The 72,089-nt window shown below is 45.0% G+C and overlaps 1 protein-coding gene across 1 annotated transcript; it reads right to left on the reverse strand.

Moving 5' to 3' along the window:
* Positions 1 to 2,630: 2,630 nt before the first annotated feature.
* On the reverse strand, positions 2,631 to 50,632 carry mlycd (malonyl-CoA decarboxylase). The gene is made up of 5 exons (XM_070897011.1): positions 50,024 to 50,632; positions 22,122 to 22,234; positions 21,180 to 21,336; positions 14,255 to 14,407; positions 2,631 to 3,512 (listed from the first exon to the last, which is right to left on the reverse strand). Exons 1-5 carry the CDS (start codon positions 50,543 to 50,545, stop codon positions 2,979 to 2,981), a joined length of 1,479 nt encoding a protein of 492 aa, XP_070753112.1. The 5' UTR covers positions 50,546 to 50,632; the 3' UTR covers positions 2,631 to 2,978.
* Positions 50,633 to 72,089: the final 21,457 nt, after the last annotated feature.

Below are 72,089 nucleotides of genomic sequence, written 5' to 3' on the forward strand. Positions count from 1 at the left end.
ACCCCAAAGTCACAGGCCTTAATGGTCTTTAATTGGCCTCGTTGGTGTTTTGAGCAGAGGGAGCTCTTAATGGGGCACACCTCTCCCCTAGTTAATGAATGGGGAGGGGCCTTGCTCCCTCTGCTCAGTTGTCTTAATTGTTTTACAATTGGGAGGAAAGGGCTCTCAGAGAGAGAGGGGAGAGACAGAGAGAGAGAGAAAGAGAGGGGGGGATGGGAAAGAAGGAAGCTGCGAGGGCAGGTCTCCCCTCACAGCGATGGGTGGGTGTTTCTTGGGGTGCACTCCCCAGATGGCAAAAAACAGTCTTTGTAGAATGGTCTTCAGGTGGGGGGAGAAGATGTCTTCACCTGGGGTAGCTGGAGCCACCCAGGCACACACTCCTAACGATGTTTAATAGGGTGATTAGTACGACTTCAGCCAGGTAGCTCCAGCTATCCCAGGCTAGGCAATGGGGGAGGGGTGCTTCAGTGGTGTGTGGGGCCTAGCTGTAAGCAAGACCCCCACACATACTTCCACACACACCCACCCCCCACGATGTTCCGGCCCTCAAGTTATCTTCTTTCCTCCCCCCACCGATACAACAAAGTCTTTCGGGGAATGCACCAAAACATACCCACCTGTCGAAGATTGTCGAAATGGCTCTCCCTCCTTCCACACTGGATGGTGTTTTCTCAGGATGTTCTTTTCCCCCTCTCTCCAACTCTCTGTAGTAGCAATAAACGATAAATTTTCTGCTCTCCTCCTCTCCCTCTGAACATTGAATGTGTAGTAAGCCAGCCCCCTCCTCCTCTTCCTGGGCTGGTCTCAGGGCTCACTCCAGGCCTTCCAGACAGGAGCAAAAGCAGGGAGTTCCTTCTCTCACTGCAGCTCAGCTCCAACTGAATAAGCCACGCCTCCAAAGCTCCACCATTGGTCCACAGATTCCCTGAAAGTAGCAAGCCAGGTGGATAAGGTAGTTAAGGCGGCATGCAGAATGCTTGCCTTTATTGGCCGAGGCATAGAATACACGAGCAAGGAGGTTATGCTTAAATTGTATAATACTCTGGTTAGGCCACAGATGGAGTACTGTGTGCACTTCTGGTTGCCGTATTATAGGAAGGATGTGATTGCACCAGAGAGAGATTTACGAGGATGCTGCCTGGAATGGAGAATCTTAGTTATGAGGACAGATTGGATAGGCAGGGTTTGTTCTCATTGGAACAGAGGCGGTCAATAGGAGACCTCATTGAGGTTTACAAAATTTTGAGGAGCCTGGGCATAGTGGATAGCAAGTGTCTATTTCCCTTGGTGGAGCGGTCATAGTTTTAAGGTGGTTGGTGGAAGGTTCAGAGGGGATTTGAGGGAGGCCTTCTTCACGCAGAGGGTTGTGGGAGTCTGGAACTCACTGCCTGCCTGGAAGGGTGGTGGATGCAGAAACCCTCATCATATTTAAAAGGTGCTTGGATGGGCATCTGAAGTGACGTAATCTGCAGGGTTACAGACCTAGAGCTGGTAAGTGGGATTAGACTGGATAACCTCTTGTTGGCTGGTGCAGACACGATGGTAAGTATTGCAAGGAATTGAATACGGCCAGGGCGATCTCCTGGACTAGTTTTGATCACATGGATGTGTAGGAAAGGAATTTTCCCAGATTTCTTTTCCCCTAATTGTTTTTAAATCTGGTTTTTGCCTCTCCTAGGAAATCACATGGCTCCGGTTGGGGTGGAGTGTAAAATGTTGCGGTGCATGGTGTGTCGCAGTTGTGTGGGGCGGACTTGGTGCTCTTTACCTTCCCTCCATTGTTCATAGGTTTATATGTAACCTTCAGGGCTGCACAAGGGCCGCACGGATACGATGGGCTGAGATGGCCTCCTTCTGCACTGTGAATTTCTATGATTCTATGTAAGAAATGAGAGTGCAAGTGCTAATTCCAGAATTAAGCAAACTACTAAGGGGATAGATTCCAATTTTATCAAATTTGATAATCATGTTGAAATTATCTCAAATAACTAAGTACTGTTTCCTTTTTAACAATGCCGTTAGACGACAGGTTTTTCCAAAAACTAACCCCAATTTAAATAATATGCATATTTTAACATCTTGCTTGCAACGTACCAATAGTAACAAAGGCAGAGCTTTGACATGGGGAAAATTCTGGATTTTAAAACTATATATAAAACCTTAGTTATACAGAGTAATGTGCTTTTGGAAATAACTTGACATGCTGCCTTCAGTCCTGGATTATAGGGTGAGGGACGAGTCCAAACGTCTGCACAGTCTGAGCTGCAACACAAATTACTAAAAGTGGCAGTATGGTCCTAGTGGGTTGACAAGCAATTCTCTAATTGAAGCAATTACTAATAATGGCAGACTGTCCCTGAGGTAGACTTTTCAGTAGCTGTATACAAAAGTGTTTGAGTGCTATCACCATCATAGAAGCTTCCACATGAAATTGGCCATATTTAAACTAATGATCAGCTACAGAGCAGCAAGTTACAGAGCGTCAGCCAGCTCTGAAGGCTTATTTATCTCTGAAGTGGTGCATTGATGCCCCATGGAAAATAACAACAATCCTTTTCTCTCAGGCTGTCAGACATTGTAATAACAAAGATAAGTTATACAACTACCTATTAAACATTGTATGGTGTTTAGAAATGACTACATATCAAAAGTACTTTATTGGCTGTGGGACATCTTGAGTCATGAAAGTTGCCATGTAAATCAGAGTTCATTCTTCCTTTCTAGACACGCCAGACATTAATACATTTTATTCTCATTAAATATTTGGACAGAATTTTTGAATGGGCCTCATCATTAAATATTTTACATGGTATATCTATTATCAGTAAAACGAGTAAAAATTGCCTGTTAAACAATGAATTTCCCAAGATTACATTTCCTGTTGCAATTTATTTTTATTTAAACTCTAATACGTACTCATGAACTGGTTAAGGTTTATCCATTCTTTGAGAACAGTTAACTGCCATGCAAAGCTCTAATTAAAGTTTACTGATTTTCTGAAATTGAGCTACAAGGCTCAGAATTTGCTCAGATGCTTCAATGTGTCTTGTCCTCAAGTACTGGACACTGTTCTGATTGGTATCTTCCAGGAAATATCGATAGTTCACCATCATTCCAGAGGATGATGAAATACCACGAGTACTTGTGTCAGCCAGCCAGTTTAATCGCCACATCACAGCACCATTCTGAAGATGAAAGTTAGCTACTGGATTAAGGGCACCCCCACGGTGTTTTTCTCCATACAAGTACCAGGCACAAAGTCGCATAAATGGTAGCTCAAGAACTCGAACAAATTTGTCAGATCTCACCCACTCATTGGTGGTAAGTAGGCGCTTAAGTGTTTCTAACACAGATCCTTCATTGATGCCCTGGATTTCTTTGTATTCGGTTTGTGTAAAGATTCGCTTCGATGTCCCTTCCTTGATTTGGTCACTGATGATTCCAACCAGCCACTTTGTGAAGCCGGGAATAGGAGACAGACTGGAGAACTGGTTCATGTGAGGAAACTCAGCCTGCAGATTACACACACAAAAGCAGATGAATGTCAGAGCCACTACGTATTTAAAATAGCACTGTTAAAGTCCTATCACTGTTGCCCTACTTCACCTAATCTTCTCTGCTACTCTTTTCAACCTTGGTGGCGTCCTGTGGGATATAGGCTATGGCCCTACACTTGGGTTTCTCAACAAAAAAGGAAATGTCTTAATTGTAAAATGTTCTATTTATGCAATTATTCCTATAAAATATATACGGCAGAATATTCAGGTGGTAAAACTGTGCTTGAGCTGTTATTTTGAAACAGGCAATATCAAAAAGGTGTGCGCACTGCTATGCATTTTGTCTCAGAACTGGATAAAAATGTGCTCCAGTTTCAACATTTGTCAACTGACAAATGGTGGCGAACGGTGTATTTTTTTTGCAATAGCACATCGACAAACTATTAAAGAAGCATGTAAAGTCATTGAGCAGCTATATATGCTTTGAAATCATGCTATGCAATATTACTAACAAACATTGGTTAAGACTTAAAATAGCAGACAAATTAACTTCATATGAACATGTCTGCCACCAATATTGCACAGTGCAATTTTAAGGTACTATTAAAATCTCAGTTCTTGAGCAAGCTGAAAGATAAAATGTACCTGTAACACACGCATGTGTAGTGCACACACTGCACTTAGTATCATTTATTGCCTGCTTTAATCTCATCTATCTGAACTACAAGTAAGGGTGAAAATCAGTCAGGTGGTAGAAAATAATAGGAATCGATTTAACTTTTTTGGGTTCTTGCTTAGTTGCAACTCTAAGTTACCTGCATTTATCACTCACTTCATCTCAATAGATTATGGACATATCAACGCTCGATTAGTTATAAACAGGATGTTTACAATCACTCCCAGAGCAAGTGACAACCAGTCATTTCTCACTTGCTGAGGCCCTCCAAACACCTCCACCCCATAATTAAATATGGATTAGTGCCCAGACTGGGCAGTATTATAATATATCATTCAAATAGTATGTTAGTAAGAAAAATAAGAAACTGTGGATTTAAGTAACAACAGAGGAAATAAAATTGAAGCCTTGTGAAGCCATGCAATGGTTTACTCTGTCCATTCCTTTTCTCTTCCAGTATACTATTCCTGAGTCAAGGGATTGAGCAAATGGCATTCCAACAGTCTTCTGCCAATGACAACTACTTGGGGTTCACGATCATCTCCACAGAGTGATTCTTTGCTCTCCTTGTAGGGTACTTCATCCCTTTCCACCCCGCCGCCCGCTCTATCCCTACCTCTTCTCTACATTCTCCTTAGACAAGGCAGCTGAGATGCCACATGGATAATAGTGGATGTGTGTCGACACACTGCCATTTTACCACCACTGATTTGGTGATCCTTTCGAATAGCCACTTCAAGTCGGTTATCTGCATTTTTAGTAAAGTGGTTTTCCTCTTTTTCTCGTGCTTAATTTTCAGTGCTGCACGGCCCAGTGTGCAGCGCTGCTGGACTCACCACCCAACCTGCTGCCGATTGCGCTCCAAGAAAGTGGGCTACTTGATTTAGCGCTCCACCTCCTCCTTGGAGCACAAACGGCGAGTTTTTTTTCCCCCAAGTTTGAAATAGTTAGCACCTGGCACTAACTTTTAAAAGTTAGTATCCAAACAAGGCGATAGTAAATTTCTCCCCCAAAGTCTTCAGGAAAATATGGGATTTTAGAGGCTTTTATAAGTAGAGAGAGTAAGTCATGCAAAGTGACTGAAAGGGAATTGCTGAGGACAGGGACATAGTGAATGGAAGATTGGTTTCTGATGTAGAGGGGAACAAGCAGTAATCAAGAGTCAGAGCAACAGAGTATAGGCTGCATATATGGCAAAAGGGAGCATTGCTTGTGCAAGTGTAAGGTAGAGTAGAGAAGTACACAAATGCTGGAAGGAGGTGAGCTTCTACAGTTGAATCTATTGCAGGGGATAGATTCCCCTGCTATTGTAGCAGAGAAATCAGTACAACATTGTGGGGCTGAGTTTTGTTTTCGGTGTTCATCAAGTGGGTGTCAGGCAGAGCGATCACACTCCTCGCCCAATGAAGCTGGCTGGATGCCAGAACCATCTTTGTGCATGAGTCTCAAATAGAATAGTATTACTGAACTGCATGTACTGGTACCACAGTAGGCTAAGTCGACCACGGACAGCCTGGACAGAAGGGGCTGTCTCGGTTGCCTCCTCCCTTTCGCTTCCTCTTGCTCTGGTCGTTGTATGTCTGGTGGCAAGGGCTGTGCCCTCATGATGCCGGGGTTGTGAAGCATGCAGCAGCTCCCGACGAATCTTGCGTCGCGCTTTGGAGAGTACTGCAGGGCTCCTCCAGTGAGGCCCAGGCAGCAGAAGCATTATTTAAGGACGCCAATGGTCTGCTCGATCAGATTCCGTGTGGCAGCATGGCATTTGTTAAATACATGTTGCCCACCTGCATGGGTTTCGCAGCGGTGTCATGAGCCAGTTGGTCAGCAGATCGGCCAGTAGCCACCCTCTGTTTACTGTGGTGGCTCCCTCAAAGACTGAGGAAACAGCAGACTAGCATAGAATAAAAGCATCATAACTGCTGCCAGGATACCGGGCATTCACAATCAAGATGTGCTGAGTATGGTCACACACCAATTGCACATTCAGCAAGTGGTAACCTTTGCTGTTGCTGTACATCTCAGCATTTAGATGTGGCGCTCGCAAAGCCACGTGCGTAGTCGATGGCACCCTGCATCATGGAGAAGCCCGCTATCCGAGCAAAGCTACTTGCATGCGCCACCTGCTTCCCTTTAATCAGAGAGAAGACAATGAAATTCCTCTCCTGACAAAAAGTGTCTGCCAACTCTCTTATGCAGCAGTGGACAGCGAACTAGGAGATGTTACAGATTTAGTTTGCTCTAGCCTGGAAGGATCCTGACACGAAGAAATTCAGGACCACGGGCAGCTTCACAGCCACTGGCAATGCCGTCTTTGTCCTGGTGCAAGTCGGTAGGTCTGGTTGAAAGAGGTGGCAAAGTTCTGTGAGCAACTCATTTGTAAAGCGCAGATGTCTCACGCACTGCTCCTGGCTCAGGCTGAGGTAAGAAAATTGCTCTCAGAAGACCCAAGGTGGGCGAGGCCTCCTGCTGAGAGCCCTTCTTCACCACCTCGTCCTCCCTTTATGAGCAGCTTGTCCTATTATTTGCTGCCTCTGCTCCATCTCCCTGTTAAGAAAGGGGGTAGAGAGAAAATGAGGAATTATAGACTAGTTAGCCTGACATCAGTAGTGGGGAAAATGTTGGAATCAATTAAAGATGAAATAGCAGCGCATTTGGAAACCAGTGACAGGATCGGTCCAAGTCAGCATGGATTTATGAAAGGGATAAATCTTCTAGAATTTTGAGGATGTAACTAGTAGAGTGGACAGGGGAGAACCAGTGGATGTGGTGTATTTGGACTTTCAAAAGGCTTTTGACAAGGTCCCACACAAGAGATTGGTGTGCAAAATTAAAGCACATGGTATTGGGGGTAGTGTGCTGACATGGATTGAGAACTAGTTGTCAGACAGGAAGCAAAGAGTAGGAGTAAATGGGGACTTTTCAGAATGGCAGGCAGTGACTAATGGGGTACCACAAGGTTCTGTGCTGGGGCCCCAGCTGTTTACACTGTACATTAATGATTTAGACGAGGGGATTAAATGTAGTATCTCCAAATTTGCAGATGACACTAAGCTGGGTGGCAGTGTGAGCTGTGACAAAGATGATAAGAGGATACAGGGTGACTTGGACAGGTTAGGTGAGTGGAAAAATGCATGGCAGATGCAGTATAATGTGGATAAATGTAAGGTTAGCCACTTTGGTGGCAAAAACACAAAGGCAGAATATTATCTGAATGGTGGCAGATTAGGAAAAGGGGAGGTGCAACGAAACCTAGGTGTCATGGTTCATCAGTCAGGCATGCAGGTACAGCAGGCGGTGAAGGCGGCAAATGGCATGTTGGCCTTCATAGCTAGGGGATTTGAGTACAGGAGAAGGGAGGTCTTACTGCAGTTGTACAGGGCCTTGGTGAGGCCTCACCTGGAATATGGTGTTCAGTTTTGGTCTCCAAATCTGAGGAAGGACATTTTTTCTATTGAGGAAGTGCAGCAAAGGTTCACTAGACTGAGTCCTGGGATGGCAGGACTGACATATGAGGAGATACTACACAAGAACAGAAGAACATAAGAATTAGGAACAGGAGTAGGCCATCTAGCCCCTCGAGCCTGCTCCGCCATTCAACAAGATCATGGCTGATCTGGCCGTGGACTCAGCTCCACTTACCCGCCCGCTCCCCATAACCCTTAATTCCCTTATTGGTTAAAAATCTATCTATCTGTGACTTGAATACATTCAATGAGCTAGCCTCAACTGCTTCCTTGGGCAGAGAATTCCACAGATTCACAACCCTCTGGGAGAAGAAATTACTTCTCAACTCGGTTTTAAATTGGCTCCCCTGTATTTTGAGGCTGTGCCCCCTAGTTCTAGTCTCCCCGACCAGTGGAAACAACCTCTCTGCCTCTATCTTGTCTATCCCTTTCATTATTTTAAATGTTTCCAAAAGATCACCCCTCATCCTTCTGAACTCCAATGAGTAAAGACCCAGTCTACTCAATCTATCATCATAAGGTAACCCCCTCATCTCCGGAATCAGCCTAGTGAATCGTCTCTGTACTCCCTCCAAAGCTAGTATATCCTTCCTTAAGTAAGGTGACCAAAACTGCACGCAGTACTCCAGGTGCGGCCTCAACAATACCCTATACAGTTGCAGAAGGACCTCCCTGCTTTTGTACTCTATCCCTCTCGCAATGAAGGCCAACATTCCATTCGCCTTCCTGATTACCTGTTGCACCTGCAAACTAACTTTTTGGGATTCATGCACAAGGACCCCCAGGTCCCTCTGCACCGCAGCATGTTGTAATTTCTCCCCATTCAAATAATATTCCCTTTTACTGTTTTTTTTTCCCCCAAGGTGGATGACCTCACACTTTCCGACATTGTATTCCATTTGCCAAACCTTAGCCCATTCGCTTAACCTATCTAAATCTCTTTGCAGCCTCTCTGTGTCCGCTACACAACCCGCTTTCCCACTAATCTTTGTGTCATCTGCAAATTTTGTTACACTACACTCTGTCCTCTCTTCCAGGTCATCTATGTATATTGTAAACAGTTGTGATCCCAGCACCGATCCCTGTGGCACACCACTAACCACCAATTTCCAACCCGAAAAAGGACCCATTTATCCCGACTCTCTATCCATGCTAACAGAAAGCAGAGAATTGGCTGGCTAATACATTTCCACTGACTCCGCGTACCTTTATCTTCTGCAGTAACCTTTTGTGTGGCACCTTATCGAATGCCTTTTGAAAATCTAAATACACCACATCCATCGGTACACCTCTATCCACCATGCTCGTTATATCCTCAAAGAATTCCAGTAAATTAGTTAAACATGATTTCCCCTTCATGAATCCATGCTGTGTCTACTTGATTGCACTATTCCTATCTTGATGTCCAGCTATTTCTTCCTTAATGATAGCTTCAAGCATTTTACCCACTACAGATGTTAAACTAACCAGCCTATAGTTACCTGCCCTTTGTCTGCCCCCTTTTTTAAACAGAGGCGTTACATTAGCTGCTTTCCAATCCGCTGTACCTCCCCAGAGTCCAGAGAATTTTGGTGGATTAGAACGAATGCATCTGCTATAACTTCCGCCATCTCTTTTAATACCCTGGGATGCATTTCATCAGGACCAGGGGACTTGTCTACCTTGAGTCCCATTAGCCTGTCCAGCACTACCCCCCTAGTGATAGTGATTGTCTCAAGGTCCTCCCTTCCCACATTCCTGTGACCAGCAATTTTTGGCATGGTTTCTGTGTCTTCCACAGTGAAGACCGAAGCAAAATAATTTTTTAAGGTCTCAGCCATTTCCACATTTCCCATTATTAAATCCCCCTTTTCATCTTCTAAGGGACCAACATTTACTTTAGTCACTCTTTTTCGTTTTATATATCTGTAAAAGCTTTTACTATCCGTTTTTATGTTTTGCGCAAGTTTATCTTCGTAATCTATTTTCCTTTCTTTATTGCTTTCTTAGTCATTCTTTGCTGTCGTTTAAAATTTTCCCAATCTTCTATTTTCCCACTAACCTTGGCCACCTTATACGCATTGGTTTTTAATTTGATACTCTCCTTTATTTCCTTGGTTATCCACGGCTGGTTATCCCTTCTCTTACCGCCCTTCTTTTTCACTGGAATATATTTTTGTTGAGCACGATGAAAGAGCTCCTTAAAAGTCCTCCACTGTTCCTCAATTGTGCTACCATTTAGTCTGTGTTTCCAGTCTACTTTTGCCAACACTGCCCTCATCCCACTGTAGTCCCCTTTGTTTAAGCATAGTATGCTCGTTTGAGACACTACTTCCTCACCCTCAATCTGTATTACAAATTCAACCATACTGTGATCACTCATTCCGAGAGGATCTTTTACTGGGAGATCATTTATTATTCCCGTCTCATTCCACAGGACCAGATCTAAGATAGCTTGCTCCCTTGTAGGTTCTGTAACATACTGTTCTAAGAAACAATCCCGTATGCATTCTATGAATTCCTCCTCCAGGCTACCCAGTGCGATTTGATTTGACCAATCGATATGTAGGTTAAAATCCCCCATGATTACTGCTGTTCCTTTTTCACATGCCTCCATTATTCCCTTGATTATTGCCCGCCCCACCATAAAGTTATTATTTGGGGGCCTATAAACTACGCCCACCAGTGACTTTTTTCCCTTACTATCTCTAATCTCCACCCACAATGATTCAACATTTTGTTCATTAGAACCAATATCATCTCTCACAACTGCCCTGATATCATCCTTTATTAACAGAGCTAACGCACCTCCTTTCCCTTCTTGTCTATCTTTCCGAATCGTCAGATACCCCTGTATGTTTAATTCCCAGTCTTGGCCCCCCTGCAACCACGTTTCTGTAATGGCCACCAAATCATACCCATTTGTAATGATTTGTGCCGTCAACTCATTTACTTTATTTCGAATGCTGCGTGCGTTTAGGTAGAGTGTTTTAATACTAGTTTTTAAACCATGATTTTTAGTTTTGACCCCTCTTGCAGCCCCTTTATATTCAGTGGCCCTTTTTGTTTTTTGCCTTGGGTTTCTCTGCCCTCTACTTTTACTCATCTCCTTTCTGTCTTTTGCTTTTGTCTCCTCTTTGTTTCCCTCTGTCTCCCTGCATTGGTTCCCATCCCCCTGCCATATTAGTTTAACTCCTCCCCAACAGCACTAGCAAACACTCCCCCTAGGACATTGGTTCCGGTGCTGCCTAGGTGCAGACCGTCCAGTTTGTACTGGTCCCACCTACCCCAGAACTGGTTCCAATGCCCCAGAAATTTGAATCCCTCCCTGCTGCACCACTGCTCAAGCCACGTATTCATCTGAACTATCCTGCGATTCCTACTCTGACTAACACGTAGCACTGGTAGCAATCCTGAGATTACTACTTTTGAGGTCTTACGTTTTAATTTAGCTCCTAGCTCCATAAATTCGTCTCGTAGGACCTCATCCCTTTTTTTACCTATATCGTTGGTACCAATGTGCACCACGACAACTGGCTGTTCACCCTCCCTTTTCAGAAGGTCCTGCACCCGCTCCGAGACATCCTTGACCCTTGCACCAGGGAGGCAACATACCACCCTGGAGTCTCGGTTGCGGCCGCAGAAACGCCTATCTATTCCCCTTACAATTGAATCACCTATCACGATCGCTCTCCCACTCTTTTTCCTGCCCTCCTGTGCAGCAGAGCCAACCACAGTGCCATGAACTTGGCTGCTGCTGTCCTCCCCTGATGAGTCATCCCCCTCAACAGTACTCAAAACGGTGTATCTGTTTTACAGGGGGATGACCGCAGGGGACCCCTGCACTACCTTCCTTGCACTGCTCTTCCTGCTGGTCTTCCATTCCCTAGCTGGCTGTGGACCCTTCACCTGCGGTAAGACCAACTCACTAAACGTGCTATTCACGTCATTCTCGGCATTGTGGATGCTCCAGAGTGAATCCACCCTCGGCTCCAATTCCGCAACGCGGTCTGTCAGGAGCTGGAGGCGGATACACATCCCGCACATGTAGTCGTCGAGGACACCAGAAGTGTCCCTGAGTTCCCACTCTGGATTGACTGGGCCTGTATTCGCTGGAGTTTAGAAGGATGAGAGGGGATCTCATGGAAACATATAAAATTCTGATGGGACTGGGCAGGTTATATGCAGGAAGAATGTTCCTGATGTTGGGGAAGTCCAGAACCAGGGGTCACAGTCTAAGGATAAGGGGTAAGCCATTTAGGACCGAGATGAGGAGAAACTTCTTCACTCAGAGAATTGTTAACCTGTGGAATTCTCTACGGCAGATAGTTGTTGATGCCAGTTCATTGGATATATTCAAGAGGGAGTTAGATATGGCCCTTACGGCTAAAGGGATCAAGAGGTATGGAGAGAAAGCAGGAAAGGGGTACTGAGGTGATGATCAGCCATGATCTTATTGAATGGTGGTGCAGGCTCGAAGGGCCGAATGGCCTACTCCTGCACTTATTTTCTATGCTGCAGCCCAAGGGGAACAACTAGAGCAGCCATGAATGGGAGCAAGTGGTCTGACCAGGACTCTTGAAGTCAGAAGTAAGATCTTCTCCACTTGCAGCACCACTCACTTTCATCTCACCAACTTTAAACAACTCTGGAAAGCACCAAACACTGCCACAAACTTACACAGAGCCAGTAGAAATTAATCAACAACTAACCCAAGAATAGTTGTTGATCCCTTTAAATATCGCTGGTGGGTGATCCTTGCTGCTGCTGAACACATGTTTAGCTGTGCAAGCTTAAGACAAGGTGTTAGCTCCAGCACTGAGGACAAAAATGGCAATGCTGGCGTCAAATCTGCAATCAAAATATCACGATCTGTCCACTTTACTTACATGCGGCGCATGCTCTTGACACCAGTTCTAAAATGGCGTCTGGCACAGCTCACACCAGAAGTGCATGCATAGCGCGATGCCATTTTCGAAACAAAATGGTACCCAAAGCGCTGAAAATCAGGCACCATGGAGCTGAATTTCTAGCCGTTGGTGTAATGGAGATGTCAATCGTCCTGTTAAGTGGTGTAAATTAGTATTGAGGTTGCCGATGACAACATTATAATTTGTATGTCTGTCAACATGACTTGAGTGTCAGAATTGAAATTCAATGCTGATTAGTTTGCAAACCACCTATACACAGATTGAGCTTTCAACACATATCTCAAAACTACTGATTGAACTTCACCCTGCTGAATAAACAGGAACATTATGCTGTTGGCACAAGTTCTCTCATTACCACAAGTGGTTTTGCGTATCAAAATCAACTTTAGAAGGATATCGCACCTTTGGTAAAGCCTGTCAAAAACAATTAAAGGAATATTCAAAGCTTCAGAAAACTTCAATTGATTCAAACAACTTGTCTAATATCCAGATATATAATTTCCTGTGTTAATTCATTTTTGGATAGTTCAATAAAAATAAATTTCAAAGTGCATCTTTCCCAGCTAGAAAGAATAACTATTGTCTGTCACCTGATCATATCACACCATCTGATTGGGCATCAAACCACAGTACAAAAGTGCCATCAATTTGGGTCTAAACCGATAGCCTCAATTCTTTGTCAAATCACAAACGCCAAAGGTCACCTTGCACACATCAAGGATCACTCTGCGCCAATGCTCTTAGCCAAAAGGCCGAGAGCCACTGCACCGTTCCTGGAAGTACTGCAATACCAGGTTCGTGCCATGGAGGTGGATGGGTCAGGCCCCCCACACACCTCCGTGGAGGTGGATGGGTCAATCCACCCCACCCACCTCCTATTTCCAAAAAGCATAGGCTCATTCAGAGAGCTGGGGAGAGCAGCTGGTGTGAGAAATGGGAGTGTCATGCTGGTGAGAGGATGTGTTTTTCTAAAATTAGGAGCTTAAAGGTGCATCTATCCTTTGCTGTACCAGAGCTAGCACTGCTTACTGCTGACAGTTGATACAAAATAAAAAGAAAACCTGTTTTTCAGCTTCAGGTTGATCTACCTCATCTTGATACAAATAAAAAAGTGGATTACTTCAGCAAACCTGAGTCAGCACAAAGTAGTAGTGGCTGAGGCAGGAAGCATTGACATGCAGGTGGGTGGCTAGGACTAGAGGAGGCTACATTGTACAGTTTTTGAGTGAAGATTAATGGGAAAGACTGTGATTGAATTTTTTCCCCCCCTGCAATTTAAATGATGAAGTCCACCTATAAGCTGGGTTAATGGCACCTTAGAGAATGATAAATGGGGTAAATTTTGTAAAATAGTTCTTTTGGTTTTGAGTTTAAAAAGAAGAGAAATGGGAGAATGGTACAGCTTTTAAAATATATGGTGCAGATGGATGCCAGTGAAAGTTAGGAATATGATCTGTCCTGGAAAAGTGTGATTTTCTTTGCTTAGACGGCAAGATGAATGTTTACTTTTACAGTAAGACAGTAAGTCATGAGGATTTTTTTTCAGATCTAGAAATTCTAGCTTTTCGTAGTGTTGTGGTTTAGTGGCTATTGCTACAAGCTAAGGTAATTTGTTACTACTGGCCTCTGATCACAGGATGCTGCTTATCCCAACCATATTTGAGACAGATTCTTACAGACGTCATACTTGCTGTGACTAAGACCTACCTGCAGCTCTTTTACTACTTGCTTGATGAGGTAATTTCCAAGCTCAACCCCTTGCAGTCCTGGCTGTGTCGAGCTGATGGAGTAGAAAATAGCTGCGGTAATCTTGTTAACATCCTCGGTTGTCTCAGGAGAAGGACCTTGTCGGACAATAGCCTACCATAAAACATTCAATTAAAATGTAAAAAATCTTTATTTGTTTCATGTTGTACTTCTTATTCAGCTATTGGAAGGTACACAGATGCTTTACTTATTTTATACATTTATCAGACAAAGCAGTTTTACTACATTATATAGTGATGACCATTACTGAAAAATGGGCAGAATAACTTTGTTTAATGCAGAATTTTATTTCTTCATTAAACAAAAATGCAAGTAGAATATATACTAATTAACACCATAACCAATGATCAGCTTCCAAAAACAATTAAAAAGCATTATTATTTAATGATAAATAAAGTCAATGTTAAAATGAGTGGCTACCTTTTCTTCACCAAGCCCTTTTCCATGACACAATATTGATTCCATCCTAAAAAAAGTAAAAGCTCAAAAAATTCTAACAAAAAGATGGTTAAAACAATGTTCTTTATAAAAAGGCGCCTGGAATTTCTCCCCATTGCCTGCCATAAATTTGGCAGAAGAGAGTGAAGGAAACCCCGCAAAATGGTGTAAATGGCCATTTACACAGTTTCTCCGATCTCTCCGCTGATCTTCCACCAAAGTTACGGCAGGAGATTGGGATAAATTCCACACAAATTTTACCCCATAGTATTTAGCTGGCAGTGATGAAAACCAAGATGGAAGACAAGAGTGCCTCTTCAGAATGGAAAAATTGCTCCATCATGCCAACTGGTGCCAAAGCCTGAAGCTACAGCTGTCACAAAATGTCAGTGTATCACACAGATTGGAAAATCTTATTAGCGATTGTCACAACCAAAGGGTTACACAAGTCTTTTGAATATAAAGGGGCAGGGTTTCAGTTTTAATATTACTATCAGATGTCCTGTGACAATGTTCATGTTATAACAATAGGAGTGTTTATTCCAGGTAGGGAATAACATTCGAGCCACTGATTTACAAGGACTGAATAAGTCAAACTCCATTTTTATTGGTGCTCTGTGGATTGAATTTCACAACAATATTCGTTATTCTATAAGTGTGTGGGGGGGTGGGGGGGCAAAAAGAGGGGAGAAATTCAATGCGCTCCATTTACTATTAAAATTTGGAAAAGTTAGTACCAGGCGCAAACGAATCTTAACTTCTTCCAAATTGGGATTTAGCGCCCCATGAAGGAAAGTAAATGAGGCGCTAATGACCTCAGTGGGGCGCTGCAGGGGCGATAACAGCAAGTGCTATTCAATTTCAGGTGACTTGTATTCAGCAGTCATTCTTCAATCCTTCACACTGGCTCATTCCAGCTCTGAAAGGGGAAGTTATATGAAGCTGCAGCTGCTCATTTTCATCAATGCTGCATTTGAGGGAGAGCTGAGAGAAAGAGGAAGAAGCTTCTGGGATGGCTGCTGCAAATCCAGCTGGAAGGGAGAGGGCACGGCGATTTAATGATGTGGCATTGGTGGAGGTAGTTGAGAGGAGGGTTGCACTCTTCCCGGCAAGGAAAGAGGCCATTGCCACGGGTCTTCAGGGCCATGTGGAGGGAAGTGGCAGAGTAGATGTCGACCAGCACTATAGTGGATTGAACACTGACACAGTGCCGGAAGAAGTTCAATGACCTCAGTCGGTGAGGTCAAGGTGAGTACATGCTTCCACACCTCCTACATACCAGCCTCAGAACCTGTTGGTGTGCACACCACCACTCACCCACCAAACAGCTACTAAAACTCACATCCTCATCTCACGCCTTGCCTACATTCACTGCTACTCAATGACGGCAGGCACATCTCCCATGTACATCGCTGGACTCTTACTCACACAAATTCCTTTCTTTTGCAGGCCAAGATGGCACATAAACGGAGGGAGCAACAGAAGACTGGTGGGGTGAACCTCAACTGCAGAAGCTGTCCGACCTGGAGGAGCGAGTTCTGCGGCTCATTGACCCGCAGGTGGTGGAGGCCATGGTCCCGCTGGGGGGAAATAACGGTATCTTTATCCCCTCTCCTTTCTCATCCCACTTCTCCTTCACATCAGAAGGCTTTATCACTTTACAGCTCCTGATATGGTCTGCCTTCCTTGCTCCATTCCTGCCCCTCTGACTGCACCTTAACACGTGTCTTGTGCCATTTATGCTTTCAGATAATCAGCAAGCAGATGACCAGCCTGTACCTGAGCCCCCCCATGATAGTGATGAGGAGGAGGACCCAAGCACCGTGTCACTGCATCTCTCACCACAGGCACCACCTCAGAGACTGGCACTACGTGGACCTTAGAGGTTAGTTTAGCAGAGGGGTCGGCACTGGGTGATGCATCGGGGCCTCGTGGGCTGCAGCAAGGCCAAGGGGAAAGGTTAGCTCGGGATTCAGCTCCCCGGGAGAGTTTGCATGCGCGTTCTGTTAGAGGACTCAGATGAGGACCTCGATGAGGAGGCATTCACAAGAAAGGTGATGGCTATGCACTCCGACATGATAGGTGCAATGGCAAGGGTGCCCGAGAGCCCCTCAACAATGGTAAAGAGCGAGGAGGAGTCCGTCTCCAACATTGCAGAGCTATACGCATACCATGGAGCCCATCACTTCCAGTCTGCAGACGATGGTGGACTCCCAGAGAGACCATGCGGATCCAGACATCATGACGTGTGTCATAGGTGATGTGCACAGGTGAAAGCATCGCAACGTCTTAGTGCTGTCATGCAGACAATGATTGGTGGCATTGAATCTCAGATTGCTCTCATGCAGTCTCAGCTAGATGCCACGTGAGTTCTGACTTCTGCTATCACGCTGGGTCCACCACAGTTAACCGGGGATCTCACGGTGTCACAGCAGGTCACCTATCTGTGCTTCAGCAGATTGGGGGGATGCTGAGACGCTGCTCCAGGGGAGTAGCAGTGGGCCAGTGGAACAGGAACCTGCTGTCCTCTCTCAGGATGACAGCATTCCTGAGCCCATCACTGCCACTCTGCTATTGCACTTGTCGCTGCCTGTCATCCAGCCAGCCCAGACTGCCGCTGCCCAGTCTGAGGTGGTGCAGTCTACAGCTGGGCCTTCCAGAACTGGTTGAGAGTGTCCTGCAAGGCCATCTGTAGTCTCTGACACTGACACTCAGCGGCCTTCGACCAGCCCTGCTGGAGCCACAAGGCGCACACTGTGATGGCGCTGTAGAATAGGTAAACTGAGTCAAAGAAGGTATTGCACAAGGGTGATTCTTAAATGTAGTTGTTCTTTATGATGGTGCTAAATGTTGAAATAAATTTTTATTGGAATGCTGCATATTTAGTGGTGTTTCTCATTTCAGTTTTGGGGCTGTGGTATGGAAGGGAAAATTGATGGGGACATGCAGAGGTGTCTTGTTGACAACCCTGTTGGCCCTCCTACCTTTGGACACATTTTGCTGCCTTTCTCTCTGCCTAAGTTGCCTCAGATGGTGATGTTGGAGCAGGAGGTCGAATGCAAACATAGCTTCTCATGAACGATATAAATGTTGGACTTTCAAATCTGGCCTCAATGAAAGTCACGAAGGTTGAACAGCCAGAACCCTCTTTTCAACTGGAAATTGCTGAAATCTGTCAAAATGCCTATCTGCCCATGTGGAAGTAAGCACCAACCATTATTGGTCGACTAAAAATTATCCCAAAGATGGCACTTTTAAATAGCGGTCCAACAGCCGACTCCCAACTGAAACACGACAGCTAAAGCTGAAGCTGCCGTTGTCAGCGCCAGGCGGGAACACGGGACGAGAGCCAATTTATCTTCCGGGGCGATAAGTCATCATCGTCGGATGCAGCCGAGCGGTGCACGACAGGTCAGCGCCACCGCAAAATCCCCAGCCAATTTAGTGGGAGGGGCTGATCTCGCCGCGCTTGGGCAAAAGCTTATTTGCGCCTAACTGGAAGTGCAAACTGCTGTTTGCCCCTGCAGTTTCCTTATCATTTTTAAAGTTGAATATGCGCAACAAAATGGTATGCAAGATTCACCAATTAAAGGTAAACAGCTGACATTTAGTAGTACAGATTGAATCTCCCTTATCCGGCACCCTTGTGACCTGGCCTGTGCCGGTTGAGGGATTTTGCCAGATGGGGGGAGGGAAGGTCGCCCGAGGTTGGGGTGGGGGTGGTAGGAGGTTGGCGGCCCGAGCGGGCCCTGGAGAGTCGGCGGGGCCTCAGGGCAAGTGCTGTGAGGAGGAGTGGCGGGCCCAAGGACTGTGGCTGCAGGAGTTCCAGTATGGCGACGAGGAGGAGGCAGCCGATCGAGGAGAAAGAATATATTGGCGAGTAGGATTTTGGTACAACAAACCCTCAGACAAAGTAACTATGCCAACGGGGGGCCAATTAGGTCCAGTTCTCAGACGACAAAAACGAGGCCGGGTAAATGATGCAACTACGGTTTTTAACACCGGAACCTCGGTGGCAAACACCATTGATTTGGTAACTTTGGATAATAAAGAACGAGATTTAGCTTTTCGTATTAAGGAAATCTTGCGTCAACAAAATCAGAATCAAGATTCACAGTTAACAGAGGATCAAGTGCTGACAATTAGGTTACAGGACATAGTAACGGTCCTCGAGGCACACACACAGACCATTAATAAGCTAATCAAGGAAGAGCATGTAACCTCTGACCAAGCAGCTAAGAATGATGTCTGCAGTACAATCGGGACCTGGGTAGTAGAACAGACAAGGGAACATTTGGCACAGATCCACAGAGGGGAGGTTCCCCTGTGGATCAGCAATGACCAATTGGTCAATTTGACCATGCATTCGAAGGAAATATAAGGAGCCAACTCAGGAGGATGATACGCCTATATCCCACACAAATGGAATGTAATAATGGTAAAGGGGGACTAATAGGATTGGTACTGGCCATTCCAGTAATTATGGAAGGAGATAACCCAAAGGAAGTGTATGAAGTACAAAACATGGGGATTATTAGAGAAGGTATGTAGAGAGCCTATGTCGAGATGCTACCATATGCTGTAACTTACGGAGGCAGTTTGATAGGAACAAAATTGGAAGGATGTGTTACTGATCAGGGCACCACGATATGCCCTCATAAAATTAGTTATGATCCTGAGGCAGCTTGCTGATTTATTACCAGCACGCAGGTAAATTGTACCATGGAAACCGTGGGCACACAATAGGGAAAAACACACGTGGCGTATGTAAGCAATGGAGAATACTGTGTAACCACTAATCGGCAGAAATCTTTTAAGTACGATCAGCAGGAATGCCAGATCCTCACTGCTGCATTCTGCTTTGTTCCAGAAATACCTCTGAGAATCGGAAAGGAGGAATTGGTAGACATACATCGACGAGAGTCAACATCGATATAGGTGTCAGGAGACAAAGGAGGAGCTCACTAAGTACGTGAACAGGTTTGGATATGAGGTTCCCCCGTTACCAGAACACCTCGTCAAACTGCAAGAAACAGTTGCCAAGAATCAGAGAGTCTACTACACTCTCAGGCAGAACAATCAGGACATTCGGAAGGATATTGAGGACATTAAGGTCACCACATGGAACTGGGGACTGAACATTCAAATTCATCCTTGGATAATATATCTCGTACTTATCGTGATTCAATTACTGATTGTGCTATATTTGTTGTGTTTGCAATGTGCTGCAGCAAGAAAACGGAAGGCCCGACGACTAGTAAGAGCAATTAAGGCTAGGTTAACCTCGGGGCAGGGAAATCTTTGAGCAGAGGGTGGACAAGGGGCACACTGTTTGAGGTTTGGAGAGATATGTGATGGTACTCCAGGCTAGATGGCCACTGGTCAAGGAAAACCAGAGGGTATTCTTTAACAAATCTCAACGGTATGGCCTGCTTGTGTATAGCCAAGGGCCATAAGGGGGGATTGTAAGGGATGAAAAATACAGACAGATGGTATGTAAAAATTGCTTATAAATTACAGAAAATGGCTGTATAACTAAAGTTTTCATTTTATGATTTTGAGGGAACACATTCAACAAGTTTGTGTGTTTATCTTTTAAAGAATGCAGAACAGGCTGAAAAGGCCACAGCAAGGTCAAAATTGTAGAAACAACACATTCCAAAGGCTGAGATCGATTGATGCTATAGAAGAAGAGATTGCAGACCATTCAGAAGCCAGTCTGATAAGGGTTAACCAATCAATGTCACTCCAATGATTAGTTCTAGACCAATTAGTGGTCATGGTTTAGTGTTCACGAGGCCAGCATGCCTCAAAAACTGTATAATTGTGTGTGAAACCTTTGTTTTTGGAAGATCCTGCATTAGGCTGTTAAGACCGAGTGCTTCCCCTGCATAAGTTGGAATAAAAATCATTTTGAACCTATCTCTGGAGTCTGTCATCATTTGGGCGTCGATTCTCGATTTCAGTGGGTCCGCTCGGGAGAAAGGAAGATTTCTCCACAACAAACTTTTATCCAAACAAAACCAATTGCCATGAGGAAAGACTCCTCTCGTAACTTAATGCACTATCTGAAGTTTAGATAGCGTGAAACAAAAGCTACAATAGGTCTATAATCAGTAATCTTAGTCATTTTTTCCTCTCAGAATTCCCCTATTCTTTTTCAAAATAGTGCCATGGGATCATTAGCGTCCTCATGAGAAGCCAGATAGGATCTTGGTTAATGCCTCATTCGAAAGATGGCACAGGCCGACACAGCATGATGGGCCGAATGGCCTCCTTCGGTGCTGTATCATTCCATGATTCATCTGGCCAGAAACTAGCTATTGATAGTGAGCATTCAAATCTTAGTAAATATTCTATTTAATTTGTGAAAGCTGTGTTCTAGCTAATGTACACAGTAAGCCAACAGTAAGTATAATGAGCTCACCTGTATATTATTGGAGATGTCATCTGATAGTGCCACATGTAGAACTACCAGAGGTTCCCTCGGCATAGCACAGTGTGTGAAAACATAGCACCTTCTGTAAGGTCCAACTCGACGTTTAATATCTGTCCAGTTTCTGACAGGATGCACTGCCTCATACCTGAGAGAAATAAATGATGCGTTTAAGCTGCACTCACTGTAGGACTGGAACAGAAGTCGACAATATTAAAAAAGTTGCCTCAAAGCTCAAAGTGCAACAATTAATCAGGTCTCAAACTAAACTGTTGTCCAGTAGGAAATAGAAAACAATCTGTATAGATAGATTGAGTGCAGTTAATCTATTAAAAGTTTATTAAAAATAATGACCCTGATTTTAACTCTGGTCGGGTGGGCAGCGGAGCGAGTTAGAAACTCACCCACTGCACCAGAAATCAATCTAGGGTATTTTAACTCCTGGGCCTCATTATAATCTCAAAAGGAGGGTTTCCTATTCATTTTGCTGATACAATAGGAAATCTGCCCATTTTCTCAGTGCAATTTCTGGCTGGTCAGCATAGCATCAGCAGATTGCAGCCTACCTACAATCTCCTTTTTACAGGCTTTCTATGTGTCCATATTTAAAAGTACAGAAAGTTAAAAGTACATTGTGTCTTCAATTAACTCTTCCACTCACCTCTAATCATTTTTCATTTGAAGAATTGAAAGGGCAGGGGAATGAGACCAATTGGATTGCTCTTTCAAAGAGCCGACACAGGCATGATGGGCCGAATGGTCTCCTTTGGTGCTGATTCATCTGGCCAGAAACTAGCTATTGACAGGCCCATAAGATGACAGTCAGCTTTGAGCGCAAAAAGATTATTACTTGAATGTGACTATTGAGACAGACCCAAAATTTACTTTTAGGTCTACTGGCAAAGTAGGATTGCTTCTTTAAATACAACTTACTCGCTAATTTTCTGCAGCAGTTCACAAGAGGATTGCCAGGTGACACGCTCCAGGTTCAAGAATCCTATAGAAAACCAATTTGAAAGGAGCGTCTTCAATATTCCATTCATTTCCTGAAAATCAACACAAGGTTAATGAGTGAATGTGACCAACTTCAGGGGCTCAGAGGAATATTTCACTCTGATTAAACTATTTAGTCAAACCATGTAGATTGTTTTTAAAGTGGCCCTGTCGTCCCCATTCTCTTAATTTCTACAATAAACACCATCCAAGTGCTCGGCCTAACGACCATGCAGTTTGAATAAAAGGACCTCTATCAGATACCATTATAATGCTGTACAATTCAGCATTTAACAGAATACTGACACAAAGAATTGCATTTTCATTTGAACAGGAACAGATCATTACTGTTTTTTTGTAAACCAATCTTTCAGTCATAGCTATATGGCCATGGGGACTGAGATTTACATTCAAGACAACTTATATTCATGAGCATAAATACAGTGGTGTCATTACTTGGAATATATTGTAATGACCAGTGAAGCTGGCCAGAAGCACAAACTGCATATTAGCTTCTTGGATATTTGTTACGACAATAGAATGTGGAAAGCCTGCAAGGGGGTATGATTAAGAAGTTTACAGATGAAACTAAAATTGTCTGTGTGGTTGATAATGAGGAGGAAAGTCATGGACTGCAGGAGGATATCAATCTACTGGTCAGGTGGGCAGAACAGTGGTAAATGGAATTTAATTCGGAGAAGTGTAAGGTAATGCACTTGGGGAGGGCTAATAAGGAAAGGATATACACATTAAATGGTAGGCCACTTAGAAGTGTAAATGAACAAAGTGACCTTGGAGTGCTTGTCCACAGATCCCTGAAAGTAGCAGGCCAGGTGGGTAAGAACGCATACGGAATGCTTGCCTTTATTGGCCGAGGCATAGAATACAAGCACAAGGAGGTTATGCTTAAATTGTATAATACATTGGTTAGGCCACAGCTAGAATACTGCATGCAGTTCTGGTCGCCATTATAGGAAGGACGTGATTGCACTGGAGAGGGTGCAGAGGAGATTTATAAGGATGCTGCCTGGAATGGGGAATCTTAGCTATGGGGACAGATTGGATAGGTTGGGTTTGTTCTCCTTGGAACGGAGGAGGCTGAGGTGATAACATTTTGAGGGGCCTGGATATAGTGGATTGCAAGGGCCTATTTCCCTTGGTGGAGGGGTCAATTACGAGGGGGTATAGGTTTAAGGTGGTTGGTGAAAGGTTTAGAGGGGATTTGAGGGGCAGCTGCTTCACACAGAGGGTTTGGGGATCTGGAACTCACTGCCTGGGAAGATGGTAGAGGCAGAAACCCTCACCACATTTAAAAGGTGCTTGGATGGGCGCTTGAAGTGCCGTAACCTACAGGGTTACAGACCTAGAGCTGGTAAGTGGTATTAAACTGGATAATCTCTTGTTGGCTGGTGCAGATACAATGGCAAGTACTTCAGGGAATCTAATACGGCCAGAGTGGTCTCCTGGACTAGTTTCGATTGCCTGGATGGGTCGGAGAGGAATTTTCCCAGATTTTTTCCTCCAAATGGCCTGGGTTTTTATCTGTTTTTTTTGCCTCTCCCAGGAGATTGCATGGCTCCAGGTGGGGTGGGGTGGAGTGCAAAATGTTACGATACATGGGGTATCTCAGGTGTGTGGGGCGGACTGATTGGGCCGGATGCTCTTTACCTGTCCGTCATTGTTCATTGTTCGTAGGTTTATATGTAACCTTCAGGGTTGCTGACCGAGGGCTTTGTGGCTCTTTATCAGCCAGCAATGGGCCGAAATGACTTCCTTCTGCGCTGTAAATTTCTATGTTTCTAAACAAGGATTTGAATGTAAACAGTCCTCAAAATACTTAGTTTTGGAGCAAATACTGCTGAAAAGCATTTAACTTTTTTTTTTAAATAGTCCTGTAAAGGAAATGAAAGCCTTTCATAGAAAATATTAAATAATTTGCAATTTTATATAGATGGGTATATTTATATATAATATTCAAAGGCGGTTATAAGTAAATCCTCTTGCAAACTCAGATAGCAGCACATTCTTAACTTTGCCATGAATAATCATGTGAATATGGTGTTAACAACGAAGACTTCTGATCTATTTGCAACTTAGGATAAGGAACTGTCCTAGCAAACCTGATCCAATTTTTAATGATTCTCAATAGTCTATTTTAAGTTATGAATTTCTATGCATTTTTCATTAGCTCAGAATCCTAGATGGATCTACCTTTCCCCCTCCTCTTCCTGTAATAGTACAATCATTGACTTTAGCTTTTCAAATTTGGGTTGTGTCTAACCATCTGTTATGATCTAAGTTTGCAGGGGAATTTGTGCATAACTTCCTTATTGTATTGAGGAGTTGTATACAACACCTGTATTTGCAATTATAGAACTGCCACTATTGGTGGGAACAATTAGTGATGAATTAAAGCATCACACATCAAGGCGTACTGGTCAAGTGAGATTTTTCTAAAGCTCATTAGTATCAATAAAATATGTAAGATTTTGCAGTAAAATACTATAAGCTGGGTCAAAGACAGATCATAGCCATCTCCAGACCCTACTGTGGCACCTGGTAGTTTCAGCTTTGCCAAGAATTAATTAACGCCTTAGAGTAACAAAACTACATAAGTGAAGAGGAAATAATGCAGGTATTTAGAATTCAGGAAAAATTAATCAAAGAAAAGCCCAAATTATTTAAACAAGTAACATTAGACAATATGTTTCAAACGATGTCGCAGCAGAAGACCTACAGCCTGCAACTACACCAGCAATTTCCACATTTGATAATCCTATTGCTGGCCCATCATCAGCCCCAGACATCAAAGCTGAGCCCTCTCCCCCAAGCACAACCCAGGCACCCCACCCACCCGTCCCTCCAATCACCATCTGTCCCACCTGTGGCAGAGACTGCAGGTCCAGCATCGGACTCATCAGTCGCCTGAGCACTCATTTTTAGTGTGGAAGCAAGTCATCATCGACTCCGAGGGACTGCCCAAGAAGATTATTCTGTACCTATACAGGTACTCTGTTTACCAAATAAAAGTTTTCATTTACTGTTTTATATTTCATATCTGTACTGTTTAACAAATGAAAACCTGCATTTATTACATTTCATGCTTTGAGTACATTTCTTTTCATATTTGAAGATGGTAGCAAACTGCGAGGGACAGTGGAACGTATCAGAAGAGGCAGCTCAGAAATTACAGACCGCATTGGCTAAAATACGCATCTAGGCAGGTAATTGAAAGCTAAAATTTAATACTGTACAGTAACGACAAATCTAAAGTGCTGCACACAAGAAAAAGTGACACCTGTACATGTACAGGTATGGCGTAAAAATAGTGAAGGATAAAACCAAGACTTCCAGGAATCTTAAGACTCAATGCTTAGCATGTTCAACCAATGCAGAACATTGGTTCCCACATGCACGCTACAGTATTAATATCTGATTAAAATATTTTAGTGTAGGCTGTACCACAATTTTTCTGAACAGAAGTCAATCAAACTGAATAAGACTACAATAGAGAAAAGAATACAATACCTGTATATATTCTTCTCTTTCACAGAAGAGCCCTCCCTCTTTCTCTCGCTTTTTGCTGAAGGGTTGCAGATTCAGGACGAAAGACATTTCGGAACGTCTTTCGTCTTTTACTGGTACCAACACACCAGGTCCAAATGAAACCTTTCGATTTGGGGAAATTAGGAATGGGAGGTCCAAGATTTAGATGCAATTCCCATCTTGCTTTGTGAATTTTGTTTTGCAAAATCTACTGTGGATGGTTATTGCCGAAAAGTAATAGACTGTCTAATCGGTTTCAGCAAGGCTAAACAATACAGTAGATCAGACTAGCTTCAGACAGATATAGGAGACTCTGGATTAACAAAAACACAAGAAAGGGAGAGCAGCAAAGGACTACAGAAAGTTGTTCCGAAATCCGGAAATACCTGAACCTCGGCTCAGGTGTTTCCAGGTTCGGGACATTGGAAAGACGTTCCAAAATCCGAAAATCCCCGAAATTCGGAACGGCCTCAGTCCCGAGGTTTCCGGATTTCGGATGCTCTACCTGTACTTTTGAGGTGTAATCACTGCAGTTTTATGTAGGCAACCGGGGCAAGTAATTTGCAAACAGCAAGGTCCCACAAACAGCAATGAGACGAATGACTAGTTAATCTGTTTTTAGTGCTATTGGTTGTGGATAAATGGAGAACTCCACTGCTCTTAAAATAACATTATAGAATTTTTTACTTCTGCCTGACAGGGCAGACTCAGTTTAACGTCTCATCCAATAGATGAAATTTCTAACCATCCAGTACTCCCTCAGCATTACACTCAATTGACAACCTAGGCTATGTGCTCAAGGCTTGGAATGGGGATTGAACCCATTTACTTAGGAGTCAAAGGCAAGAGTCCTACCACTGAACTGTTTTGTGCATGTTGGAAGGTCACCAAGCAAACACAATGACGTCACTGCACAAATGCACTTAGGTCGGCTTTTGGAGGTGGGAATTTGAATTGGCCCTTCAAACCTGAGGAAAATTGAAGACCAGTTTACTCCCAAGTTCAACTGCTGGTGTGTGAATGTACACAAGGTAAGTGTTATACAGTTAAAATAAAACTTTTGCTGTAAAGGTTATGACTAATATCAAAGTATTTCTTCCTCAGTACCAGTGCTGTGAAAGCTGATGCAATATTTTGAATAAATGTGCATATTTGATAAAATGAGTAGAACCAGATTGCTTTGATAGCATATGATATGCACACACCTGCTGTGCAGGGAGCATTACTATTAGTGAAAAGATTTGGGTTGTGGCCAAGTGTGAAGCTTTCCTGCCTCTTGTATGATATTTCTGACCGTCAGTAGCTATATCTGATGAAAATAAAATATATATACTTTCTAGAAATTTATACAACTTGGGAGGTTAATAAATGATGTTGGAAATATCTTCTTCCAAAATCGAAAACCATTAGATTAAGATACACATTTACTGAGGTCAGCTCTTTAGGATGTTTCTTCCAGAAGAAATCTTGGCAATACTGGTTCTGAAATAAGTTAGACTGCAGTTTTGCATTAAATCAAAGGGTTTCCAATGTGTTTCAATGTAAAAAGTGACAATGATCTGACACTCAAGCACACTAAAACCAAGCGGTGCTTGAAAACTCCATGTTGCTTCGAGATCACACCAGCTGCAGTACAACTCCAGTATGGTACACAGCTACATTTAAAAATGGGAGCTTTCAAAACTTTAGATGGAACATTTGTAAATGCTAGGACAAAGCTCCCGTGTTGCTAACAATAAAAATGAGCTCCTGGAGAGAAAAGTTCATCATTGCAATCTCTCGCATATGGGTCTTTCAGTGATTTATGGAGCATGAATTATTTAGGTTCACAGTTAATAGTGCTTTGATGATTCACATTGTTAAATGTACCTCAATGCTTGCGAGATTGAAGCCAGTCTGCAGCGCAAGAAGCCTCTGCTGAGTGCACATCCCAGCTGGCAAATACACTTCAGCACTTCAGATTGGTAACTGCAGCCAGAGTAACAATGTGACTAGAAAAGATTGTAACATACTGCACCATCAACAGTTTGAATCTCTGCATGGTATTTGGAACACAAACTAATAGAATAATAAATCAGCTTGAGAAAAAACACAAATAAATATTGAATCATCACTGACCAATAAATAAGATTAGCCAATTTAATTTAAATGTAGCCAATAACACTTTAATTTGTTTTAACAATTCAAGCTTTCCACCAGTTAGCAAGAATAAATAAAGGCTCAAAATAAATTTAAATTAAAAATAAAGAAATTGCTTCTCTCCACTATAATTTCACTATGCCCTTTTGAATTCTGTGCCACAGACACAGCATCTGATGTTTGTTTGCACTGGAGCCAAGGACTATATTAAAAGTACACAAGTGCTGGCATGTCTATATTTTTCAATCTAAGCCTTGTCAAAGACAAACCTAAACAACGTCTTAAAAGCCCCTATAGTTCTGTAATGTTTTCACAATATACTTCACTGAATCTGCACGCCCATCACTTTACTTTGAAAAGATAACAAAAATAAAGACCATTCCTTTCCATCATTTTAAACCAATATTTCTTCCGCGTTTTCTAGTGGCTGCATTGGGTAAGTCATTTTTGCATGACTGTTGATTGTGTGAGGTACACGCCAGGGCTCAACTTTGTAAATTCATACAGTATCTACAAAAAAAAGTTTCTGATTCTGGTAAAGCACACCATCATGTGATCCATTGCAAAGCTCAAAAAAAGTCCAATTAACCCATGTTCCACAGAATAGCAAAGCTTCATTACAGTTTCTCACATATTTTCATTCATTAATGGAAGGTGAACTGTTTAGGTTTACAGATAATAATGTTTTGATATTCTTTTCTCAGCTTGTAGCAGATTCCACATCAAGTACTATAGATACGTTAACAGAATATTCCTTTCTTTGACTCGTAAATAAAGTCTTGCTGGGAGAAGAATCAAGATATGATTCATAGCCAACCACATCACTAATGGTGCCAATCAATCAGCAGTACAACAAGATGAAGAAATTTTCATGTAATACTGGGGTTAGTAGACACCAAGAGGTTTATAGATTTATGGCAAAACTCCAAAATGTTGCACATTTTCCAGTTATCTTATTTTAACGACAGTGTTACCCTTTAAAATAAAAGGATTGAAGAACGTGCCAGAGGATATTTACTAGAATGATACTTGGGATGAAGGACTTCAGTTATATGGAGAGACTCGAGAAGCTGAGTTTGTTCTCCTTGGAGCAGAGGAGGTCAATCGGAGATTTAATAGAGGTGGTTAAAATTATGAGGGGTTTTGATAATGGTAAATAAGGAAAGACTGTTCCCGGTAGTAGGAGGGTCAGTAACCAGAGTGCACAGATTTAAGATCATTGGCAAAGGAACCAAAGGGGAGCAGAGGAGAAATTTTTTGCACAGCAAGTCGTTATAATCTACAGAAAAACATTTTCATACCACTACAGAGCACAAACCATCCTTGCAGAATGGTCATGCAAATTTGAAGAATTCAAATTATTTATAAACAGCTTTATACCAAGTTACATTACTTGTAGAACTCCAAGGGCGCCAAACATCTTCAGGTCGAGCTTGGCCGTTCCCCAGCCTCTTGGCGCAGCGTGGCAACAGGATTCGGAGCCAGTTCTTGGCGCTGAAAACAGTGGCGCTCGAGTGTGCGCGCATGCGCAGTAACTCCTCGCCCCCAGAATCTGTGAGTGTGCTCTGCAGGCTGTGTGGGGGAGGCCCGAAGCGCGCCGCCCCTATCCCTGGCCGAATGGGCTCCCTCATTGGCGGCCCGCTGCCTTCTCTTCACATACAGGTAGGACTTCTATTTTTTTAATTTGTTATTGATTGCTTATTACTTTGGTCTTGGTGCTTTAGGTGCAGGGTTCCTTCTATTTTTTTTTTATTTGTTAATTAATTGCTTATTACAAAACTCTAAACAAAGCACAAAAAGTAAGTCTTGGTGCTAGGTGCAGGTCCTCTCAGCTTCCATGTATTTTTTATTTGTTATTGAATGCTTATTTTTATGCTTTGCTTAGTGCTTTAAATGTACTTATCTGCGCTGATTTCTTATTTCTTCACAAGGGTTTTCTGTGCGGGCCACAAGTGGCCACATACGCTGGCCTAAGTTAGTTTGGAGCAACTGTTATCTGTCCAAACTAGTTTAAATGGTCAAAACAGGCGTAGGTGGCTGGTAACGCCCCCTTTTGGAAAAAAAAAACTAAACTAAAAAAAATCCTAACTAACTCACTTACACTGGCGCAAATTAAATGTGCAGAATGGGGATTTTTAAGATACTTAAAAAAAATCAAGCTGCTCCAAAAAAAACGGATTTGGGCCCATTCTGTGTAGCTACTGATTGCAACATTTATTAGGAAGCTGAACAGATAGCTATTAAAACTCTATTTCAAGTTGGGTGATATGTTGATTGAAGATGTAAATTATACAGGCAATGTAGCATTCCACACCTCAACATCTGTAGCAACAGCAGTGTTTGAACAAATTCATCAAAATGCACAGGATTCTGAATTTATCAACACAGAAACCAGACATAGCATTAAAAACACATGAAGGTTCAAGTTGTAAAATTTGTTGAAGATAAATTAGAACAGGAGTGGAATTAATTCATCTATCTTGGTTGGGAATAATTCAACTTGCAAAGTAGTGAAACTGACGAGGCACAGACTGCCAAGTTTTCAAGCATCGAAGGTTTGTAAAAACAGAAGCAGTTTCATATCAACTCAAGTGTCCCTCAAGTGTCCTCGACTTGCTTTATGGACAAGATACACCCATGAGCAAACAAAATGAACTACTGTGAGATGCATTCCACACCAACTGCCTTAGGTAAATCTAACATCAGGCAACAGGGCGAGATCAAGAATGGAAAGGCTCTCGGAAAATGGCTCTGTAACCCAATTAGATGCTGACACCTACTGCAGTTCAGAGCGAATATAATGCCAAAATGCCTGTAAAACTACGGAGGAAATTTAGATGGATAGGCTTAATCAGAAAAGATGCTGAACCCATAGAGGATATTTTTTAGACAACACCTGCTAATTAGAAGAATCCAAGGCCAAACCCCTGCAGCCTCAGGAGCAAGAGAGAGAAAAATAAAAATAAAATGAAAAACTCTAACAGCTTCAAAGTTCATTCTGGAGAATCAAAATGGAAGTTCCCAAATGGAATTTGAATAAAAATTCAGCAAACGGTTACGTTACACTTGTCCCATAACCACAGTAGCTGACCCATGCTTCAGCTTCACAAGGAATAAGCTATTTTACCTCGCCACAAAATAAAGAAATTCGCACAGGCCAGATAATGTCATCCTCTACACTGCAGGTTCTTGGAGTCACTTTCATTCCCAAGAACACAGGACTCAAAATTGGCCAACCCCTTTTTTCGGCGCACTCACTGGCGATGCGCCGACTTTCAGCGTGGAAAAGTGTTCCTTAAAAAAAAATCAGTCCCCACTTTGGCCGCTGTCCGACCTCTCCTGGGTCTTCGCGCAGCGTGGCCAGTCGGGTCGGGGGTGGAGCCAGCGTCCCGCACTGGGAAGTGCCGGGACGTCTGCACATGCACAGGAGCTCCTGCCTTCAGAGTGCGTGCTGCAGCATGGAAATTCGACATAATTGTTGCTAGTTAGAGGTATACCTGGCCTGAGAGACAGAAGGAGAAATGTTCTTGGTGCAGAACATGCCTCGTTCGGACCGGACATAGAGAAAGGAAAGGTATTTTTTGTTATTGTTGGGAAAGACCATACACACAATTATTTGGAATATATCCATTTGAGTCCGTCAAATTACTTTGAAAAGTGAGATGATGATGATGATCATCATCATACCAGCTGCTGGTGCGTGCCACCCCTATCCCAAGCCAAGTGGCCTACCGCACAGGCCAGCCCGCTGCCTTCCCAGGCTGAAGATGAAGGTAGGGTAGGACTTACTTACTTCTATTTTTTATTTGGATACTTTGAAAAAATTATGTAAATATGTTTTGTCTCTTGTGAATAATGCTGACCATTTGTCAAGCCTATTCACCTGGTGCAATTGTGAAAGAAGAACATAAATGACAGAGGAACACAGAGAATATCTTATTTATTGAAGTAGACTTTATTTAGATAATATGGGCTCAATTTTGGCCCAGTATAATCATTGCAAACAAATAGTTGTTTAAATTAGTTGAGAGATTAGGGAAATTTAATTCAATTATCTTTTACTTCTTTTATTTTTGTAGATTAAGCTTCCATGAATGCTTCTGTTGTATAGTAAATTAACTTTGCGAAGTTTGTCATATGATGTTCTATATAGCTGTTTGATCCTATTCACATTCTTTGGTCAAGTCATTAAGTTCTGCTAGTCTCCGATGTACCTACCTGCGCTGATTTCTTAACTCTCCTCAAGGGTTTTCACAAGCGGCCACAAGTGGCCACATACGCTGGCCTAAGTTAGTTTGGAGTAACTATTAGCTGGCCAAAGTGGCCTAAATGGCCAAAATGGGTATAGGTGGCTGGTAACACACCCTTTTGGAAAAAAAACCAAAACGAAAAAAATCCTAACTAACTCATTTATACTGGCGCAAATTGAATGTGCAAAATGGGGATTTTTAAGATACTCCAGAAAAATCAAGTTACTCCAAAAAAAAAAGAGTAACTCCTGGCCAATTTTGAACCCATAATCACTGGTAAAAGACTCAGCCATCTGGGATATAAAACAACTGAACAAAGATGGAAGTCTTGCATGTAGAGACACACACACCCTGGCCAACAAAAAATAATTCTCCTTCAGAAGAGTCACCATTGGGATTTAAATATCCAGGCATCAGCGTAAACTGAGGACTGAAACCTTTACTGAGCAAAGATTCTGGGAACACAACACATTTAGGATACAATAGTAAAATACGGCAGAAATTGATGAAGAGTCACACAGATGCTGCCTGACCTGCTGAGTATTTCCAGCATTTTCTGTTTTTATTTCACATTTAGAATATCTTTTCTTTGACTTTCCTCCCAAACTCACAGTAAAGGACAATCAATATTCCAGAATTACAATTGCTCAGATATCAAAAATCTAGGCAAGAAAAAAGATCACCAGACTCCAGCAGAATGTCAAGATGATGAAAATAGGCATCAAGGGGTTTGTGCTACCAAAGAATAAACTGTTGCTTCTACTAACAAACATTACGAACCTAGGCAGTACTGTCACAGATTAATTTCCCATCAGACCAGTTAGTCAGACAGGATTTCTGTTTGTCTCTTTTACCTTGTTCAACTTCATTGCTTTCTGTTTCCCTTCTTGTATTTGATCAAGTATCTGCCAAAACTCGCTTTCACAGCCACATCTCGTTCCTCAGCAGCTGTCTCCGTCTTAATCCACATGGATTCCAACTGAAATTCCACCCTTCATGTTTTGGATCCGCCCAGAATTACAGATATCTTCGAGATATTCAGCATTCCTCAAACCACTGCTCTCGCCGCATCCTGGGATCCACACGCAACGCTATGTGCTGCCACATGCCGCTCTCGACCTCTCTCCTTCCCTCGAATGGAGCAAGGAGACTGGTTGTGCATCCTCCCCAGTACAGGTCCATTCTACATTTCTGCTCCGAACCTACTGTGCCACAATTTGTCCACTAACACCCCTCATCTGGGCAACCTTACAAGTCTGAAGACACATATGCCACAACTTCCACATCCCGGTGGAATGATCTATGGCATCTCCTATGTGCTCAGCTATCCCGATAGTAACTATTCTGGAGGTGTCGAGTCGTAGTTTGACAAGGAGGTAAAAATTATTCCACAAATGAACTATGAAGTCATTAGACCTTCTGAATCTGTGAGGAAGAAAAATGGTAACACCAATGTTCTACAGAAATATTGCACTATAATTTTCACAACCCACTTTACGACTTTCCCCAGGCTCTTTTTCCCTTCCTGTCAAGGAGTTATTTGAAAATTACAGGATTGCGAATGCTCACATTCTGCAGTGCGTAATGAAACTACTTTATACCCGATGTAGGTTACAGAGTAGTTTTACTCATACTATGCAGAATGGGAGAACCTTACCTCCAATTCTGGCCTCGGATACAAGCCATGATATTGAACTGAAGCATAGTGAGAAAACACATAATTTCACCTCAGTTCAAACGGCAGAGTGCAAAACCATTTCTATTGAAGTCATGTGATTTGATCAGCGGAGAACATCATCCATCACTGACATCCCCAACAGTTAACAGCTCCAAATAACTGAAGAGAGCCCTCTGGGAGTGTGTTCCACTTCAGGAACACATCTCAGAGTTGAAATGGCTGCTGAAAATTGACTCCAGTGACTTATAGCATCATCGCAACTTGTAACATATTACTACCTCGTAATCAGCTTACCTTCTTACACATTGCAGGGTACTTTTATTCCAGACATAGTATTCACTCACATGCGTTTTCCTGTGTTTGTTACCGCCTGTTAAAAGCATGTGTTATACATGCAAAGTAATTTCCACTTTACATTAACTCAAACTGAGTAATGGTGTAAAAATCAGAGTTTAGGCAGACATCCAAGATGCTTTTAAAGAGGTAATCTCTTCAACATTGGCATCGAGAGCATTTCTATATTTACTGCAAAATGTTGGGTTCAAATGCATTGTGCAATATTAGTGACAAACCTTTCATGTGAAACTCCTTTGTTCACTGCATTAACCAAGGCATTAACCCATTCAAACTAAAGAATAAATTTGCATTTATAAAAGTGCCTTTCACAAGCCAAAGCGCTCCATAGAATGCTGCCTGACCTGCATTTTCTATTTTTATTCCAAAGTGCTTCACAGTCAGTGAATTATTTTTGAAGTGCAGTCACTGTTGTTATGAAGGCAAACATGCCAGCCAATTTATGCACAGGTCCCACAAACAGCAATGTGATGAATGACCAGTTAATCTATCTTCACATTGATTGTTGAGGGATAAATGTTGGCCAGAACACCAGGAACACTTAGCAGAGGGGCCAAGAACCAGGGGGCATAGATTTAAAGTAATTGGTAGGAGGTTTAGAGGGGATTTGAGTGGAAATTTCTTCACCCAGAGGGTTGTGGGGGTCTGGAACTCACTGTCTGAAAGGGTGGTAGAGGCTGAAACCCTCACCACATTTAAAAAGTACTTGGATGTGCACTTGAAGTGCGGTAACCTGCAGGGCTACGGACCAAGAGTTGGAAAGTGGAATTATGCTGGATAGCTCTTTGTTGACCGGCGCAGATACAATGGGCCGAAATGGCCTCCTTCCATGCTGTAAATTTCTATGATTCTATGGAACAAGTCAATGCTCTTCTTCAAATAGTGCAATGGGATCTTTTACATCTAACTGAACCAGTGCTGCTGGCCCCACCATGTTTCACTGGCATAATACTGTGAGGGAAAGCTGGAGGACTGGCATGTGCCTCTGTACTGGGAGACAGCAGTCATTACCATGCCACTGGGCCCTGGATCTCTGGCCCTAGAAATCAGCGAATGATTGGTCTAAAGGCAATTATCAGATCCTCAAAGCTCCATCATCATCATCATGGGCAGTCCCTCAGAATCGAGGAAGACTTGCTTCCACTCTTAACACGAGTCCTTAGGTGGCTGTACAGTCCAATACGAGAGCCACAGTCCCCGTCACAGGTGGGACAGATAGTCGCTGAGGGAAAGGGTGGGTGGGACTGGTTTGCCGCATGCTCTTTCCGCTGCCTGCGCTTAATTTCTGCATGATCTCGACGATGAGACTCGAGGTGCTCAGCGCTCTCCCGGATGCACTTCCTCCACTTAGGGCAGTCTTTGGTCAGGGACTCCCAGGGGTCAGTGGGGATGTTGCACTTTATCTAGGAGGTTTTGAGAGTGTCCTCTGCCCACCTTTGGCTCGTTTGCCATGTAGGAGTTCCGAGTAGAGCGTTTGCTTTGGGTGTCTCATGTCTGGTATGCGGACAATGTGGCCTGCCCAGCGGAGCTGATCAAGTGTGGTCAGTGCTTCAATAGTGGGGATGTTTGCTTGGTCGAGGACGCTAATGTTGGTGTGTCTGTCCTCCCAGGAGATTTGTAGGATCTTATGGAGACACCGTTGGTGGTATTTCTCCAGCGACTTGAGGTGTATACTGTACATGGTCCATGTCTCTGAGCTATGCAGGAGGATGGGTATTACTACAGCCCTGTAGACCATGAGCTTGGTGGCAGTTTTGAGAGCCTGGTCTTCAAACATTCTTTTTCTCAAGCGGCCGAAGGCTGCACTGGCGCACTGGAGGCGATGTTGAATCTCGTCGTCAATGTCTGCTCTTGTTGATAAGAGGCTCCTGAGGTATGGGAAATGGTCCACGTTGTCCAGGGCCATGCCGTGGATCTTGATGACTGGAGGGGGGGCAGTGCTGTGCGGCGGGGACAGGCTGGTGGAGGACCTTTGTCTAATGGATGTTTAGCGCAAGGCCCATGCCGTACGCCTTAGAGGCACTGTTGGTGACCTCATCTCTCTTATCTGGAGGGAGGGGAGCATGCTGAGAGATGAGAGTTGCAGTGATCGTGACCACCTTTAAAAAGGGGCACAAGTCCGACTGCGGCAACTACAGAGGAATCTCCCTATCATCAGCCACTGGGAAAGTCGCCGCTGGAGTCCTCCTCAACCGTCTTCTCCCTGTGGCCGAGGAGCTCCTCCCGGAGTCGTAGTGCGGATTTCAAAGCTCAAGACAGTAGGCAATATGGTCTGGAAGTTGCAATTCTTGCTACACTTCATTCCACCCCCAATTGCTTCCAGAACTGCAGTTGCGGTCTGTGCTTCACAGGTAGGGACCTGCTGTAGATTCCAATGAAGCTTGTACCATCTGTGCCTGTAAAGAAGACAAAGTTCCGCGATGTTGCCACAAAGGACAGCAGTGTAGAGTCGACATTCACACCCAGTTATCGCTTACTCTCAGAGCCAGCACATAGGTATGACGTTCCTCAAACATCCCTTCTTCTCAGGCCGGTACCCACGTGTTCTGGGTCCCACTGCTCAGAATTCCTGTGTCAACCATTTTGACAAAGGCATTAACCCATTCAAGTTTAGTTGAAACAACAAACTAATTTCCCATGAATGTCTTAACATTCATTAATATATTGTACAGTGCCATTTTCACTCATGTGCATTTATCTGGGGCTTTGCAGTGCAAGCTCATTAATGGAACAGAATTTGCTGGAGCAGGCCATCTCTTGAGTTGATATTTTTTTCTTACCCTTCAGTTCAAAAAGAATTTTGTGCTGCAAATTGCTGAAAGTGTGAGCTGATAACGGCTCGGCAAGGTCAAAGGGCCATCTAGAACTTTGGTGAACAATGGGGACCAACAGTCTAACTAATGAGATTTAAGGACAGAGAAACAACAAAGGAAATATGGTGAATTAGTCAAATTGGATGCAGAAAGAGAAATAAAGTTAGAGAAAGAAAGATTAGATTAAGGAGAGCGAAAAAAAAAGAAAGGGAAAGTCGAAAAAAACACTACATTTAACATTTTCAAAACCTCCAAGACTCCAGAGTCTCAATAGTTTGAGTGGCATCGCAAGAACATAAGTCTCCAAAGTAAAAGGAACATCGGGATTTGGAGCAGGAGTAGGGCATTTAGGCCCTCGAGCCTGACCCGCTATGTTAATCCGTATCTGAACTCTATCCATCTGCCTTGGCTCCATTTCCCTTAATACCTTTCGCGAGTAAAAATCTATCGCGCTCGGATTTTAAATTATTAATTGAGCTAGCATCCACTGCATTTTCTTGGAGAGAATTCCACCATAAGTGTTTCCGAACTTCTTTCTTCAATGTCTGGCTCTGATTTTAAGGTTACATCCCCTTGTCCTAGACTCCTTCACCAGCAGAAAAAGTTGTTCTCTAGCTACCCTATTAATTCCTTTCAAAATCCTAAAAACCTCAATCAAATCACATCTTACCTTTCTATGGGCTCAATTTTCCCCAACCCCTTTTATCGGTGCACTTACCTTAAATGCGCCGACTTTGCGCGCTGGAAACGGCACCGAGAAAAAGGGGCTCCATCCTGCCCGCTCTGCCAAGTCTCCGGTGTCCCATGTGGCGTAGCTAGTGAAGTGGGGAGCAGAGCAACAGGCCAGCGCAGAAAGCACTGCCGGTAGCTGCGCGCATGCGCAGTGAAGTCTGCGTGCATGCTCCTGCCCTCCCAGCATGTCCTACAGGCTGTGAGCAGGACCCATGCTCGCAGCCCCAAACCCGGCCGAAGGGACGCCCCGATCTTCGCCGCAGCCTATCCCCGGCTGAGTGGCCTCCCACACCGGCCAGCCTGCTGAGTTCCCGGGCCGAGTTTTATTTTTTATTTATTGATGGTTGTGCTTGAGAGTTTTGATTGGGGGGGGGGGGTGGGGAGGAAGGGGAGGAAGAGTGTTTGGGGGGGGTGGGGAGGAAGAGAGTTTGTGGGGGAGGGGGGGAAAGAGTGTGTTTTTGCAGGGGGGGGGGGAGAAGAGAGTGTGTTTTGATGGGGGGGGGGGAGCAGGGGGGTCTTTAAAAAAAAAACTTGATTTTGGCATAAAGGTAGGGCTTCTATTTTTTTATTTGTTATTGATTGATTGCTCATTACTTTTTGTGGTTTGTTTAGTGCTTTGTAAGTCTTGGTGCAGGTCCTCAACTTCCTTCTATTTTTTATTTGTTATTGAATGCTTATTTTTGTGCTTTGTTTAGTGCTTTGTAAGTCTTGAGGCTTTAAATGTACTAACCTGCGCCAATTTCTTAACTACCTGCAAGGTTTTTCACAGCTAGCCACATACGCTGACCTAAGTCGATTTAGAGTAAGTTTTAGCCGGCCAAAGTGACATAAATGGCCAAAATGGCGCAAGTGACTGGGAACGCCCCCTTTTGAAAATAAAACTGAACTAAAAAAAAATCGTACCTAACCGACTTACTCTGGAGCAAATTTTGGGGGGGAAAATGGCATCTTTTTTAAACTTAAGCCAGAAAAAACTTACACCAAAAAAATTGATGCAAGTCATGGCCAAAATTGGGCCCAAAATTCCAGGGAATATAAGCCTAGTTCATGTCATCTCTCCTTGTAATCTAACTTTGGAGCACTGGCAACATTCTGTTGAGTTTGCACTGCATTCCTTCCAAGGCTAATATGTCTTTTCTCAGGATGTGGTGCCAGAAATGTAGAATGCTCCTGATGTGATCTAACCAGGGTTTTGTACAGCTGTAGCAAAACTTCTGCCCCTTTATAGTCTAGCCCTCTAGTTATAAAGGCTAATATTCAATTAGCCTTTTTGATTATTTTCTATATCTGACTACCAACGTTCCCGATAAGTTTTTTCAATGTAAATAATTGTGCATGCACAAAAAATTGAATAGCCCGCGCACCAAATATTAAATTAGAGAACATTGCTGACTACTATATTTTAGTGAGCTGTGTACATGGACCCCTGAATCTCTTTGAACCGCTGTTCCTATCTTTTCACCATTAAAAAAAAACTCGGATCTGTTCTTTTTTGGTCCAAAATGGATGATGACCTCACAGTTACCTGTGTGAAAATCCATCTGCCAGTTTTGCTCATTCACTTTGTATTTTTATGCTCCTGTCTACACTACTTGCTACACCACCAATCTTTGTCTCATCAGCAAACTTGGATTTATGGCTCTCGATTGCATTATTTTAGTCATTAATAAATATAGTGAATAGTTGAGGTGCCAGCATAGATCCTAATGCGACATGCATGCCTTAGAGGCAGTGGAACAAAGGTTCACTAGATTGATCCCTGGGATGAGAGGGCTGTCCTATGATGAGAGATTATGTAGAATGGCCCTATACTCTCAAGTTTAGAAGAATAAGATCTCATTGAAACATACAAGATTCCAAGAGAGATTGACAGGGTCGATGCTGAGAGGTTGTTTCCTCTGGCTGGAGAGTCTAGAACTAGGGGGCATAGTCTCAGGATAAGGGGTCAGCCATTTCAGACATTTAAGACTGAGATGAGGAGGAATTTCTTCACTCTGAAGGTTGCGAATCTATGGAATTCAGGTCCCCAAAGGGCGCTTTAATTTTAGCTAACAGTCTCTTATGTGAAACTTTATCAAATATCTTCTGGCAGTCCATATAATCTACATCCAAAGATAATAAGGTAGTAGTACTTTAGTTACTTCCTCAAAAAATTCAATTAGGTTTGTTCGACATGATGTACCCTTTACAAATCCATGTTGTCTCCCTCTAATCAGCTCAAATTTCTCTAAGTGCTCAGTCACTCAGTTCTTAATGATAGATTCCAATAACTGCCCAACAACAGATGTTAGACTGACAAGTCTATAATTTCCTGGCTTCCTTCTCTCGCCTTCCTTAAATAATGGAGTTACATTTGCAATTTCCAATCTCAAGAGACAAGTGTTGAATCGAGAGCGCTTTGGAAGATTATGGCTGAAGCAGCTACAATTTCTTCACCTACTTCCTTTAAAATCCAGGGGTGGAAACCATCAGATCCTGGGGATTTGTCAGTCTTTAGTGCCATTATTTTTTCTAAAACTGTTCTTTAATGCGTTCCAGTCCTTGATTTATTATTAATTTCCCTGGAATGTCCGGCATATTATCCTTTTCCTCAAATGTGAAGATTGAAACAAAGTAATTGTTCCACAAATCTGCAATTTCCTCATTTTCAATTGCAATATTCACATCTGTTTTTAAGTAGCCCACATTACCCTTGAGTGCCCTTTATCTTCTAAACACTTGTGTTAATCTTGTTATCTCTTGCAAGTTTCTTTCCGTATTCTCTTTTTACAGCTCTTACTATCTTTTTTGTTTTCCTTTGTTGCTCTTTACATCTATCCTAGTCCCCAGGAAATACATTGTTCTTTGCTCTTTTGTATGCCACCAAGCTCATGGTCTACCGGGCTGCAGTAATACCCGCCCTCCTGTATGGCTGTGAAACATGGACCATGTACAGTAGATACCTCAAGTCGCTGGAGAAATACCACCAACAATATCTTCGCGAGATCCTACAAATCCCGAGAGGACAGACGCACCAACATTAGTGTCCTCGTCCAGGCCAACATCCCCAGCATTGAAGCACTGACCACACTTGATCAGCTCCGCTGGGCAGGCCACATAGTTCGCATGCCAGACATGAGATTCCCAAAGCAAGCGCTCTATTCGGAACTCCTTCACGGCGAAGGAGCCAAAGGAAGGCAGCGGAAACGTTACAAGGACACCCTCAAAGCCTCCCTGATAAAGTACAACATCCCCACTGACACCTGGGAGTCCCTGACCAAAGACCGCCCGAAGTCGAGGAAGTGCATCTGGGAGGGCGCTGAGCACCTAGAGTCTCGTCGTCGAGAGCATGCAGAAAACAAACGCAGGCAGCAGAAAGAGCGTGCGGCAAACCAGTCCCACCCACCCCTTCCCTCGATGACTATCTGTCCCACCTGTGGCAGAGACTGTGGTTCTCGTATTGGACTGTACAGCCACCTAAAAACTGATGGTATGCTCCTTCTGTTATCTCTCACCTCTTTTGTTGACCATAGCTTTTTTATTTGGCAAGTAGAGCTCTTGCCCTTGGGCATATATTGGTCCTGTATTAAGCTAAATTATTTTTTGAACACCTCTAACAGCTCATCTGGAGTTTTACCCGATAAGTTTTGACCAGTCCTTTGTCTCATTCTTTTAAGCTTTGCCAAAATCTAGAATCTTAGTAACAGTGTTAAGTTTCTCCTTTTCAAACCTAACATGGAATTCCAACATATTATGATCACGAAGATAAATGTTCCTGTACTGTTAGATTATTAACTAAATCTGGCTCATTACTCATTACTAAATCTAGTATGGCCTGCCCCCTTATTGGTTCTGGAACATATTGGGCTGGAAATCCTGACCTCCCCAGGTCCGTACAGATCCTGACATCCCCAGCTCCCGGGAAGGCATTGCAAAAGCCGTTTTTTTGCGCACGCGCTGAAAACTGGCTTTTCCGATCTGTCAAGCTGGCGGCTTGGGAAGAGAAGGTTGGAGCTTGGCAGATCCAACGCATATCGGGAGCGAGAACATTTGCAAGGGCAAGATTGTGGGATTTACCCATATCTTGCCCAACAAATGTCTTCAAAATTCTTGTGCCTGATAAAAGCAGGGATATAGCCTACTTTTACAGGCGTAACAGTTTAAAAACAACAAAAATATGATTAAATTAAAAAATTAAAAACATTATTTTTAAAAACCGTTACATTTATTTTTAACCATAATTTTAAAAACTTTTTAAAAGCTCGGGAAAACATTTTTTCTCCAAGGTATTTATTAACTTTAATTTCAATTAATTTTAGTTATGTGAGGCGTGTTTTTTATTTTTTATTCTGTGTTTAGTGTGTTTGTTTTTTTTTCTCATTAATAGCAATGAGAACTCGTAGATACAGAGATCTCATTGCTATTAATGAGAAAGCTGTGGAATACTGTACCTGATTGGCTGAGCAGTTACATGTGGCTGCACCTTCTGCGTGGGAACCTGGAGGACGGGAGCACGCTTCGCAACGCGGGAAGAGAAGGCCTCCCCACTGAAATCGCAGGCTCCTCCCGGACCACCAGGTAAATTGGTAGAAATGTTTCGGGTCGGTGGCAATTGCCTGCGGAAAGCCTCCGACTGCAATTTCAGCCCCAATGCTCCGGGAAAAAATCATTGTGGGTGGAGATTAGAGATAGTAAGGGGAAAAAGTCACTGGTGGACGTAGTTTATAGCCCCCCAAATAATAACTTCACGGTGGGGCGGGCAATAATCAAGGGAATAATGGAGGCATGTGAAAAAGGAACGGCAGTAATCATGGGGGATTTTAACCTACATATCGATTGGTCAAATCAAATCGCACGGGGTAGCCTGGAGGAGGAATTCATAGAAAGCATATGGGATTGTTTCTTAGAACAGTATGTTACAGAACCTACAAGGGAGCAAGCTATCTTAGATCTGGTCCTGTGTAATGAGACAGGAATAATAAACGATCTCCCAGTAAAAGATCCTCTCAGAATAAGTGATCACATTATGGTTGAATTTGTAATACAGATTGAGGGTGAGGAAGTAGTGTCTCAAATGAGCGTACTATGCTTAAACAAAGGGGACTACAGTGGGATGAGAGCAGAGTTGGCTAAAGTAGATTGGAAACACAGACTAAACGGTGGCACAATTGAGGAACAGTGGAGGACTTTAAAGGAGCTCTTTCATAGTGCTCAACAAAAATATATTCCAGTGAAAAAGAAGGGCGGTAAGAGAAAGGATAACCACGGAAATAAAGGAGAGTATCAAATTAAAAACCAATGCGTATAAGGTGGTGGGAAAATAGAAGATTGGGAAAATTTTAACAACAGCAAAGAATGACTAAGAAAGCAATAAAGAAAGGAAAGATAGATTACGAAGGTAAACTTGCGAAAAACATAAAAACGGATTGTAAAAGCTTTTACAGATATATATAACGGAAAAGAGTGACTAAAGTAAATGTTGGTCCCTTAGAAGATGAGAAGGGGGATTTAATAATGGGAAATGTGGAAATGGCTGAGATCTCAAACAATTATTTTGCTTCGGTCTTCACAGTGGAAGACACAAAAACCATGCCAAAAATTGCTGGTCATAGGAATGTGGGAAGGGAGGACCATGAGACAATCACTATCACTAGGGGGGTAGTGCTGGACAGGCTAATGGGACTCAAGGTAGACAAGTCCCCTGGTCCTGATGAAATGCATCCCAGGGTATTAAAAGAGATGGCGCAAGTTATAGCAGACGCATTCATTATAATCTACTAAAATTCTCAGGACTCTGGGGAGGTAGCAGCGGATTGGAGAGCAGCTAATGTAACGCCTCTGTTTAAAAAAGGGGGCAGACAAAAGGCAGGTAACTATAGGCCGGTTAGTTTAACATCTGTAGTGGGGAAAATGCTTGAAGCTATCATTAAGGAAGAAATAGCGGGACATCTAGATAGGAATAGTACAATCAAGCAGACGCAGCATGGATTCATGAAGGGGAAATCATGTTTAACTAACTTACTGGAATTCTTTGAGGATATAACGAGCATGGTGGATAGAGGTGTACCGATGGATGTGGTGTATTTAGATTTTCAAAAGGCATTCGATAAGGTGCCACACAAAAGGTTACTGCAGAAGATAAAGGTACGCGGAGTCAGAGGAAATGTATTAGCATGGATAGAGAATTGGCTGGCTAACAGAAAGCAGAGAGTCGGGATAAATGGGTCCTTTTCGGGTTGGAAATCGGTGGTTAGTGGTGTGCCACAGGGATCGGTGCTGGGACCACAACTGTTTACAATATACATAGATGACCTGGAAGAGAGGACAGAGTGTAGTGTAACAAAATTTGCAGATGACACAAAGATTAGTGGGAAAGCAGGTTGTGTAGAGGACACAGAAGGGCTGCAAAGAGATTTAGATAGGTTAAGCGAATGGGCTAAGGTTTGGCAGATGGAATACAATGTCGGAAAGTGTGAGGTCATCCACCTTGGGGAAAAACAGTAAAAGGGAATATTATTTGAATGGGGAGAAATTACAACATGCTGCGATGCAGAGGGACCTGGGGGTCCTTGTGCATGAAACTCTTTTAGAAAATTAAACTCTTTTAGAATCCCAAAAAGTTAGTTTGCAGGTGCAGCAGGTAATCAGGAAGGCGAATGGAATGTTGGCCTCCATTGCGAGAGGGATGGAGTACAAAAGCAGAGAGGTCCTTCTGCAATTGTATAGGGTATTGGTGAGGCCGCACCTGGAGTACTGCATGCAGTTTTGGTCACCTTACTTAAGGAAGGATATACTAGCTTTGGAGGGGGTACGGAGACGATTCACTAGGCTGATTCCGGAGATGAGAGGGTTACCTTATGATGATAGATTGAATAGACTGGGTCTTTACTCGTAGGAGTTCAGAAGGATGAGGGGTGATCTTATAGAAACATTTAAAATAATGAAAGGGATAGACAAGATAGAGGCAGAGAGGTTGTTTCCACTGGTCGGGAAGACTAGAACTAGGGGGCACAGCCTCAAAATACGGGGGAGCCAATTTAAAACCGAGTTGAGAAGGAATTTCTTCTCACAGAGGGTTGTGAATCTGTGGAATTCTCTGCCCAAGGAAGCCTAGCTCATTGAATGTATTCAAGTCACAGATAGATAGATTTACCACCAATAAGGGAATTAAGGGTTATGGGGAGCAGGCGGTTAAGTGGAGCTGAGTCCATAGCCAGATCAACCATGATCTTGTTGAATGGTGGAGTGGGCTCGAGGGGCTAGATGGCCTACTCCTGTTCCTGATTCTTATGTTCTTATGTCGTGAAATAACAGCCCTAACTTTCTGTGCAGTGTTTAATTTGCTTTAACAGTGTAAAAGTAGAAATTTTTTAAAGCTCGTGGGAAGGAAGGCGGCAAGCTCCGGTTTTGGCGATGTTAATGGTGGAGTGGCTCAAATCATCCGAGCAATTTATGGCGATTCGTAATTCAAGACGTATCTCTATCTCACCACAAATTGCTGTGTTTTTTTTTTTACACACACTAACAATGGTGTGCTCATTGAACTCCCTGTTATCTTCACAGCAGATTATCATAGAATAGTACAGAACAGAAGGAAGCCATTCTGCCCATCGAGTCTGTGACAGCTCTGTAGAACAGCAATCCAGTTAGTCCCACTCTTTCCCCATATCCCTGTCATTTTTTCTCCTTCAACTATTTAACCAATTCCCTTTTGAAGGCTCCTACTGAATCTATACCCACCACCCTTTCTGGCATTACATTCCAAATGCTAACCACTCTTTGCATAAAACACTTCTTCCTCGTGTTGCCTCTGGTCCTTTTGCCAATCAACTTAAAACCGTGCCCTCTGGCTATTGACCCTTTAGCCAACAGAAACAGTTTCTCTTTATTTACTCTATCTAAACCCTTAATGATTTTAAACACATCTATGAATTCTCCTCTTAGCCTTCTCAGTTTCAAGAAGAACAATCTCAGTTTTTCCAGTCTATCCACGTAACTGTAATCCCTCATCCCTGGAACCATTCTAGTAATTCTCTTCTGTACCCACTCCAAAGCTTCCACGTCCTTCCTAAAGTGTGGTGCCCTGAATTGGACAGAATACTTCAGCTGGGGCCGAACTAGTGTTGTATGGCCCAACATGTTTGGTAACTGGCCCTTCTTGAGCGCAAACATCTAGGCTAACACTCCAGTGCAGTACCGAGGGAGTGTTGCACTGTCGGAGGTGACGCCTTTCGGATGAGACGCTAAACCGAGGATGTAAAAGATCCCATGGCGCTATTTCGAAGAGGAGCTGGGGAGATATCCCTGGTGTCCTGGCCAACATTTATTCATAGGTTTACATAGCATATACGGCACAGAAACAGGCCATTTGACCCAACCAGTTAATGCGGCTTTTATAGAACTATAGAACTTTACAGCACAGAAGGAGGCCATTCGGCCCATTGTGTCCGTGCCGGCCGACAAAGAGCTATCAAGCCTAATCCCATTTTGCAGCTCTTGGCCTGTAGCCTTGTAGGTTGCAGCACTTCAAGTGCATATCCAAGTACTTTTTAAATACTATGAGGGAGTCTGCCTCTACCACCCTTTCAGGCAGTGAGTTCCAGACCCTCACCACCCTCTGGGTGAAGAACTGTCTCCTCAAATCCCCTCTAAACCTCCTATCAATCAATTACTTTAAATCTATGCCCCTTGGTTATTGACCCTTCTGCTAAGGGAAAAAGGTTCATCCTATCCACTCTATCTAAGCTCCTCATACTGTTATACACCTCAATTAAGTCTCCCCTCAGCCTCCTCTGTTACAAAGAAAACAACCCCAACCCTTCCTCATAGCTAAAAATCTCCAGTCCACGCAACGTCCTCATAAATCTCCTCTGTAGCGCAATCACGTTTCCTGTAATGTGGTGACTCGAACTGTACGCAGTATTCTCGCTGTGGCCTAACTAGTGTTTTATACAGTTTCAGCATAACTTACCTGCTCTTATATTCTATTCCTCGGCTAATAAAGGCAAGTATCCCGTTTGCTTTCTAAACCACCTTACCTACCTGTCCTGATAACTTTGGGGATCTGTGGACATGCACTCCAAGGTCCCTCTGTTCCCTCACACTTCTGTGTTCTACCATTTATTGTGTATTTCCTCGCCTTGTTAGCCCTCCCCAAATTACCTCACACTTCTCCGGATTGAATTCCATTTGCCACTGTTCTGCCCACCTGACCAGTCAATTGATGCCTTCCTGCAGTGTGCAGCTTTCTTCATTATAAACCACACAATTATTGTATCATCTGCAAACTTTTTAATCATACCCCTTACATTCAAGTCTAAATCATTGATATATACCATAAATAGCAAGGGACCTAGTACTGAGCCCTCCGGAACCTCACTGGAAACAGCCTTCCATTCACAAAAGCACCCATCAACCATTACCCTTTGCTTTCTGCCTCAGCCAATTTTGGATCCAAATTGCCACTTTGCCTTGGATCCCATGGACTTTTACTTTCGTGACAAGTCTGCCATGTGGGACCTTATCAAAAGCCTTGCTAAAATCCATATGTACTACATCAAACGCATTACACTCATCAACCCTCCTTGTTACCTCAAAGAATTCAATCAAGTTAGTCAGACATGACCTTTCCTTAACAAATCCATGCTGACTGTCCTTGATTAATTCGTGTCTTTCTAAATGAAGATTTATCCTGTCCCTCAAAATTTTTTCAAATAATTTTCCCACCACCAAGGTTAGGCCGACTGACCTGTAATTACTCAGTCTATCCCTTTCTCCCTTTTTAAACAACAGTACAACATTAGCAGTCCTCCAGCACACCTGTAGCCAGAGAGGATTGGAAAATGATGGTCAGAGTCGCTGCTATTTCATCTCTTGCTTCTCATAACAGTCTGGGATACATTTCATCCGGGCCTGGGGATTTATCCACTTTCAAAGATGCTAAACCCCTTAATACTTCCTCTCTCACTATGTTTATTTCATCTAATACTTTACACTCCCCCTCCCCTGATTGCAATGTCTGCATCGTCGCTCTCGAAAAAAGACACACAGTATTCATCAAGAACCATCATCATCATAGGCAATTCCTCGGAATCGAGGAGGACTTGCTTCCACTCCCAAATTGAGTTCTTTGATGGCTGAACAGTGCGATACGGGAGCCACAGAACCTGTTAAAGGTGGGACAGACATTCGTCGAGGGAAGCTGTCAGTGGGGCTGGTTTGCCGCACGCTCCTTCCGCTGCCTGCGCTTGGCCTCTTCTTGCTCTTTGCATTGAGACTCGAAGAGCTCAACGTCCTCCCGGATGCACTTTCTCCACCTCGGGCGGTCTGCGGCCAGGGTCTCCCAGGTGTCAGTGGTGATGTCACACTTTACCAGGGAGGCTTTGAGGGTGTCCTTATAACGTTTCCGCTGTCCTCCTTTGGCTCATTTACCATGAAGGAGCTCCGCACAAAGCATTTGCTTAGGGAGTCTCGTATCTGGCATGTGAACTATGTGGCCTGCCCAGCGAAGCTGATCAAGTGTGGTCAGTGCTTCAATATTGGGGATGTTAGCCTCGGCGAAGACACTGATGTTGGTGTGCCTGTCCTCCCAGGGGATTTGCAGGATCTTGCGGAGACATCGTTGGTGATATAGCTCCAATGACTTGAGGTGTCTTCTATACATCGTCCATGTCTCAGATCCATACAGGAGGGCGGGTATTACTACAGTCCTGTAGACCATGAGTTTGGTGGTAGATTTGAGGGCCTGGTCTTCAAACACTCTTTTCCTCAGACGGCCGAAGGCCGCGCTGGCGCACTGGAGGCAATGCTGAATCTCCGCATCAATGTCTGCCTTTGTTGATAAGAGACTCCCGAGATATGGGAAATGGTCCACGTTGTCCAGGGCCACGCCGTGGATCTTGATGATAGGAGGGCAGTGCTGTGCGGCAGTGACAGGCTGGTGGAGGACCTTTGTCTTACGGATATTAAACGTAAGGCCCATGCTTTCATATGCCTCAGTGAATACATTGACTATATCCTGGAGTTCAGCCTCTGAATGTGCACAGACGCAGGCATCGTCCACATACTGCAGCTCAATGACAGAGGTTGGGGTGATCTTGGACCTGGCCTGGAGGCGGCATAGGTTAAACAGCTTCCAGTGGGGAGCTTGTTGATTGTGAGGCGGCGAGGAAGATTGAGAAGAGGGTTGGAGCGATAACGCAGCCCTGTTTGACCCCTGACATGGATTGGGTCTGTAATGTTCAAGAACCATACCCACGTCTTCCGCCTCCACATACAGATTACCTTTATGGTCTTTAACAGGCCCTATTCTTTCCTCTTAAACATCTTTGGGTTTTCCTTGATTTTACTTGCCAATATTTTTTTGTGGCCTCTCTTTGCTCGATCCCCCTCCTGTCTTTCCTCATCTAAATCTATCAGCATAACCTCCGATTTCCCTTCTCCCTCATATGCTTGTCTAGCCTCCCCTTAAATTCCTCAACCAACATCACAAAAAAACAGATTATCTGGTCATTATCACATTGCTGTTTGTGAAAGCCTGCTGTGTGCAAATTGGCTGCAGCATTTCTTATTGATAAGAATCTTATTGAGCCGTACAAGATTCTGGGGGCTTGACAGGGTAGATGCAGAGAGGATGATTCCCCTCGTGGGAGAATCTAGAACTAGGGGGCATCGTTTCAGAATAAGCGGTCGCCCATTTAAAGTGGAGATGAGGAGGAATTTCTTCTCTCAGTGGGTGGTAAATCTTTGGAATTCTCTGCCCCAGAGAACTATGGAGGCTGAGTCATTAAATATATTCAATGTGGAGAGAGACAGATTTTTGAACGATGAGAGTCAAAAGGTTATGGGGAGCGGGCAGGGAAGTGGAGTTGAGGCCAAGATCAGATCAGCCATGACCTTATTGAATGGCGGACCATGCTCGAGTGGCCAAATAGCCTACTCCTATTTACGTTCTTATGTTTCCTACATTACAAGAGCAAAGAGGATGGAGAGGTCAAGCGCAGGCAGCGGAAGGAGCGCGCGGCAAACCAGCCCCAACCACCCCTTCCCTCGACGAATGTCTGTCCCACCTGTAAGAGAGTCTGTGGCTGTCGTATCGGACTGTTCAGCCATCAAAGAACTCACTTTAGGAGTGGAAGCAAGTCCTCCTCGATTTCAGAGGGACTGCCTATGATGACATTATAAGAGTGTACACTTAAAAAAAAGTACTGCATTGGCTGTAAAGGGGCGTGAAAGGCACTATGTAAATGCAAGTATGTTTTTGTCTGTACACCTGTTGCTTGCACATTGGTTTCTGGAATGATTGGGGTACGGTGTAACCCTATGTGTAGGAAGGGGTTTACTGCCTCTTACCCTGATCTCCGGGCTGTCTGCGGATTTGGACGACAGGCACTGCAGGACATCAGCCCGCAGGTCGACAATGAACTTGACGCCGTCCTCCAGGCGGCTGATGTGGCCGATGAGGAACTTGTAGCGAGGGGTGAGCGAGTGGCGCAGCCTGTCCTCGGCTTGCAGCAAAGCGCCCAGGCCCCGGCTCTGCGCCTCCGCCACCCGGCCGCACAGCTCGGCCACCCGGTCGTGGTCGGCGCCGTACTCGGTCGCCAGCCGGGTCAGAAAGGCCGGCCTGCGGGCCGCCGCCAGCCCCCGGTAAAAACACACGAACTCCCGGGTCTGCGCCTCGAACACGGCCGGCGACAGCGGCTTCTCCCGAGTCTCGTAGGCCGGCACCGCCGCCACGGTCCGGCGTAGAATCTCGTCCATGTCGGGCCCGCGGGCTGCGGCGGCGGCGCTGCTGATGCTCGGGGTCAGGCGGTGGTAACCCAGCAAAGCCGTCGCGTTCGTGCGCTGGGCCCACACCAGCGGCAAGCGCACCATAGCCAGGCCGCAACTCCCTCCTTAGGCCGAGCCGTTACCCTGGCAACTCCGCTCGGCCCGCGCCGTTACCCTGGCAACTCCGCCCCTTCCCCGGGTCTCTCTGGGATTGGGACAGCGACAGGTGGGATCCTCCCTCCAGCTCTGGTGCCTGGCCTTGCCAAAGGTGAAAAATTCATTCAACATTTTCAAACGTAAACTTCCCCTATGGACAGAGAAGTGAATGGGCGCAGGGATGTAGAAGAAGCAGGCTTTTATTTCTTTTGTACATTTGTATCTGCTTTACATTTTTTAAGGCCACAAGACAGCTAAAAAAAAGCAAGGCTACGGGAGCGGATGGAATCCCTGCTGAGACACTGAAGTGTGGCGGAGAGGCGCTGTTGGCGTGAATACACGACTGCATCTCTCTCATCTGCAGGGAGGAGAGCATGCCGGGAGATCTTAGAGTTGCAGTGACAGTGACCATCTTTAAAAAAGGGGACAAGTCCGACTGCGGCAACTACAGAGGAATTTCCCTGCTATCAACCACTGGGAAAGTCGTCGCTAGAGTTCTACTCAACCATCTTCTCCCCGTGGCCGAGGAGCTTCTCCCGGAGTCACAGTGCAGATTTCGTTCCCTCCGGGGTACAACGGACATGATCTTTACAGCGCGACAGCTGCAGGAAAAATGCAGGGAACAGCGCCAGCCCTTATACATGGCATTCTTTGACCTTACAAAGGCCTTTGACACTGTCAACCACGAGGGTCTATGGAGCGTCCTCCTCCATTTCGGATGCCCTCAAAAGTACGTCGCCATACACCGCCTGCTCCATGACGACATGCAAGCTGTGATCTTTACCAATGGATCCATCACAGACCCAATTCATGTCCGGACCAGGTTCAAGCAGGGCGGCGTCATTGCCCCAACCCTCTTCTCAATCTTCCTCACTGCCATGCTCCACCTCACAGTTGATAAGCTCCCTGCTGGAGTGGATCTAAACTACAGAACCAGTGGGCAGCTGTTCAACCTTTGCCATCTCCAGGCCATGTCCAAGACCACTCCAACCTCTGTCATCGAGTTACAGTTCACGGACGACGCCTGCGTCTATGCACACACAGAGGCTGTACTCCAGGACATAGTTGACGTATTTACCGAGGCATATGAAAGCATGGGCCTTACGCTAAACATTAGTAAGACGAAGGTCCTCCACCAGCCTGTCCTTGCCACACAGCACTGCCCCCCCAAACATCAAGATCCACGGCGTGACCCTGGACAACATGGACCACTTCCCCTATCTCAGGAGGCTCCTATCAACTAGAGGAGGCATTGATGATAAGATCCAACAGCGCCTCCAGTGCGCCAGTACAGCCTGAGCTTCTCCCGGAGTTGCAGTGCGGATTTCGTCCCCTCCGGGGCACAACGGACATGATCTTTGCAGCGCGACAGCTGCAGGAAAAATGCAGGGAACAGCGCCAGCCCTTAAAAATGGCCTTCTTCAACCTTCGGCCACCTGAGGAAAAGAGTGTTTGAAGATCAGTGCCACAAAACTGTCACCAAGCTCGTGGTCTACAAGGCCGTATTAATACCCGCCCTCCTGTATGGCTCAGAGACGAAGGCCATGTACAGTAGACACCTCAAGTCACTGGAGAAATACCACCAGCGATGTCTCCGCAAGATCCTGCAAATCCCCTGGGAGGACAGACACACAAACATTAGCGTCCTCATCCAGGCCAACATCCCCAGCATTGAAGCACTGACCACACTTGATCAGCTCCGCTGGGCAGGCCACATAGTCCGCATGCCAGACACGAGACTCCCAAAGCAAGCGCTCTACTCGGAACTCGTCCGCAGCAAACGAGCCAAAGACGGGCAGTGGAAACATTACAAGGACATCCTCAAAGCCTCCTGATAAAGTGTGACATCCTCACTGACACCTGGGAGTCCTTGGCCATAGATCGCTCTAAGTGGAGGGAGTGCATTCGGGAGGGCACTAAGCTCCTCGAGTATCGTCGCCGAGAGCATGCAGAAATCAAGCGCAGGCAGCAGAAGGAGCGTGCGGCAAACCAGGCTCCCTGCCCACCCTTTCCCTCAACGACTATCTGTCCCACCTGTGACAGAGACTGTGGTTCTCGTATTTGACTGTACAGCCACCTAAGAACTCATTCTAAGAGTGGGAGCAAGTCTTCCTCGATTCCGAGGGACTGCCTATGATGATATTTTTTAATTGTCCAAGTAACAACAACTTGTATTTATAAAGTGCCTTTAACCACGTGAAACAACAACAACTTGCATTTATATAACACCTTTAATGTAGAGAAACATCCCACGCTGCTTCACAGGAGTATTATGAGATAATAAATTTGACACCGAGCCACATAAGTAGTGTTGTGCATGGAAAAGAGTCACACTGAACACTCTGAGTTCAAAGTAAAGTGTGACCGTAGTTCTTTTATTGCAGGTCTCCAGAGTGCCTCTCCAACCTGTGAGTCCTCCTTAAATACCTGTGCTCCCAATGGATTATGGGATTCCATGGGACTCCCAGGGATGAGCCCTCTGGTGGCTATACAGAGTAAATACAAGTTTACATATATAACAACACTCCCCGCTCCCCCCTGCCCCCTCTCCCCCAAAGTCAATTGTGTAACTATTTACAATCTGAGTCGATATGGGGCCCTTCTTGCCTTGGTTGATCGTCTCGGTGTGAAAGGCTGGTGTTGAATCATTTATTGGGCCCCCGCTGGGCTACTGTGCAGCTGGTCTTGTTGGGCTGTCTGGTGTGTTGGGCCCTGCTGGGCTGCTGTGGATGATGGGTTCTGCTTCGTGGTCAACCGTGGTGCCGGTTGCCACTGGTGTGTATGTTGGGGGATCAAAAAAGGTAGGGTCCAAGGTGGGTTGCTTAGGATAGTCCGTGAATCTGAGTTTGATTTGGTCCAAGTGTTTCTGGTGAATGAGTCCATTTGAAAGTTTGACCCAAAACACCCTGCTCCCCTCTTTGGCCACGACAGTGCCGGGAAGCCACATGGGACCATGTCCATAGTTTAATACAAATACAGGATCATTGATTTCCATCTCACGTGACATGTTTGCGCTATCATGGTATGCACTTTGTTGAAGCCGCCTGCTCTCTACCTGTTCATGTAGATCAGGGTGAACTAACGAGAGCCTTGTCTTAAGTGCTCTTTTCATGAGCAGTTCAGCAGGTGGGATCCCAGTGAGTGAGTGGGGTCTCGTGCGGTAGATAAGCAGGACTCTGGATAGGCGAGTCTGCAGTGAGCCATCAGTTAACCTCTTCAAGCCTTGCTTGATGATTTGCACTGCTCTCTCTGCCTGACCATTGGATGCTGGTTTAAACGGGGCAGATGTGACATGTTTGATCCCGTTACGGGTCATGAATTCTTTGAACTCAGCACTGGTAAAACATGGCCTGTTGTTGTTCACCAGGACATCGGGTAAGCCGTGAGTGGCAAACATGGCCCGCAGGCTTTCAGTAGTGGCAGCAGATGTGCTCGCCGACATTATCTCACATCATTCCACTTAGAGTACGCGACATTTTACCCAAGAACGGGCCTGCATTGTCGACGTGTACCCTAGACCACGGTTTGGAGGGCCAAGACCATAAACTTAGCGGCGCCTCCCTGGGTACATTGCTTAACTGCGAGCATGTATTACATCTGTGAACGCAGGATTCTTAAGTCTGCATCGATACCAGGCCACCACACATGGGATCTGGTTATCGCTTTCATCATTACGATGCCTGGGTGGATACTGTGGAGGTCATTGATGAAGGTGTCTCTGCCCTTCTTGGGGACCACTACTCAATTGCTCCACAGAAGGCAGTCTTTCTGTATAGACATTTCATCTTTGCATCACTGGAACGGCTTTATCTCTTCCTGCATTGACACTGGGACACTGGACCAGCTTCCATGAGGCACACAGCGTTTGACTAGAGCTAATAAGGGGTCCTGGTTTGTCTAGGTTTTGATCTGCCGGGCTGTAACGGATGATTGCTCACTCTCAAATGTTTCCGTAACCATGGCTAGATCTGCGGGCTGTGCCATTTCCACCCCCGTGGTGGGCAATGGCAGCCTACTGAGAGCATTGGCACAGTGTTATGTGACTGGCCTGTGGCGGCGTAGTTGTATGCAGACAACATGAGCTCCCATCTCTGGATGTGGGCTGATGCGTGGTATTTATCCCTTTACTCTCGGAAAAACAGTGATATAAATGGCTTATGGTCAGTTTCCAATTCGAATTTTAGCCCAAACAGGTATTGATGCATTTTCTTTACCCCATAGACACACGCTAACGCTTCTTTCCCAATCATGCTGTAGGCTCTCTCAGCCTTAGAGAGACTCCTGGATGCATAAGCAACCAGTTGCAGATTCCCAAAATCATTAACTTGTTGCATGATTTCCGATGCCATATGAGGACGGAATCACATGCTAGTACCAAACATTTACATGGATCATACAACACAAGCAATTTGTTTGAGCATAACAAATTTCTCGCTTTTACAAAGACATTTTCTTGGCTTTTGTCCCAAACCCATTCGCCCCTTTTTGTAGTAAGACATGCAGTGGTTCTAACAGTGTGCTGAGACCCGGTAAGAAGTTACCAACGTAGTTCAAGAGTCCCAGAAACGACCGCAGCTCCGTCACGTTCTGTGGCCTCGGTGTGTTCTCGATTGCTTCCGTTTTTGCGTTGGTGGGCCTGATGCCATCCACCGCAATCCTCCTTCCCAAGAACTCCACTTCAGCCGCTAAGAAAATGCACTTCGAGCATTTTAACCTGAGCCCCACGCGGTTGAGTCGACTTAAAAACCTCCTCCAGGTTCTGCAGATGCTCGACTGTGTTCCGACCGGTGACCAAGATGTCGTCCTGGAAGACCAAGATGTCGTCCTGGAAGACCACGGTGTGCGGGACCGACTTCAGTAAACTTTCCATGTTTCTCCGGAATATCGCCCCCGCTGATCGGAGTCCAAATGGGAATCTGTTATAAACAAAAAGACCTTTGTGCATGTTGATGCAGGTGAGGGCCTTCGATGATTCCTACTGTTCCTATGTCATGTAGGCTGAAGTCAAATCCAGCTTCGTGAACGTCTTTCCTCCTGCCAGCGTTGCAAAGAGGTCGTCGGCCTTTGGTAGAGGGTATTGGTCCTGCAGGGAGAAACGATTAATAGTTACTTTGTAATCACCACAGATTCTGATGGTGCCATCTTTCTTGAGGATTAGGACGATCAGACTGGCCCACTCGATGAACTCGATCGGTGAAATGATGCCCTCTCTTTGCAGCCGGTCTAACTCGATCTCTACCCTTTCTCTCATCATGTACGGTACTGCTCTCGCCTTGTGATAGATGGGTCACGCCACCGGAATTAGGTGGATCTGCACTTTTGCTCCTTGGAATTTCCCGATGCCTGGTTCAAACATTGAAGGAAATTTGTTTAAGACCTGGGCACACTAAGTATCGTCAGCGGGCGATAGCGCTTGGACATTGTCCCAGTTCCAGCGTATCTTTCCCAGCCAGCTGCCAAGCAGCGTGGGACCATCGCCTGGTTCCACCCAGAGTGGTAGCTTGTGCACCGCTCCATCGTAGGCGACCCTTACGGTAGCACTGCCGATTATGGGAATCAGTTCTTTTGGGTAAGTTCTTAGTTTCATGCGAATTGGAATTAAGACTGGCCTTGAGGCCTTGTTGCACCACAACCTTTCGAAAGTCTTTTTGCCCATGATGGACTGGCTCGTGCCCAAGTCCAGCTCCATTGACACCGGGAGTCCATTTAGTTCAACATTCAGCATTATCATGGAACAATTCGTGATGAATGTGTGCACCCCATGTATCTCTGCCTCCTCGATCTGAGGCTCTGGTTCATCGTGATTCTCTGTGGATCTGTCCTCCTCTGCAACGTGGTGGTTTGTAGGTTCAACAGGCTTTGCAGCTTACCTGCACACTTGTTGGAGGTGTCCCATTGTTCCACAGCCCTAGCAAATGTACTCTTTGAATCGGCATGGATGGAAACGATGATCACCCTCGCAGCGCCAACAAGGTGTTAATGGCCTTGCATTCATCACCTTTGATGGTGGACTGTGAGACATCTGCGGATGTGCAGCTGCAGGCACGTGTGACCTGCCCTGTATGTTACGATTCGAAAACAACATCACTTTGTTCACAGTACTTGTAGCAGCACTTGTGTGCTGAGAGATTTGCTTATTATTGTCATTGGTGGCAATGAATGCCTGGGCTATTGCTATGGCCTTACTCAAGGTTGGGGTCTCTGCAGTCAAAAGTTTGCGAAGTGTGGTTTTGTGGCCAATGCCAAGTACGAAAAACTCTCTTGAGCGTGTGCTCCAAATGTCCTTCAAATTCGCAATGTCCTGCAAGTCGTCTTAGCTCAGCGACATAACTCGTCACTTCCTGGCCTTCAGACCTTTTGTAGGCGTAGAACCGGTACCTCGCCATCAGAACGCTTTCCTTCGGGTTCAAATGCTCTCAGACCAGTGTGCACAAATTGTCATATGATTTCTCCGTGGGTTTTGCTGGAGTGAGCAGATTCTTCATGGGGCCATACGTTGGTGCGCTATCATGGTATGCACTTTGTTGAAGCCGCCTGCTCTCTACCTGTTCATGTAGATCGGGGTGAATTAACGAGAGCCTTGTCTTAAATGCCCTTTTCATGAGCAGTTCAGCAGGTGGGATCCCAGTGAGCGAGTGTGGTCTCGTGCGGTAGCAAAGCAGGACTCGGGATAGGCGAGTCTGCAGTGAGCCTCCGTTACCCTCTTCAAGCCTTGCTTGATGGTTTGCACTGCTCTCTCTGCCTGACCATTGGATGCTGATTTAACTGGAGCAGATGTAACATGTTTGATCCCGTTGCAGGTTATGAATTCTTTGAACTCAGCACTGGTAAAGCATGGCCTGTTGTCGCTCACAAGTGTGTGACAAACATGGCCCGCAGGCTTTAAGTGGTGGCAGCGGACGTGTTTGCCGACATTATCTTGCGTACTCCAAATGGATTGAATGTATCTACAACCACAAGGAACATTTTACCCAAGAACGGGCCTGCATAGTCCACATGGACCCTAGATCACAGGTTGGAGAGCCAAGACCATAAACTTAGTGGCACCTCCCTGGGTACGTTGCTTAGCTGCGAGCATGTGTTACATCTGTGCACGCAGGACTCTAAGTCCACATCAATACCGGGCCACCACACATGGGATCTGGCTATTGCTTTCATCATTACAATGCCTGGGTGGGTACTGTGGAGATTATTGATGAAGGTCTCTCTGCTCTTCTTGGGAACCACTACCCGATTACCCCACCGAAGGCAATCTGCCTGTATTGACATTTCATCTTTGCGCCGCTGGAACGGCTTTATCTCTTCCTGCATTTACACTGGGACACTGGACCAGCTCCCGTGAAGCACACAGGTTTTAACTAGGGAGAGCAAAGGGTCCTGGCTCGTTCAGGTTTTAATCTGTCGGGCTGTGACTGGTGATTGCTCACTCTCAAATGCTTCCATAACCATGACTAAATCTGCGGGCTGTGCCATCTCCCGTGGTGTGCCATGGCAGCCTACTGAGAGCATTGGCACAGTTTTCTGTGCCTAGCCTGTGGCGGATGGCGTAGTTATATATGGACAACGTGAGCGCCCATCTCTGGATGCGGCCGATGCATTAGTGTTTATCCCCTTACTCTCGGAAAACAGGGATATCAGTGGCTTATGGTCAGTTTCCAATTCAAATTTTAGCCCAAACAGATATTGATGCATTTTCTTTACCCCATAGACACACGCAAACGCTTCTTTTTCAATCATGCTGTAGGCTCTCTCAGCCTTAGACAGGCTCCTGGATGCATAAGCAACCGGTTGCAATTTCCCAAAATCATTAGCTTGTTGCAATACACACCCGACGCAATATGACGATGCATACATGCTAGTACCAAACGCTTACGTGGATCATACAACACAAACAATTTGTTTGAGCATAACAATTTTCTAACTTTTACAAAGGCATTTTCTAGGCTTTTGCCCCATACCCATTCGTCCCTTTTACGCAGTAAGGCATGGATTGGTTCTAACACTGTGCTGAGACCCGGTAAGAAGTTACCAAAGTAGTTCAGGAGTCCAAGAAACGACTGCAGTTCCGTCACGTTCTGTGGCCTCGGTGCGTTCTCGATTGTCTCAGTCTTCAAATTGGTGAGCCTGATGCCGTCCGCCGCGATTCTCCTCCCCAGGAACTCCACGTCAGGCGCCAGGAAAACACACTTCGAGTATTTTTACCTGAGCCCCATGCGGTTGAGTCGACTAAGAACCTGCTCCAGGTTCTGCAGATGCTCGACTGTGTCCCGACCTATAACCAAGATGTCGTCCTGAAAGACCACTGTGCGCAGGACTGACTTCAGTAAGCTTTCCATGTTTCTCTGGAATATTGCTGCCGCTGATCGAATTCCAAGCGGGCATCTGTTATAAATGAAAAGACCTTTGTGTGTGTTGATGCAGGTGAGGCTCTTCGATGATTCCTCCAGCTTCTACGCATGTAGGTTGAAGTCAAGTCCAGCTTCATGAATGTCTTTCCTCCTGCCAGTGTTGCAAAGAGTTCGTCGGCCTTCGGTAGTGGATATTGATCCTGCAGGGAGAAACGATTGATAGTTACTTTGTAATCGTCACAGATTCTGACGGTGCAGTCTCCCTTGAGGACTGGGATGATCAGGCTGGCCCACTCATTGAATTCGATCGGTGAAATGATGCCCTCTCGTTGCAGCCGGTCTAGCTTGATCTCTACCCTCTCTCTCATCATGTACTGCAGTACAGTACTGCTCTCATCTTATGATGAATGGGTTGCACCCCTGGAATTAGGTGGATCTGCACTTTTGCTCCTTGTCATTTCCTGATGCCTGGTTCGAACAGCGAAGCAAACTTGTTTAAGACCTGGGCACACGTAGTGTCGTCAGCGGGCAATAGCGCTCGGACATCGTCCCAGCTCCAGTGTATCTTTCCCAGCCAGCCCCTGCCGAGCAGCGTGGGACCGTCTCCCAGTACCACCTAGAGTGGTAGCTTGTGCACCGCTCCATCATAGGAGACCTTTACAGTAGCACTGCCGATTACGGGAATCAGTTCCTTTGTATAAGTTCTTAGTTTCGTGCGAATTGGAGTTAAGACTGGCCTTGAGGCCTTGCTGCACCACAGTTTTTTGAAAGTCTTTTTGCTCATGATGGGCTGCCTCATGCCCGTGTCCAGCTCCATTGACACTGGGTGTCCATTTAGTTCAACATTCAGCATTATCGGGGAACACTTTGTGTAAATGTGTGCATCCCATGTACCTCTGTCCTCGGTCTGAGGCTCTGGCTCATTGTGATCCGCCGTGGATCTGTCCTCCTCTGCAACATGGTGATTTGCAGGATTAACAGGATTTGCAACTCGCCTGCATATACGTTGGAGGTGTCCCATTGTTCCACAGCCCTTGCAAATGTACCCTTTGAAGTGGCATGAATGGAAACAATGATCACCCCGCAGCGCTAATAAGGTGTTAATGGCCTAGCATTCATCACCCTTGATGGTGGACTGTGAGACATCTGCGGACGTGCAGCTGCAGGCATGTGTGACCTGCCCTGTACGTTGCGATTCTAAAACAATATCACTTTGTTCACAGTACTTGTAGCAGCATTTGTGTGCTGAGAGATTTGCTTAGTATTATCACTGGTGGCAATGAACGCCTGGGCTATCGCTATGGCCTTACTCAAGGTTGGGATCTCTACAGTCAAAAGTTTGCGAAGTATGGTTTCGTGGCCAATGCCAAGTATGAAAAAGTCTGAACATGTGCTCCAAATGTCCTTCAAATTCGCAATGTCCTGCAAGATGTCTCAGCTCGGCAACATAACTCACCACTTCCTGGCCTTCAGACCTTTTGTAGGTGTAGAACCGGTACCTCGCCATCAGAACGCTTTCCTTCGGGTTCAAATGCTCTCGGACCAGTGTGCACAAATCATCGTACGATTTCTCCGTGGGTATCGCTGGAATGAGCAGATTCTTCATGAGGCCATACGTTGGTGCCCCACAGACAGTGAGGAGGATCGCCCTTCAGATGGCAGTGTTCTCTTCCCCATCTAGCACATTGGCTACGTAGTATTGGTCGAGTCACTCCACAAAAGTTTCCCAATCAGCTCCTTCCAAGAATTTCTCCAGGATGCCCACTGTTTTCTGCATCTTTGGGTTTGCTATCTGTATCTCGTCGCCAGTTGTCATGTATGGAGAAAGAGTCAGACTGAACACTGTGAGCTCAAAATAAAGTGTGCAGGTTTCCAGAGTGCCTCTCCAACCTGTGAGGCCTCCTTAAATACCTGTGCTCCCAAGGGATTATGGGATCCCTTGGGACTCTAGGGGATGACCCCTCTGGTGGCTGTATAGAGTATATACAAGTTTACATATATAACAGTTCCTTTCTTTGTTGATGATGACGTGTATGATTCTTGGTTTGAGTAGTTCAGTTGTGATTGGGATGTTTGTCTTTATGCAGCGACTGAGCAAACGTTGTGCTGCCGAACGATCAAGGCCTTCAGTTGGTATGTTTCGCCAGATGAGAAGGTTCATGTAGAAGTTACCACAGTCTTTCTTTGTTTTCTTCATTAACCGCTTTGCGAGCTTAACCGCGTTCTCAACCTTTCCGTTGCTTTGTGGATATTCTGGTGAGCTTGTGTGATCGAATCCATATTCTGTGGCAATGCTTGCGAACTGTTGTGAGTTGAAGGAAGGTCTATTCTCGGACTGAACCTTGCCTAAAATATCGTGGTTGGAGAAGTGTTTCTTGAGATGTTTGATGATGGTAGTGGCATCTTTCCATGCAAATTGTCTACCTCGAAATAGTCCAAGTAGTAGTCCACTGTGCATAAGTAGTCTTTGCCATCGAGTGTGAATATATCACAACCAATCTTTTCCCATGGTTCCTGAGGGAGGTTGTGACTAATCAAAGGTTATATTGGTTGGCTCGATTGATAGGTGTTTCATGTTTCACACTTTGAAACAGAGTATTTTATGTCACTGTTCAGTCCTGGCCAGTAAACGGATTCTCTGGCATGTAGAAGAATGCTCTCGATGCCAATGTGAGCAGCATGAAGTCGCTGACGAACGTCGGATCTCAGGGATTTTAGTATGACACAGCGATAGCCTTTGAAGACTATGCCATCCTGTGTTGTGAGTTCGTAACGAACTTTGAAGTATGCATGCATTTCAGGCGGGCATTCATGTGTCGTTTAGGCCATCCCATTGTGATTTATTGTGTGACCAGTTGTGTGGAGTCGCTTGCAGTTGCGCATTGTATGGTAGTCAGTCCTTGTTTGGAGAGTGAGAGAAAGTCCACCATGTGGATGCATTCCATTGCAATTTCTGTCGGTGATGTCTCCATGTTTTCGAGATATATGTTCGAGAGGATGTCTGCTAGGTACATTTCTTTTCCTGGTTGATACTTTATTTCAACGTCATATTGGTTGAGCCGAATGAGCAGACATGGTAGTCACTTGGGTGCTGCAGATAATGACTTGTGTCGTATAGCAACCAACGGCTTATGATCTGTCCATAACGCGATCTTGCGACCATATACATATTGACGTTCCATTCCGAAGACTTGAACAAGCAGCTCCTTTTCGATTTGAGAGCATCGCGTTCCTGCTCGAGTGAGTGCTCGGCTCGCGTATGCAATTGGTTGTCCCTATTGCTGAAGCATCTCCTTGACCTTAGGTTGCAAGTTTGTGGTCAAAGTATCTGAGCACTGAAGAATCTCTCATACGTTGTTTGATAGCTTCAAACGCTTTGTCTAGTTCTTCAGTCCATTTCCAGATCGTGTCTTTGAGTAAGCCATCGCAGAGACTTACTGAGGCCTGAAAGACCTGGCAAGAATTTTGTGAGGTACTTTGTCATGCCGACAAATCATTGTACACCTGCGACATCCTGCGGTTTCTGCATTTCGTTGATTGCGACCACTTTGCTTGGGTCGGCTTTGCGTTCACCACTAGACAGTATGTGTCCCATGTATTTCACTTGAGAGCTCATGTATTCGACCTTATCGAAGTTAAGTTTGATGTTTCGCTCTCTGCATGAATTTGCGTAAGTTTGTGTCATGATCGTGATTGGCCTGTTTAAGTGTCTCACCGCGTCCAGTGATCAAGATATCATCTGCAATCTTGTAGACTCCATCTAGACACTCGAGGTTCTGGTCTGGCTTCTGCTGGAAGATTTCTGGGGCAGGACTGATGCCAAATGGCATTCTATTATATTGACATGGAGTCTGGAAGGTCGTGAGGTAGGAGGACTCTGTGTCTAGTAGACATTGCAAGAAACCCTCTTTGCCGTCTGCTTTAGTGAAGACCTTTACATTTGACATCTGTGGCAAGATGTCATCAATCACAGGAAGTGGATAGTGTCCACGTTTCAGGGCATTGTTCAAATGTTGAGGGTCGATATACACTCGGATCTTTCCATTTGGTTTTTGTACAGTCACTAGACTGGATACCCAATCCGTCGGTTCAACAACTTTCATGATGATTTGTCGATTTTCCAAACGATCGAGTTCCTTTTTTAGCGTTTGTTTGATTGCTATTGGCAACCGTCTGGTTGGCATTACAACTATTTTAAGTGAAACTATAAATCAAGTGCCCCCTTAAAAGGGGCACTAGAACCGACAAATAACCAAATTAAACTTTGGCCGTTAAACAAATCAAATTAAAATTTGGTTGCCAGGGGTGATGATGCACTCCAGTCTCTCTGGCGCCCACCTCTCGCGGAAGGCCGCGAGTGTACCAGTGGACACCACGTACTCCATCTCCAGGGACACCCTGGCTCCAATGTAACCGCGGAAGAGAGGCAGGCAGTTGGGCTGAATGACCCCCCTCGACTGCCCGCTGCCTTGACCAGTTAATGGCCGCCTTGGCCATGGCCAGGAGCAGTCCTACGAGGAGGCCTTCTGACCTGCCCACTCTTCTCCACACAGGATGCCCAAAGATCAGGAGCGTGAGACTCAAGCGCACCCAGAATTTGAGGAGCAGCCCCTTCAAATATTGGAATGGGCTGCAACCTCACACATTCAACATACACGTGGAACACGGACTCCTCTAGACCGCAGAAATTGCAGGCTACCTGGGAGTCCATAAACTGACTTAAAAACCTATTGCACGGGACTGCTCCGTGCAACACCCTCCAGGCCAAGTCCCCAATAAATAAAGGGAGGACTCCTACTAGAGAGCTCTCCATTGGGGACCCCGGCTTCCTCCGGACAGCAAGATGTTACGCCATAGTGTGTCCGTATGGCAGACGAGGATGGTAAAGTGGAGATTGTGCAAGAGCAGCCCGTATAGGAATCCCCTCCGCGCAGAACTGAAAGGCACGGAGGGGATTTCCCAGAGGAGGCTCAAGTTGTGAGGCGCCGGCTCCTGAGGGAGGTTTCGGGGCTTGGCGCCGAAGAGGAAAAATCGATTCAGAGATTAAGTACAAAAGTGCTAAATCATTAATCAAAAATTGTGGCAAATGGTTAACCAAACAGCTGATGCTTTATTGTGGGTGTGGGTTTCAACCTGAATCGGGCAGCTATTGTTGCTGGATGGAAGGCGGCTGGCAAGCCGACGCCTTTCTTTGGAAGCCAGTTTGGCGACCTGGGTGGCATTACAGTTGGTGTCGCTGTTTCATTAAGTTTAAGGTGAACTATTCCGAGCATGTAAACACATCCGGATATGCATTGTTGATATCAGTTTTTGCCGTTAGCGAGATGTTTGCCTTGCTTGTAGTTTGCGATTCGCGTGGTTCATTTATCACTGCGATATTCTGATTCTGCACTTTTATCAGTTGTAGCTATTGAGCAGCGTGTGAGCTAATCATTGGTGCACTTTGGCCCTCAATGATTGCAAAAGGCACAATGTACTTTTGCTTGTTCTTTGTATTTTCCAGTAGCACATTACAGGTTCCTACCACTGGAATGGTTGTCATATAGTGACAGTATTGTCTTAGATTCTTTTATCTCTAAGCCTTATGGTAAGTATCTAAGAGGTAGCACATTGCATGTGGCCCCACAATCTATTTGCATTTTTACCTTTTGATCTTTAATGGAGAAGGTAGCCATAATCGTGTTAGGATACTTTCTGTCAGCTTTGTCCTTGATTGTGCGATCAGCTTTACCAAGCATTTTTACAGTCATGATTTCAAAATCAGAATCAGAACTCTCTTCATATAGTGCATGAACTTTTGGCTTGTCCTTATATTTAGGGTTATGTGTAGACTTCTGCCTCGATCCATTCTGCCTACACTTTTGAGAAAAGTGATTTAGTTTGCTGCAACTTGTGCAGGTCTTCCCAAATGCTGGGCATTTAGTTTTTGACAGCTCATATCTTTTGCCACAATATCTGCAATTGTTCATGAACTCTTTGTCTGTGAATTCTTTTTTTGTGGGTCGGGGTTTCTGTCTGATAGCTTTGACATCTTCAGAGTCTGTTTTAGTGAACTTCATGGATTTCATTTGTGCAACTGTGGCCTCTGTAGCTTTACAGAGCATCACACATTTATCGAGTGTTAGGCTTGATTCTTGCAACAGCCTCTTACGCGGAGTGTTATCAGATATTCCGCAGACTATGCAGTCTCTGATAAAATCATCCCTCAAATTGCCGAAATCACATGATGATGCTAGCTCTCTCACTTTCATGAGATATTTGTCAAACCGCTCGTCCCCTTGTACAGAGTTGTTAAACTGGTACCGTTCGTAGATGATGTTGGTTTTATCTTTACAGTGCTCTTCCCAGAGCTTCAAAATAATCTCAATGTCCTGCTTGTCTTCCTCTGATTTGTAGGGAAGGTTATTGTGGATATCTAGGGCATTGCTGCCAGTGGCAGTGATGTACTTTGCAACTCTAACTCCATCTGGTTTTTCCATAATATTTGTGATAATTTTATAGCTGTCGCACAGCTGTTTGAATTTTTTCCAGTTGGCTTTCAAATCACCAGTCACCTGCAATGGAGGTGGGAGAGGAATGTGCGCGGGAGTTGGCACCGTGGTGGTCATGATAGCTCGCTACAGTTTAGGACTTTGAGTTTGTCACATACATGTATACAGTTCAAATACCCAGAGGATTAGAACAAATCTAATAGTAAAGTATTGTGGCCATGTAATTGTGGAAATACTTTTTCAATCGAAGCTCTGCAATAACTTATGCCATTTTAAGTTTACTTTACTAATGCCTGTAGATTATTTTACAAGCTTATGACTATTTATCACCCTTCACAGATCCACACGTGATGTGTAGGAAGCATGCTTTGCACTGCACTGCTTAATGTCGATTTCGATCGGCTCCAAAAAGTCTTACAGTTCCAATATTATGGTCGTGGATGCGTTTGACGAAAGATCAGAAGTCTCCGCTTCTGACACCATGTATTTTATAGTCTCTTGAACACTCTTGAACATTCTTAGTTCAACTTAACCCTTTATTTGGGAGATCTCAGACAGCCATGTGGAGCTTTAAAGTGGCGTTTCTTCTTAGACCCTCTCAATACAGCCCCCTATACCTCCGAGCTAGAGGGTGCTATACAGTATATCAATACTTCCTATCTAGAGGGTGCTATACATTATCTTGTTACAGTGCTGAAGATCTTGGTCAAACAGGTATGTTTTAAGGAGTGTCTTGAAGGAGGAAAGAGAGGTAGTGCGATGGAGAGGTTTATGCAGGGAATGCCAGAGCTTGGGGCCTAGGCAACAGAAGGCACAGCCACCAATGATTGAGCGATTATAATCGCTCAAGAGGGCAGAATTAGAGAAGCGCAAACATCTTGGGGGGCTGGAGGAGATTACTGAGATAGGGAGGAGCAAGGACATGGAGGGATTTGAAAATAAGGATGAGAATTTTGAAATTGAGGCGTTGCTTAATCAACAACAACTTGCATTTATCTCATGCCTTTAACGTAGTAAAACATTCCAAGGCACTTCACAGGAATGTTATAAAACAAAGTTTGACAATGAACCACATAAGCAGATATGAGGGCAGATGAAAGATACAGGTTTTAAGGAGTGTCTTAAAGGAGGAAAGCGAGGTGGAGCAGTTTAGGGAGGGAATTCCAAAGCTTAGAAGCTGTAGGCCCAGATGCCAGTGGTGGAACGATTAAAATCGCTCACTCAAAAAACACACAGTCCAGCCCTAGTCTAGCAGATGCAATGGCCCTAAAAATGTCTAAAGGAAAAAGTCTCAATTTAGGAAAGACATTGAAGTCCTAAACAATAAGAAGGGGCATAAAAAAAAACTAATCTCCAGGGTTATATGGTATTGATCCCAGTGTATTGAGGGAGACGAATGAGCAGGAGTGCCCCTCCCAATCCCATGTTCAGCGAACACCAGCCACTGACACAAAACTATTTCATCTCTCCTACACCCAAATGCTGCTGTTCTGCCTTCAGCCACTGCTACCTCATCCCGATCATCGCTACCTTTCCCTCAGCCATCATTACCTCCAAACTCAGTCATCACAACTCACTGCATAATAAAAATTCTCTCATGTCCTCTGGGATTTTTGTCAGTTAGCTTAGATGTGTGTTCTCTGGTTACCGAGTCACCTGCCAGTAGAAACAGTTTCTTTTCGTTTACTCTATCAAAACCCCTTGTATATTTGAACATCTCTCTTAATTTTATTGATGTCAACCATGGCTCAGTGGTAGCCCTCTCACCTCTGAGTCAGAGATTGTGGGTTCAAGCCCTAGAGACTTAAGTATAAAATCTAGATGGATGGTGGACATATAGCAAGGGCAGCACCCAGATTTAATGAAGCCTCACTGGAATTACTGCTGGGTGCAATCAGCAGCAGGAGAGACATACTTTTCCCTAACAATGGGAGGCGAAAACCTGCTGCTATCACCAAGAAGTTTTGGGTGGAGGTAGCTGAGGAGGTGAAAAGCAGGAGCGTCGTGCCTAGGTCATGAATGCAATGTAGGAAGCAGTTTAATGACCTAACCAGGTCAGGAAAAATGAGTACATTTGCTGATTCAACTACATCTTGTGCTTTAAGCCCTTCACTTTGTTTTGCGGTATTCTCCATCACATCACTTTTCACACCCATTGAACTCTCAGCAGCACCCCGCCTTCACTTTCTATGCACTTCATCACCTCCCCATTTATACTGTTGCCACTAGCTCCAAACCTGATGCAATGTGATGCATCTGTCTCATAGTCACCCTCACCAAATGCACTGCATCTATCGGGTGAATACCTGACCTTCACTCACTCACAGATCTGTTTTTTCACCCCCTGTAGGAGTAGAGAGTGCAAAATGCAAGGGAAAGGGACAGAAGTAAGAGGTGGACCACCACAAAGAGTCCAGCTCACTGATGCAGGGAGGATGCCCTCGAGATAATTGGCACATTAGCGTCCCTCTTAGTTGCAGATGAAAAGACAAAGAGATTGCAGATAGCTGGTGGCAGAATTATAAATACCTCTGACAAACATTTGCTGACTTCATTTCATCGATGACTGAACTATGAGAAGACTGAGTATGGTGATTGTCAAGATTGTGACTTTGTCACGACTAATCCATATCCCTTTTGTCTTCCAGGGCCTTGTACAGAATGGTCCCGGACATAGATATCTATGAGGATGACTCCTCAGAGGAACATTCCTTCTAAGGCTGCACCATCACAGGACACACCATGCATCACTGCAAAGAGTCGCACTTCGGTGGGTCTAGTTAGACAGTTGGGTTTTCACCTGGTGATTCACACCCCACAAGTGAGCACAAGCAGACACTGGTGGCAGGGCCAGCTGTGGAGAGTCCACATCGGGGAGCGCAACCCTCTCCAATCTCTGCTCAGCTGAACACAAATGCTAAATCGCGGGAGCTAACATTGAGAAGGAGAATGTTTGAGGGGCATCAGCAACTCAGCCATGTACTGACAGACATGCCACGTACACTCTCCACAATAGCAGAGAGGTTGGAGGGGTCCAAGTCGATCACTAGTGGATTGGTGACATAGGGAATTGTGAGAATATCTGGCATGGAGAGAGAGAGGTCACTTCCATGGAGCTTCAAGCAAGGCTCTCAAATGAGTTTATGCAGGCCATGACCACAGCCATGCAGACTTTGGATGCTAATTTGTCTGCCACCTTAAACATGATGGCAGCTACCTTAATCATGGCCTTGCAATACTTTACTGATCTTTACCAATCTGGTCTGCAGAGTGGCAGGTGTCATGTGGCACTGGCCCAAAAAGAGGGATGATGGTGAAAGAGGACAGGGAATTGAGAAATCCATTCAAAGCGCTCCCACTTCCCATCTGTTGCCTCCACCTCAGCCAGTATCCGATATGTTGTCTCGTCTCCCGATGGCTGAGTCTTCCCTTGCACAGGCTCCAAAACCCAGAGAGCATTGTTATGTATGTAACCCTTGTAAGCCTGTATCATCCCACCACTAGAGGGCCTACCTGTTGGAGTCCCAAGGGATCCCAGCATCCCTTGGGAGCACTGTATATAAGTCGGCCTCCCATGCTGTACCAGCACTCTGGAATTCAATTAAAGGAGCTAAGGGCACACTTACTCATTGCATGCAGTACTCAGTTTCATCCTTTATTATGAGCATAATAATTGGCAACGAGGTAATGCACAACTGCCGAAAATGCAAAGAACTGTTGGTATGCTGGAGAAATTCTCAGAAGGGGACGATTGGAGGCCTTTGTGGAGAGACTTGACCAATACTTTGTGGCCAATGAGCTGGAAGGGGACGAGAACGCTGCCAAACGAAGGGTGATCCTCCTTACCTTCTGTGGGGCAACAACCTATTTTTCATGAAGAATCTTCTAGCTCCGGTGAAACGAATAACCAAATCCTATGAAGAATTATGTACGCTGGTCCAGGAGCACCTAAATCCGAAGGAAATTATTTTGATGGCGAGGTATCAGTTCTGCACGTTTCAGCGGTCGGAGCGCCAAGAAGTGGTGAGCTACGTCGCCGAACTAAGGCACCTTGCAGGACATTGCGAATTCGATGGATTCCTTGAACAAATAGCAAGAGACATTTTTGTGCTTGGCTTTTGGCCATGAGATTATCCTTCGCAAACTATTTACTGTTGAAACACCGAATCTGAGCAAAGCCATAACGATAGCCCAGGCATTTATGTCTACCAGCGATAACACCGAACACATTTCGCAGCATAAAGAGGTTTCGGCTACTACTGTGCACAAAGTAACGTCGTTTTCAAGCAGGAATACACATGGCAGAACATACACACCGGCTGCTGCTCGACCTCAGATGATCCAGAGTCCGCCATCAATCGGTAATGTGAGGCAGTTAACACCTTGTTGGCGTTGTGGAGGTGATCATCGGGCCCATCAATGCTGCTTCAAACTATGCGTGCAACGGCTGCAGAACAATGGGACACCTCCAGCGAATGTGCAGGTGAGTTGCAAACCCTGCAAACCATCATGTTGCAGAGGAAGATCGATCCACTGTGGATCAGGCTGTGAACTAGAGACTCGAACCGAGGAGGCAGAAGTGTACGGGGTGCACACCTTCAGCACAAAATGTCCACTGATTATGTTAAAGTTGAACTGAACAGAATTCCAGTATCCGTGGAACTAGACACGGGTGTGAGTCAGTCCATAATGAGCAAAAAGGCCTTCGACAGGCTGTGGTGCAACAAGGCACACAGACCCAAGCTCAGCCCCATTTACACCAAGCTAAAAACTTACACTAAAGAGCTGATCCCTGTAATTGGCAGCGCAGAAGTAAAAGTCTCCTATGATGGAGGAGTGCACCAACTCCCACTATGGATCGTGCCAGGGGATGGCCCCACACTGTTCGGCAAAAGCTGGCTGGGAAAAATCCGCCGGAATTGGGATGACATCTGAGCGCTTTCGTCTGTCGACGACGCCTCATGTGCCCAGGTTCTGAGCAGATTCCCATCATTGTTCGAGCCAGGCATTGGAAGTTTCTCGGGGGCGAAGGTGCAGATCCACTTAGTTCCCGGTAAACGACCCATCCACCACAAGGCACGGGCAGTACCGTATATGAAGCAAGAGAAAGTGGAAATTGAGCTGGACAGGCTGCAGCGAGAAGGCATTATCGCGCCAGTAGAATTCAACGAGTGGGCCAGTCCGATTGTCCCGGTACTCAAAGGTGACGGCACGGTCAGAAATTGTGGGGACTATAAAGTAACGATTAACCGTTTTTCGTTACAGGACCAGTACCCACTACCCAAGGCAGACGACCTATTTGCGACCCTGGCTGGAGGAAAGACGTTCACCAAGTTGGACCTGACCTCGGCCTACATGATGCAGGAGTTGGAGGAATCTTCGAAAGGCCTCACCTGCATCAACATGCACAAAGGTCTGTTTGGGATTCGTTTGGCCGCGGCAATTTTCCAATGGAACATGGAGAGCGTGCTAAAGTCAGTTTCACACATCGTGGTTTTCCAGGACGACATACTGGTCACAGGTCAGGACATCATCGAACACTTGAAGAATCTGGAAGAGGTTCTAAGTGGACTAGATCGCATGGGACTCGGGTTGAAATGCTCAAAGTGTGTTTTTCTGGTGCCAGAGGTTGAGTTCTTGGGAAAAAGAATCGCAGTAGACGGCATCAGACCCACCAACGCCAAGACGGAGGCCATCAAGAACGCGCCAAGACCACAAACGTGACTTTGCTGCAGTCGTTCCTGGGACTCCTAACTATTTCGGGAATTTCCTACCCGGGTTAAGCACCCTGCTAGAACCCTCATATGTGCTACTGCGCAAGGGAGACGACTGGGTATGGGGGAATTCACAAGAGGCTGCCTTTGAGAAAGCCAGAAATCTGTTACGTTGAAACAAGCTGCTTATTCTGTATAACCCATGTAAACGATTAGTGCTAGCTTGCGATACGTCGTCATATGGGGTCGCGTGTGTGTTACAATTGGTGATTTTGCAACCGATCGCCTATGCATCTAGGAGTCTGTCCAAGACCGAAAGGGCCTACAGCATGATTGAAAAAGAAGCCCTGGCATGCGTTTACGGGGTGAAAAACATGCACCAGTATTTGTTTGGTCTCAAGTTTGAGCTAGAAACTGACCATAAGCCGCTCATATCGCTATTCTCAGAGAGCAAAGGGATTAACACCAATGCCTCTGCCCAAAGATGGGTGCTCACGCTATCAGCATACAACTATGTAATCTGCCACAGACTGGGTACAGAGAACTGCGCTGATGCTCTCAGTCGGTTACCATTGCCCATCACAATGTGGAAATGGAACAGCCTACAGACTTGCTCATGGTGATGGATGCATTCAAAAATGAAAAGTCACCTGTTACGGCCCATCAGATCAGGACCTGGACCAACCAGGATCGTTTACTGTCCCTGGTAAAAAAAACTGTGTCCTCCATGGGAGCTGGTCCAATGTCCCAACAGAGATGCAGGAAGAAATTCCACAGGCTTAAAGACGAATGTCCTTACAGGCGGACTGTCTTTTGTGGGGTAATCGCGTGGTCTTGCCCAAGAAAGGCAGAGAAACGTTCATTCACGACCTACACAGCACCCACCCAGGCATAGTAATGATGAAAGCCATAGCCAGATCCCATGTGTGGTGGCCCGGCA

This window comes from Pristiophorus japonicus, chromosome 13, assembly GCF_044704955.1.
Source record: "Pristiophorus japonicus isolate sPriJap1 chromosome 13, sPriJap1.hap1, whole genome shotgun sequence".
NCBI classification, from domain to species: Eukaryota; Metazoa; Chordata; class Chondrichthyes; family Pristiophoridae; genus Pristiophorus; species Pristiophorus japonicus.

What these genes read in the sequence shown, in the direction of transcription:
- mlycd (XM_070897011.1), bottom strand. Translation starts at nt 50,545, where the DNA reads ATGGTGCGCTTGCCGCTGGTGTGGGCCCAGCGCACGAACGCGACGGCT. An exon ending in CAGACAGCCCGGAGATCAGG is followed by an intron (nt 22,235 to 50,023) that starts GTAAGAGGCAGT and finishes GTTGATTTTCAG; the next exon opens with GAAATGAATGGAATATTGAA. An exon ending in CTGCTGCAGAAAATTAGCGA is followed by an intron (nt 21,337 to 22,121) that starts GTAAGTTGTATT and finishes TATTTCTCTCAG; the next exon opens with GTATGAGGCAGTGCATCCTG.